Below are 72,089 nucleotides of genomic sequence, written 5' to 3' on the forward strand. Positions count from 1 at the left end.
AGCCATAAGTCTTTTTGGATGAGGTTTGTAACGTCCCTACCGGAAATTACTAGATTAAAAAAAATAATTAATATAAGAAAATCAAATGTCATAATTTTATTAATCCCAAACACGAGAAAATTTGAAATATTATTCAATGCGCCATAATTTAAACAAAACTAAGTAATAATGTTATTACAAGTTCCAAAATCTAACAAAATAGTGAAAAACATAATAAAATCCCTAACTCAAAGTCTCACAAGCTAGCTCTCTCTCCGTCGCTATGCTTCCACAACATCACGTGTAATATCATCTGCTCCCGTGTAACAAGTCACACGATCAATGCCAAACACAAACAGAAAAGGTGAGCTTATAAATAAAATAACATACAAGTCAATAGAATAAAAGCAATAACCCATATGACTCATCCTAGTTAGTTCTTAGCTAGGACCTTAATACCCCAAGGCTTTTCAACCTTCAATTCACACCAATAGTTAACCTTAGATTCAGGATTGATGATGCTCACACGAACATGCCTGCTCGTGGTCCTGCCTCTACGAACCTCCCCGCTCGTAATCCTGCTCTACGAACCTCCTCGCTCGTAGTCCTACTCTACGAACATCCCCGCTTGGAGTCCTGCTCTACGGACCTACTCGCCCATAGTCCAACACACGTGATCCACCAGTTACATACCTCCCTGCATGCATCATCTCTCAAGTGTGAGCATGGAACATACGAACCTACCTGCTCATATCCCCACACGAGAGTAACTAGAGATGAACCTCCCCGCTCATATCATCACATGTTCACACCATCCATGAACCTACCCATTCATGGCACAACATCTCTTGATTGAAGTCCACATCAATGCATACAAACAACACACGCAAGTCGATACCTACAACAATATCGCTTGGTGCAGCCTAAGCATCGCCAGGCGAAATGCTTTTGCAGACCGCCTGGAGGGACCTCCTCACCGCTAGGCGCCAGGCCTCTCATAGACCCACTGTTGCAAGTCTATCGCTTGGTGGAGCAAATTCTGCCGCCAGGCGCCGCGCGGTGTAGGGACTCCCCCGTTGGTCCTATCGCCTGGTGCACACACATATGCCGCCAGGCGCTATATCAATAGTGAAACTCAACTAGTTTTAGCACCCAAAATAGTTCGACTTGCAGTCTAAATCACTCCCAAAAGTCCATATATTCACACATCAATCAAGGCCAAATTATTGGTAATCTGCATAGTGATATGGTTGAAGTGCCTATCTTTACAATTATAAGTTCCCTTTGGTTTGTACCAAGTATTCTATCATTGCCTAATATCTCCATCAATCTTAGGGAATAAGACCACCAATCCAGTAACTAAAACTTAGATCACCTAATACTTCACTACTAAAATAATGCCAAGCCTTTCATTCACTACTTTTCCATTCCAAAACTACGCAAATTTGTGATTGATACTTTGCCTTACTAGATTGAAATCTTTAGAAGGTTATAAGTCTATATCCAACAGAAACTCCATCTTGTGTAGCACCCTAAATCTCAATGCCCACTACTATTATCCTTTATTATGTTCTCAATATTAGGTTCATAGCGACTCTCACCTACTTATACTACAAACACACTTTCCTCACCTTTTCATTATGACAATTCCAACTTATCACGGCCTAAGTTTAATATTGTCATCCACTCAGTTTATCACAGTGACCCATACTCCACTCTCGGCCCTTGCAACATCAGAACACTAAGTTGGAAAACTTCCAGCTATCGCCTGGCGGCAGATTATGCACCGCCAAGCGATGTAACAAATCCTAGGAATTCCCCAATTCTCCATCTGTGCAAAAATATATCTCTAAGCTCTCTCTCCACTCGTCTCACCATTCCACTAGGCTTAATACATACGCATATATTGATAAATGCATAATTTATTAGTATGATACATTAACACTCAGACATCGGGATCAATTTCTAATTGACTTCTCTTGAACCCCATCGTAATTCAATGATTACCCTTGCATCCTTGCCACAAAGCTTTGTCACGCAATTCAATCATACAATTTACATAATTAATCATCAAATACGTTAGATACCAACCAATTCTAGGAGTCATAATGACTCTTGCACCAAAACACAACAAAATAATACAGACTACGTCGCGTCGCTTGCGGCAGTTCCTCACTGCCAGGCAGTTCATAGCAGAACCCAAGAAAACTGGGTAAAATCTGATGTGTCGCCTGGTGGCACCTTCATACCCGCAGGCGATTTCTGGGCGAAAACCCAGAAACTACGAAAAACAACGTCACAAGGGATGAATTTTCGTGCAAAGGTAAATGGCAAAGCATAATTATTCAAAAATGAATAAACGCACAAGAGACAACTCCTCTTACTTGGGTTCCTTGCTCCAAATTCGAATTTGGTGTGTGTGTCCTTCAACCAAAACTCTCCTAGCCTTTGGTTCCACCCTAACACGTCTTTCAGTCTCCATTCTCTCTTCAACCAGCACAAATCCTCTGGAAAACCTCTGCCCAAAGCCCACACGAAAATGCAGCACTCCACTCTCCTCTAATTCCCTCTTCTCTCTAATTTAACACCTCCTTAATTACCCTTTACTCCACTAATACGAAAATTAAATAAAAAAATCTACTGAATGGCTATTCAATGATCATTAACAAGGTGTTTTTCAGCCCCATTGACTGCCCTTCTTGGCAGCTAGGGTTCCTTTGCCTTTTCACATCTCCATGCCAAAGGAAATTTTGGCAAAAAAGAAAGTTAAATTTGTTCTTAGCAAGAATGCTCTTACCCAAGGCTTTGTTGAGAAGGTATAGTTGTTGCTTGTAAGTTTATGGAAAGCAAGGGAAAAGCCCATTCCAAGAGGTGTTGTTGCACAAGAAAGGTAGAGTGGTTTGTCATGGGAGAATGTCATACAATTTGATATTACTTGGTGGTCATATGTTCATGATTGCATGTTGTCGTTTTGGAACATGAGATGGGTTGCTATCTTGGTTGAAGTTTTGCATATATTATGTAATCATGCTACTGAGTTCTATGTTGAATATATATTGTTATGCGTTTTTTTTTATTTGTATAGTTCACCGTTGCATGTTTGTGGTTGTAGTTTCCACCTGCGATGATCGTATAACTTGTTTCGTGTGGGAGTAGATGATGATGTAGATGCAGTTGGAGAACCATAATTGTGAAGAGCTCATTGGGAATATTTTTGGGAGCTTTTGTAACATCCTGTTCGGATATTACTAATTTAAGTAATAAAAATTAAGAAATATGATGAAAACCTCATTTATTATACTTCGCTTCCCAAAAAGCGCGGGAAATTTTAAAATAATTATTAATCGGAAGTTATCCAAAATCCATAATTTATGAAACTCAAATACAGTATCCAAATTCACAAATCAGTAAAACATTGTTTACAAAGTTCATAAAAACAATAATCATAAAACTCCAGTAAAAGCTCTCCCCAGCTAACCCTCTCTCCGATGCTATGTCTCATCAGCACCACCTACAACATCATTTGCTCCCGTGTAGCGCATTACATAATCATCGCCAAACACAAGTAGATAGGATGAGCTCATAAAAATAGTTAACATATAAGTTAATAAAAAAGTCAATATACACCCATCTATTTTATTCTAGTTAATTTTTGAGTAAAACCTTAATCCCCAAGGCTTTTCAACCTTCACAACACACAATTAGTTAGCCTCGGATTCAGAGTTTATGATGCTTACACGAACTTGCCCGTTCGTGTTTCTACCTTTACGAACCTCCCCGCTCGTAGTCCTGCTCTATGAACCTCCCCGGTCGTAGTCCTGCTCTAAGGACCTACCCGCCCGTAGTTTAACACACACGATCCACCATCTACGTACCTCCCCGCACGCAGCATCTCTCAAGTGTGAGCACGAAACATACGAACCTACCTCACTCATATTCCCACACGAGAGTAATAGGATATGAACTTCCCCCCTCATATCATCACGTGTTCACCACCATCCATGAACCTACTCGCTCATGGCACAACATCCCCTAATCCAAGTTTCAAATCATAGCATGATAACGAAAACAAGTAAAGCACACTACGCTACACAAGGTACGTACTCAAGTTGGTCTTAGGGATTTACATGTTTCCACTAACCTACCCGCTCGTTATCCAACTCTACGAACCTCCCCGCTCATAGTCCAACGCTACGGACCTACCCGCCCGTAGTCCAACACATGTGATCCACTAGCTACGTACCTCCCCGCACGCAGCATCTCTCATGTGTGAGCACGAAACATACAAACCTTCCTCGCTCGTATCCTTACACGTGAGTAATAGGATATGAACCTCCCCGCTCATATCATCACGTATTCATCACCAGTCATGAACCTACCCACTCATGACAACATCAAGCATATCCTAGACTAGGACCAACACAACAAGTCATGAAAAACATTTCACAACGCACCTTGCCACTACAGCATCGCCTAGCGCAGCCTAAGTGTCGCTAAGCGAAATGGCAGTGCAGACCGCTTAGCGGTTCCACATCACCGTCGGGCGCCACAACTCACAAGACATCCATGTTTCCTACTATCGCTTGACGGTTCACTCTACAGCGCCAGGCGCTACACCAGTAATGTGACACTATTTGTTTTAGGTACTCTAATTCATTTCCTAGAATTCAACCATTAAATTCTCAAACATCCAGAAATCAACATATACATTCATATATTCCATATTACAACATCACAACACATGCATCTTTCAAGTATAAGCACACATTCCTCTCTTTTATAATTCATATATACTTACCTCTTAAATCAATTCCAACACACACTTTATTTCCCCTTCTCATTTTCCCAACCCTTTGCATGCTTACAATTCACATACTCCACATAAGACACAATCAAACCTATATACTTATTTTGCATGCCCTCGCAATTCTATTACATTTAAAGTATGATTATCATGTTCCCATACTTTCCCAAAACCCGTCATGGTCGTGCAACACTCGGTCATAGTGATATCATCAATAGTGGAGTTATTCATACACTTATAACATCATACATTCGAGCTAACATATATAGGTTCATAAATTCAACATGTCTCAGCAAGCACTACCAAAAACATACTCATCAATCACACATTTATATATTTATATATATACATTCACCAATAAAGGTCATACCAGCACTTGAGCACACTTAATCATCCATTAGTAATCATACTATTAGGGAATTCAAACAACCAATCATGAGTGACGTATATCTCCCTCTGCAGGCATCCAATTCTTATCTCCACCATTCAAAGTGAAGAATAACATGTTGTGAATCACCTTCTAAAATTTTACCTAAATCGGACAGTTAATGAACTGGGAAATGCAGTTTTACAAAAACTGCGCAAACCAGAAAAAATGGTGGCACCTAGCGCCCATAAGTGAGGAAGGTGGCGCCTGGCGGGACAATACTGACGTCGGGCGGTTCCTCTTTCGCGAAAAATATGAAAAACAACATTTTTCGTGAATCAGAGCACCATGCATCATTGGTATGGTGCCTGGCGGTAACCAATGTGCCACTAGGCAGTTCCTATTGTTCTAGGAACCCCAACATTTTTCTTTGCACCTGCGAACCTCAACCCATTCACAACAACTCTAAGTTCAACCAATTTATGACTCTATAAGATATGATTCCATCTTTTAGGATTACAATTCATTCTATAACACTTCCCATTCCCGAATTCATTCACATTTTTCCATTTAGATTTGTGTCATTTTTGAAATCCCCAATTCATCAACCCTAAGATAATCTTCATGCAATTTTCTTCTTAGTTAAACCCCAATTCCATGAATTTCCAATGAAATACGATGTTTAATCATTCATAAAGATTAGAACACGATTTATCCTCGATCAGAAAACTCCCAAAACCTAAGAAACATCAAAATCGAGCCAAAAGTGGCTCGCATCGCCTGACGGGTATTCATCACCGCTAGGCCCTTCATAAAACCCAGAAAACTGGGTACATCAACATGTGTTGTCTGGCGGTTCTGTCTCTAGAACCCTCAATTACCCAGAAACAAGGTGAGTCGCCTGGCGGTGATTTATCACCCGCCAAGCAGTTTCTGGAAAAATTACAGAAAACATGAAAATACATGAAATAGTAGAGTACATGCATTCAAATTCTCATACATTTCATACAAATAACAACACAAAATAAAAGGTTCGGTTCTAGCTCCCCTAACCTGGATAATTCTTGCTCACTTGGAAGAATTAGGACTTGTCTTGTGCCACCACTAGTCCAGCCTTGGACTTCTCTCAATGCACTTCATGCTATGCTAAATTCCCCTCAAAATCACCTTTAGACTCTCTCCCTCACTGCCAAATTCGTGTGCCCTTTTTGCTCCATCACTTTTTCTCTCTTTCTTCTCCAAAAACCAACTTAATTAAACCATTATCTAAGCCTTAATGCTTGTTAATGAGATGAAAAAGAAAATGGCTTTGAAGGTGGAGTTAATGGCCATTCAAACACCATTAGTGGTTGCGTCCCCAACCCCCTAGGCTGCCTATCTTGCAGCTAGGGTTTCTCTCCCCTTTCATATTCTTGCCAAAAGAAAATTTGGCAAAAAGAAAGTTTAATTCATTCTTACAAAGGTTTGAACCCACAACCATTCAATCATAAGGTAAGTGCAAAACCAATTCATGTTTTGTGATCATTCATATAATTTTAGGATTACATTATCACTAATCACATCCAAACATAACATTAAAAATAATGCACTTATTAAAATAAGACACAATTTAGCACACATAGAACTTGAACTCAAGTCCTCTCAACACAACTAAGTGCTCTCAACCACTTAAGCTAGTACTTTTCCATGTCATAACAATTCGCATTAAATGCCATAAGGGCTCCTACTACCCACATTTATTAAATAATTATTTATTTAATTATTTAAATTTCTCGGGTCTTACAACTTTTGGGAAGCAAATGATGTTTTCTTTTAAAATAAGATGTAATTGTTTGACTATTTTTGAGTTTGGAACTTGGAAGAAATCGTAATGAGTTTTTTGTTGATGACTTAATCTGGATGGTTTATTTTAATGAGGCTTTATTTTGGAGAATGTAGATTTTTTAAATTAGATTTTGGCAAATGATTTTCGAGATAAAATATTTGTGAAGTTTCCTATTTTATAAGATGGTACCAGAGTTTTATTTTTGAAGTTTTGGTGAATTAAAAATGTACACGTGACATCTTAAAAGAGGTGTTACACACCACAATGCGAGTCTTCACAATATGGACTTGCTTTGATGTTGCTTAGTTTGGCAAAAAAACTGCATCAATCTAAGAGCATATAGATGGGGCCTTGTTATTAGAGGTTTTTCTCTTAATTTTTTTAATAAGTATTATGTTGTTTCTTATTAAGACTTCATTTCTAGAATATTTAGGAAACATCATTGAACTAACTGTAGGAAGCATCTAAGGTTGCAAGGGCAAATGCTTATTTTTTTAGAAACTTCTCATGTATTTGGAAACTAATTGTTGATATTTAGGTATTATTTAATTCTTTAGTCTTGGAAAGCTTTTATTGTTTTTTTTTTCTATAGGTTTTTTTTTGAAGTATTGCAGTAAATACTTGGCAATATGTATGATGACATGGATTTTTCTTCACTTCTTTTATCATTCAATTTTATTTTATTTTGGACTGTTGTAACTTCCATATGCTAGATGCTATGCTTGAATTGATGATGTTCTAGAATTGGAATCTAATCAGGAAGGTTTTAGTGTTTCGATAAATTCTTGGAGGAGGAACTATTGCCTTTTAATTTAGTTGTATGGGTTGATCCACCTTCATATTTGTTGCAACCTTCTTAAGGGCATACACCAACTAATTCAATAGTTCATAAATTAAGAGAGAATAACGTAGGTAGTTTATGTAATGGCCCACTTAACATATATGGTACAATTAGTTTTCTAATTTTATGTGAAAATACATAGTTTTCTATTATTAATTAATCTATTTTAATTTATGAAGCCATCAAATAATAATATTATTTTCACATTTTGTGTATACTTTTAAGCAATTTTTTTTACCATTTATTAAGATAAATTAATGTTAAATGTTTTCTTCAATACACTACAAGAATGTGATAAATTAGCTTCCATAAAAAGTGAGGGTCAGATATGGAACACTATAAGAGACAATCTATCCAACGCTCACACAAAGGTAAAATAGTTACATATTTTAAATTGGGTTAAGTCCACTCTAATGTTACATTAACAATTCTTAAAATAAAATATAACTTACATCATCATTTAATCAAATTAAAAAAATGGGGGAGGACTATATGATATGCTCTTACAACGTGGATTTAACCGACAAAAAACTGAAAAAATGAATAAAAAAAGTTATTAAAGGTGTATCGTCAGCTACATAAATGCTTATTGTAAAGACATGAGAGTAGGATAGACTCACTCTACAATGAAAATAATATAAATAATAAAAAACAACTAAAAGAGTGTATCTAAACAACATGAAATTGGACATAAATAATATTTTGGACTAAAAATAAATATTATGTGTGGGTTAAACCGACAGTACTATAACTTAATTTTGTATTAAAAATTAAATATTATCATCGGTGTAACCGACGCTACAGAATAATAATTCTAAAAATTATTAATACATGTCTTGTGATGCATAAATCGACGCTTGCATTTTATGAATAGGTGGTGTGTGACGCATGCTTTGATTCTATAAATAGAGAGTAAACGACTAAAAGGGTAAAGTTCCCTCTTCATTTTTAATTTGGCTTTAACGAATAATAAATGTAAAAACTACTAATAGTGGTAGGTAGCACACAAACAATCACTTTCATTTTATTGAAAAATTAAGTTCAAAAAGTAAACGAGTAAAAAAGTAAAGTTGCCTCCTTTATTTTCACTTTCCTTTTCGTTTTTCATTCTAAACTCTTGTTGCGTTCTATTATCAGAGTTAGCCCTTGTATCCTCCTTTTTTCGAATCCATCCTCCATTCGCGTTTCCATCCTCCGTTCTCAGTACTCACTTCCATCTTCCATTTTCGAGAACTTTGGCTTTTATCCTCCATTTTGCATTCATTTTGGTAAGTTCTGCTTCCACCTTTCATGTCCATTGCTGCTACTAAGGTCTAAGGTCATAGTAGCACAAATTTGGTAAGCGTTTGTACTACAACTTGTTGCCATTGTTATAAAAGTATTTAGTGTTTGAGAAACTTAGTGTGCATTGAAGGTTTTGCATTTGGGCTAGAGTTTGTCATTCCGTGGATGTAGAGAACGTAAAAGCCTCTGTGTTCAGATCCTAAGGTGAGTTTTTTCTTTTTTTTTAACTATTAAGATGGTGAATTAAAGCCATTGTAGAGTGATGTTTTTACTCACTTATATATTATGAATTGGACCTATCTCAAGTCGATGTGAGACTTCCAACACACCTCATCACTCAGAGGTATAAACAAGACATTAAGTAACGGTCTGATAGTGGCCCGATAATGGGTGGAACAATATCTCCATTAAACAACAAATCCTTGTAGGATAGGTTCTAACAATGGCTTTGATACCATGTTATAGTCATATTGCTTTAAAGAAGATAATCAATTCGCTTAATCATGGAGGCATTAAATATCATTTGCAAATATATTTTGGGCTTTTTTCCCAAAAAGAATGACATGTACACAAAATATTGGGCTCTACCGATTGCCAAAGTAGTGCACAAAGCTAAAAACTAATTTTCTTCCATTGTTTAATTTGATCCTATGGCATTAACTTTCCATCTCCTTCTAGATGATCATGAAAACCATTGCTAGGAACCAAAGTTCCACTAATGTAGACAAAGATAAGTAATTTTTTCGATTAAGTATTTTAGATGTTCTGGAAGGAGACCCAAAAAATGATGTTATAACCCCAAAGACATGATAAGAGGATAAGAGCAAGGAGACAATCTAAAAGGCAACAAAGAAGAAAAAAGAGAAAACCACCAGAAAGACAGAGCGAGATCGACAATAGATTGTAAAGCGTTAATGCGTTAAAGGTTTGTATTAGGGTTATTGTGGATAAAAGAGGTTTGTGTTGTAATTCTTGACCAATGTGGGTGGAAAGCAAAGTGATAAAATGTAGTTGTGAAGAATACAAATGGGGTTTCAAAACTTGGAACACTTTTGAGTATATTCAATAATTCCTTTTGCAAATTTTACTTCATTTGACAATACATGTTAGGAACATTTGTGATATTGATAACTGTACTATACCTAGACGATCCTGGGTAACTACCCGGTCTAAACCGCCTATGTCTAGCTCAATTGTAAAAAGATAGTTAATTAAACAAGACAACACACATGGATGCTCGGGCCGCCTACTCCAAAGAATAACGCATAAGGAAGAACCGTTAACCCCAAACTTAGAAAAGTTCAGCGAGGCCTCTAATTTCGATTCACTAACATAGGTTTTGGGCTTGGCTCAGGCCCATTTAGAGCCTGAACATTGGACCAATGTAACGAAGAAGGCCCAAGCAATAAAAAGGGAAAAATATAATTAATGACTCTATAAATTCACGTGGACCTCAACAATTAAAAGGTACGCTTTCATTAATTCCCTTATATGAGATTTGACTTTTGAGAGCCTTTGTTGACTTGATCGTCAGAGTCCTTTTTGCAGGTAACCCCTTAAGGGTCCAAACTGCCAACATTAGAAGAAGGCACGTCCAAGCCAAGGAGTAACCAGTCCGAGAAGTCAGTGATTGGGGTAAGATGTGATTTGTGTTCCCTAATATTCTGTTATTGTTTCCACAAAAATAATAACAATTTTTAGTTTATTTTTCTTTTAATAATATCCAAGAATTATGATGTTAATCTGAATTGCAATGATTATCTATTTGTTATGATTTATGAGTTTTCATACATATCCATATTGCACATATTATATCCTATATTGTAGTTGTGTTGTTTAGAAACCCTTCTACAGTCATGTATGTCTCTCTTGTATACATATATTTTGTCAAACACATTGTAATTTTGGAGTATTTGAAGGAGTAAGACTCTCTGCTAAGTTTAGGCCTATGTATTGTGTTCTAAAAGAGGTGATTGTGCATTCCTCATTGATCCATTCCTTCTTCGTCAATCCCAAATCCATCCATGCCTGCTTCATCCACCCCTTCCTCATCTACTAATTAGGGGCAAATTTTTAGAAAGTTTAAACCTTCTACCCATTCTATTCCTCATATTGTTGTAAGGGAACATGTGGTTCATCCAAATCCATCCATGCTTGCTTCATCCACCCCCTCCTCTTCTACTGATCAAGGGCAAATTTTTAGAGTCTAAACCTTCTACCCGTTTTATTCCTCATAATGTTGAAGGGGAACATATGGTTCAACGTATTGGATTTAGTGGTTCTCGATTAGCTGATCACAAGGGTAAGCTCATAATGTCTTCAATATCTTAGTTGACTCTCTATACATTATGAGGCTAACAATATGCTTTATTTTATTTTTTTTGTAGTTGGATGCAACTCAGGCTATTGGGCAGACAATTAGGGCATAATGCAGAGGCCCCTTCCACCATTATGACGTATGAAGGAGGATGACAAACTTAGATAGTTGACTAATTTTAACATGACTATAATTACTAATTTCAATCAATTCTAATTTTACCAGTATTTATCATTCAATTTGATGTTTCTTGGCATGCTAGAGTGACTTGGGCGTCTTAAGATGAATGGCAAATTAAAAAGGTGTACGAGTAAAAAGTCCGAAAATGCCTATGTGATTTAATGTTAAAAGCAAAGGTGAAGAAGGTCAAACGTTTGTGGATGGGAGAAGAAGCATTGGATGAATTTTTGACATATTGGGATTCTGACTTGGTATTGTAGTAGAACTAGGGGTTTGAATGACCGCAAATCTCACTTGGACATAGCATTAGGCCTAATAAGTACAAATCATAAATTATTTACACTTTATTTCGTGTTATTTGATTCAATTTTTCAAGATAAATTGTTTTTAACTATACAACTTTTTTGAAGAATGTAAATATGGTCGAGTTATTAGTCGGATGAACTAATTCTTGCCACTAATACCAAAAAGAATGGTAGTTAGGTAGATGGTCATGCATGTGAAAGTTATGTAAGTTATTGTTATCTTTAGTTACTTACTTCTTTAATATTAATTGATAACATTTGTTACTTCTACTAATTTATTAGGAAAAGTACCATGAGTGGTTGAGGGCCACCCAAGCAGACACTTTTGAAGGATCAAGTTTTGAGCTTTAGCAAATTCCTTCGGTAACAAAGATTTTAAAGGATGTTGCTAGGGGCAAGAGCAAAGGTTGAATATATGGAACTATAGACTTTATTGCCATCATCTAGCACGAAGTGTCATCCCTTACTCAACCCTCCTTATTAGATGCTACCACTGACTACACTAACTATGGTATTGAGAATGAACAACTTTGTCAAGACGTCAAGGAAGAAAAAGAATATGCTTGTGAGGCTAAGTGTGATGTAAAAATTCATAAGTACACACAAGGAAACATTAAATTTGATGCAACAACAAATGGCAATGATGATGGAGCGAAATCTTTGTGATACTTCAACTAGGTACGAGTCAGGTCCACCCTTACTATGCTAACGCCAATGACTAATCACTTTTTTGAAGTTCACCATCAAGGTAAGATAAATTATTTCTTATTTTAAAGTTCACCAATGACTATTTACATTTAGTCTTTTGTATTTATTCTAATTATTTCTATTATTTTTGCAACTATTGAACCTTATAAAGAAAGAACCGTAATGTCATTTCGCAATGGAGGATTCCAAGGTTTTGTTGTGGAGGATTCCCTTGTTTTGCCGTGGAGGATCCCTTTGTTTTGTAGTGGATGATGATCCACTTGTTTCAATTATTTCATGTAAATGAAATGTTATGTTGTTCTACTGTCAAGTACAACCTCTTTATGTTATTTCATGTAAATGAAATGTAGGTGTGGACACAATGACATTACACCTTGTTGGTATCGAGCAGCGGAATGACTAAACAAGGGTCAAAAACCAAGAGGGGGGTGAATTGAATTTTTATAAGTCTTGACAGGTTTTAAAAATTTTCCTCAAAATTTAATTGATTAACTTAAAATAATAGTTACTTTAAAACCAAGTGTAGATAAATAAAGAGGTTAAGGGAGGAAGATGCACATTGATATTTATATTGGTTCAGATCAAAAGACCCTACGTCCAGTTGTTAATCTCTTAAACAAAGAGATTAACTCAATCACTATAATAATCATATTACAATAGATTATAAAAGAGTAAGGATTAGAAAACACCTCTCTTGAACAACCACAAAAGATGAATAAAAGCTCTCCCTAAATCAGATAGGGGATGACCAACTTTCCTAGCAACAGCACAACACTCAATCTTCTAAGAACTTTACTTAGAAAAAGTTATCACTCACTCACACTAGGCTTTTCAAAGCTATTTTTAAGAATCTCACAGAGTAACACTTTGCAGTCACAGAACAAGAACTCTGAATCTTAAAAAGGTAGTTTAAAGTTTGGAAAGTGAGTTCTATTTAAAGATATTTTCGCAAGCTGAGTTGGAAATGAAGAGTTTAGCTGAAATTGCCAAGGATAATCGATCACCATTTAAGATAATCGATTATTCCAATGATTTTCGAAAACAAAGTTTTGCAGTGTTAATCGATTACCCAAAATGGTAATCGATTATCTCATGTACAAATTTGAACAAATATTTTTATTACTACTAGTGGTAATCGATTACCAGAAATGGTAATCGATTATTTCAAGTCGTTTTTCAAGAGCCAAGTTATAACTGACAGTGATAATTGATTACCATTCGTGGTAATCGATTATCTTAAGTGGGTTTTGAAAAATAAAATTTTTTGAGTTGGTAATCGATTATTATAAGTTGGTAATCGATTACCATACTGATTTTTGCGAAAAAAAAATGAGTTTCTCTCAAAGAAGTTGCGAGCTGGCTGTTGTTCTAACAATTTTGCACATAACTAGAAAAAGTTTAAGGCTATTACAATAAGAATCTTTAAACATAAACTATATTGTCTTCAATATCTTCAAGTGTTTTCTTCAGCATCTTTATCATCATCAAAATCTTTTAATCAATCTTTGTCAACACACCTTTATTCCAATTTCAAATTCAGACAAATAATATATTAGTAGTTTATTAGCCTTTCAAAATGTGACTTGTAGTTGGATATAAAATTTAATTGGTATTAGTTTATTTGGACTTTGAAATTGATATATAGATTTGTTGCATCAGTTTTGCTGAATTTTGGTTTTAATAGTAAACAAATAAAGCATTTCAAGTTTTTACATGATAAGTGTTGGCTTGGCCAACACTACACGATAAATTTATTTAAATCTTAATAGCAAGAGAGCGCTAAGCTCATGCTACATATCATATCACTAAAAAATATTCTTGTTAAAGTGAGAGCTTCACGAACGCTACTATAAATCATATATTAAAAATTAACTTATTTAATTGTGTAGTGAGGGTGTAACCCATCCTAGTAGAAATATTATTTTAAAAAACAAAATATGTGCTCACAACATTATTATAAATTATATATGTAGCAAGGGCTAAAGCCCATAAGAAACAACAACTTTTAAAAAAAGAGTTTAAGTAAAGGCTGAACCCATGTAATAAGTTTTTTTAAAAGTAAAACTTTAGAGAGAGTTTTGCATTCACTACTACTAATATTACTTTTGAAAAAAATAAAACTTTAGCAAGGGCTTAGCCCTCACTCTCACTACTACTAATAATTTTTTGAAACTAAAATGTGGATGCAGGGGAGTGAAAAGAGGGCTTGACTATCAATTTTATGAGACGGTTGTATCAGCCCTTTGCTCCAATATATTACCCACCCTGGTATAAAGATAAGGCTTATTTCCCATGCTAATCTGACACATAAAGACCCCTAAGAGTTGGTTTTCCATCTTTTAAGAGGTTTTGTTGTGACACCTTTTCTGATGAATCCGACCCAAGCCCATTTCAAGGCTCAATACCAAAACAAGGCCCATGCCCAAATAAAAGCCCAATCACTAGAGGAATGCTTAAGAAGATTCAAAATGCTAGTGATGGTCAAGATCCTTCAGGGCCCAATGGAATCAAGCTACCTTTCAAATGGGCTAAGGAAGATATTAAAATGTAGATGAACATTTGAGTGCATATGCAAATTCGGTCAATGTAATTGGGCCATCCTTTGTAAATATTTTTTTGCATTGAATAATTGGATCAAAAATTCACCAAAGCATTGTTTAATTGGGCTCACGACCTCATTAAACAAGCTTTGGCCGAATAGGTGTCTAAAAATCATGCCACACTTAACACATTAAGCACATGTTGAAATGTGAAAGGTGTGACTTGTCACATGGCACTTTATCCACCAAATAAGGAGATCTAGATCTAGATCTAGAAAGAATTCAACACATGTAATAAACTTAGCCTACCTGAATTCTTCCTTCTCTTTAGGTTATATAAGAGAGCTCTCATGCATTGTGTAAATGTTACTCTTAATTTGAATGGTAAATGCCTTGATGTTGAGAGCATTCCACACATTTTCCTTATTGAGAGTCCTAAGAGCTAGGAATCTCCTTAGATCTCCTTTAGCCTCCTTCCTCTAGGATAGTTTCTCCTTCCTAGAACTTCATCTCCACCACACCATACCATAGCTTAAGGGCTTTCAACCTTGTTCCATTCTATTTCCGTGCAAGGCCCTCCATCATTTTCTTTTGCTTTTCTTGTAGTGATATAGAGTTTCATACAAAGTATGTGTAGGATGCAAAAAAGAGCATTATTTTTTATAGTTCTAGTAAACATTTAAAAACAATTGCTAAATTTTGTTTGGATATGAGGATAATGAATGATGTAATATATATAAACCTTCAATGAAACATGTGCATTTGGTTTGTCATAAGATGATATAGAATTTATGTATGTAATTCATAAGAAGAACAACTATCACTACAAGAAAAAATATTTTTAACAGGGGTTATTTTTAGCATTTTCAGGGGTTTTAACCCCCACTAAAAGCATTACTCGCGGTTTGTTTTTCCCTTAGAAAAACCAACATCGTTAACATATTACCAGCAGTTTTGGCTAACCCCTGGTAAAACAACACTTACCGGCGGTTTTGAAACCTCTGGTATTTACCGACAGTTTTGAAACCCGTAGTATTTACCAGCGGTTCTAGAACCCCTGATATTTATTGGCAATTTTGGAACCCCTGGTATTTATCGACGGTTTTGGAACCCCTAGTATTTACCGGCAGTTCTGGAACCCCTGGTATTTACCAACAATTCTGAAATCCCTGATATTTACTGACCATTCTAGAACCCTGTGTAACGATACTGAAATTCCCTTTCAGTGTTTTTTACCCTGCAATGCAATTCATATTTGTTGATGTTTTTACTTATTTTTCAAATTCCCTTAATTTTATCATTTTCATCCTTCCAACCATAACATTTGTGATTTTGTTTGCTGAAACTTAACCTATATAGTCTGGCTTGCTTATTATTATTATTATTATTATTATTATTAGATCCTTCCATGCTATGATGATTGTTGTGTGCTAAATACCTTGAATTTTAATGTATACTTTATTCCCAGAAGAGATTGGTGGTACATGATTTAGTTTGATTTTATGTTTTAATTACTTGTGTGTGTCCTGCAAAATGATCAATGTCTCAGCTGGATGAAGAAGGTATTAAATTTTTATATGGTTCAGAAATGAGGGAGGCAACAAGCCCATGTGCATGTTGATGGAGTTTCTTTCATGGCCATTAGTTTTATAGTCTTTGTCATTTTGTTTTGCAATATCAAATGCGTATTAACTAGGTGGGTGAATGTAGGGTTGGTGAGTGAACGTGGTTGGAATATTAATTCTATATATATATATATATATATATATATATATATATATATATATATATATATATATATATATATATATATATATATATATATATATATATATATATATATATATATATATATATATATATTATGCATAAATAAATAAATAAATATAGAAGTATCACGATATATTATTATTAAGGTCAATGGTATTGGCATATACATATCCCAATAATTGTGTGCAAAGTATAAAAGAATTCTTGGATCGGACACTGTGACAACTTCAGGTCCTTGCTTTTGAGAAAAATATCCATTATTTTAAGGGATTTGTTGCCTATATAAATTGTTGTAAGAGAATATAGCCACAAAGTAGAAGTGGAAAACTTAAATTTCAGCACTTACAGGGATACTAGGCTCTGGATGCATAAAAACAACCTGCAAAATCTGCTCCACTATTACTTGATCTTTCAGCTCACCAAATTGTTTAGACTTCACAACGATATGCTTCCTCCTGAAGGATTAGACTGTTTTCCTGGCCGAAGATCTTTCCAAACTTTCAGCATTCCTAACAAAAAGGTTTGATTAGATAGTTAACCACTATTTAAGAAATTAGAATAAAATATATAAACAATGGTGATTTATCATTTTAGAGAAACAAAACACAAAGACAAAGTAGATAGTAGTTATCATATCTGTGGATACAAATAGATCTATTACAGCCAGTGGTCAACAGAGGATCAAATAATGGACATCCTTGTGTTAATTATGTCATAACATAAAATGCATAATAAAAAATTCAAGTTTCCGTTAAAATTCAATTTGTGTTTCATCTCATGTATGCAACATATACCTTCGTGGGACTTTCAACATACTATAAACTGGCATATAATAATTTCAAAATACCCACACACACTAACAGATTCACATGCAATTATGTATAATAATCTTGTTTAAAAGCAAAAGCAATTTACCTATACCAAATTGAGGTGAGGCCAAAAGGTACCCCTTTTGGCCTCGGTTATTACCCGAGACCATAGAGTCCCTTTTATGCCTCGGTTCTAAATGAACCAGAGCCATAAGATTCATTTTCTGCCTCGGGTCCACGAGAATCGAAGCCATATGGTAAATGTAGAAACTTCCGCATATTCTCCCATGTGCACTCCTCCGAGTGCGACAGCTATTACAGCAGCCACCATTGCTGTCGCAACTGTATGGTGGGGTTCCCATGGACTACTTCCTTTGTGTACTCCACTTCACACACCCTTTGCGTATCCTCCTACACCACCCAGTGCACCTCCATCCATGGCTCCCACTGAAACACAACACAAAATTCAACAAGGAGAGGTTAAGCCAGAAAACCCTCCTCTGCAAGATCAGATACTAGATCCAGAACAATTGGAAGTTCTGCAAGCTCAACACTTAGTTTCGAATTCACCAAGTGTTTCTTCATCAGAATCTAAGGAGAAGGGTGATACCAATGTAAATACCGCATCAAAGGCTACTAATGATGAGATGAACCAAGCAGTTTCGAACTCACCTCCCACCGCGGGTGGGAGGTGATTTGCAATCGGTGAACCTGGATAGCGCGATGGAGGCGACGACGCACGACTATTGACGGAGGATGCTGGTCGACGATGGAGGCAGAGCGTGGTGGTGGTGGTAGAGCGGAGAAATTCACGCATAGAGAAGAGAGTTGGGGGAGACGATGAATAGTAGCTAGGGCTCGCGAATTGGGAATTTTAACAGCCCTTATGGCCTCAGTTCAATTAATAATCGAGGCCAAAAGCCCATTTATTGCCTCGGTCCTTAAAGACCCGAGGCCAAAAGCCTGATGCTGATGGCATTTTTGAAAATTTGAAAACCGATGCTACCTTATATGCTTCGGTTCTGTTGAAACCGAGGCCAAAAGTCCCAATTATTGCTTCGGTCTTTAAAGACCCGAGGCCAAAAGCCTGATGCTGATGGCATTTTTGAAAATTTGAATATTGACGCTGTCTTATATGCTTCGGTTCTGTTGCAACAGGGCCAAAAGTTGGATGAAAATTGCAAAAATGCCACCGTCTCCTTGTAGGCTTCGGTTCAACGACAACCGAGGCCTATAAGGCGAAGTAAAATGTCAAATCTGCACTAGTGGTATTTGACAGCTTTTCAAGAACTAACCTGATTACACAACAAAACAAACAAATTAAAGGCAAATTTGGCAAATGAACCGTCTCACAAAACAACAAAAAATAATTCAAACTCGCTTCTGAAACTGCTTAGTATCTATGAACTTCAAACTAAGCTGCAAAACCGAACAAAACGCAAAAAAAAAATCAAATTAATTAAAAAAATAATAATAGTATGCTTTAGTTTCTTCGTAGCTACAGGAGAATAAGATTCAAGAAACGAAAAGAATCGATTCAACTGTCGTGTGTTAGGTTCAGATTCAGAGCTCCATCGACATGGACGACGGAGAAGAGGAAGAGCGAGGCGGTGACTAGTGAGTTAAGGTTGTGCTCTATTGAGAGCATCTCTACAAGCAGCTTCAGGGAGAAGATCGATTGTCAATTGACTCTCGCCAATACCGCACTTCCAGATGCAATGCAAGCGACCTGCAAGGAGGCGACACATGAGATTTGCGAGTCGCCGTGTGTTTCGGAGATGGAGTGTGATAGAAAATTTTGAAGGTGATAGAGGAGAAGAAGAAGATTAAATCGTGGTTGGGGTGTATAAGGGTTAGGCGAAGCAAAAGTGTGGTTGAGAAATTAGATCCGCGATTTCCGATGTTATGCCTAAGGAAAAAGAAAAAATGAGATTGATAGAGATGGTATTGCGGAAGGGAAATGAAATTTTACTTCATTACGATTTTCAAACGTATAGGAATTTTTATGATTATACTCTTTAACTTACCCAGGATTTATATAAAACCTCCGACATTTACTTGGGGTTTTTATTAAATCTCAAAAACTTCCTAGAAGTTTAAAAAACCTCTATTACATACATCTATTACCGGAGGTTATTGTAACTTCCGCTAATGAACCCTCATTAAAATTAATAATTTTTGTAGTGTATATATAAGCTCATTCTAGATAGTTGTTAGAATGAATTCAACCTCTCTCACCCTCTCTTCGAACTTTATCACTAACCCAACTTTATATTTTCTTAAATTACATTAATTTTAACTCCTAAACGAATGACTAATATAAAACTATATTTTATATATTATATTGCATTATATTATTCATTTTAATTTATTTAATTATTATTTATGGCACAATATCTAACTGGTAAATAATGCAAGTTATCCTATATGTCTAGACTTTCTAAGAGTAAATTATAGCCAAGTTTCAACAATGCTATTTGATGCCAAAACCAACTACAAGTGACAAAAAAAGCTAGATCACTATCCATTCACGGTTCACTCTTGGCCACAAATTCAACACAGCCTATCCACTGCGAAATCCAACTGGTTAGAAACCGCGATATCTTTTCATTTTAACTTGTACCCTCTCTTTTCATGATGGAAGTTTCGTTTGAAAAAAATGAATCCAAACCACTCAAAGGCTGTTTGCACTTTTATACTGCTCAATTTGTTTTTCATCGGTTGTTTTGCATGGGATAATCTCCCTTGTCCTCCAAAATCCGCTACCCCACCACCTTCCACTGCACCGCAGAAATGCCCCATCAACACGCTCAAGTTTGGTGTTTGTGGAAGTTGGTTAGGGTTGGTAAGAGAAGAAATTGGAAGTAAACCAAGCGAGAAGTGTTGCAGCGTGGTGAAAGGTGTGGCTGATCTTGAAGCGGCACTGTGTTTGTGCACTGCTATTAAGGCCAATGTGCTGGGATCTGTCAAGCTCAAAGTTCCTGTTGCTGTTACTTTGCTCATTAATGCTTGTGGGAAGAAGGTTCCCTCTGGATTTGTCTGTGCTTAGAATAATTTACAAATAATGTCTCTGTCTTTTCTGTATCTGTTGCTTTCTGTTTAACTAAAAGTGCTGCTTAGGCTTTCGTTTGGGATACTGAAGTTCACAATGCTGGCTTTCGACATTTTGAACACAGTATTCAAAGCATTAGTTTCCCTAAAATTAGTGTTATCATGTTAATGTGGCCCTTTAGTAACCTGAATAAATTCTTGAGTAATGCTCAGCCTCTAATTTCCACTCTACCACAATGGAGACATGGTTGACAAATAAACTTTTGAAATTCCAAAAGGTGAAAGATATCAAAATGTAATCATTCTCAGTTCTTTCATATCAGGTGCAACTTTTTTAAATATATAAATACTTATACTTTGCTCATTAAAAAAATTAAAAAAATAGATAAGAATTAAAAAATGAGAAGGATGGATAAGTCTTGTTTAACAACACATATGTAAAAATATAGTACTTTCATTTTTCGGAAGATTTTAAGAACTCTACTTTGGTACAATTTTTTGGAATTTCTATTTATTATAATTTTCTTATATAATATAAAAAGTGGTACCATTTATGACTTTATTCCTTTAATATAAAAATTAACAAATATTATTTTTTCTGTTAGATTATTACAATAATTTTGTTTATATTATTTGAAATGTTAGTGTGTAATCCCACTTTTTTAAAAACAAGCACTACAAAAAAAATTGATATTTATAACGGTTAAAATTACAAATTTTGACGGTTAAAAATTGTCACAAATAAAATTTTTGACGGTTTAGAAAACCGTCAAAATTACGGATGTCAAAAACAATGTGACAAAAAAATAATAACCGCTAGTATTGTTGTCAAAAAAGAAAAAGAATTTATCAGCGGTTAAAAATCACTACAAAATTTACTTTCATTTTATAATATTTTATCATATTTTGAGGTTAAAATCCGTCACAAAATGTATCATGTTTTGCGGTTAAAAACCGCTACAAAATATATTATACACAAAATGTATAATTTTTTTACGGTTAAAAACCGCCATAAAATATATTATAGTTTCACAATTAAAAACTGTCAAATTTATATGAAATACATTTTAAATTTTTTAAAATTCCAAAAACTTTTATGTCAAGAAATTCACTGATGAAAAACACTGGTCCACTAATGTACAAAAACTTTTATATTGAATGGATGGAATGCAATGCACAAAACTTTTATATCGAATGGAAGGAATGTAGGATGATGAAACAATTCATCTGTGTAAGTTTCAAATGAGGAACTAACTATTAAAGAAGGAGTTATTTAAAGAAGGAACAAATAAAAATTCAATAGAACTAAACTTTAAGCAAATAAAAATTCAATAGAACTAAACTTTAAGCACATCAGAAGAAGTAGGAAATACTGTAACATATTCATGGATTAATCGTATAACATTTCATTCATTCATTACAATTTACATTTTTAGTCTTTTACTTTCTCTAATTCTCTCTTTTGTCAAAGGCCTGCACCATGTATTCTAACAGAAAATTATAATTTGCTTACAGCAGTACTGTGAGATAGAGTTATCAACTTCTAAATTGTGTTTTCTGCCTCCTCAATTGGTTGCATGTTGTCCAATATGTCCATAGGTAATCTGAAATGATTGTGAATATTTGAGAAATCAACACAATGAGTTAGAATAATCTTTTCACCAACCAAGATTTAAAAGCATTTAAACTCACCTTGAGAAATATTGGTCTAGATTTCAGATGATTCCAAAGTGCAGCAAAACTGGTCCGTGAGAATAGCAGCAAAAACTCACTGCAGATTAAAGATGAAATTGAAATATAATTGCAGGATCAGTGAGTGAATGAATGTAAGTTAGGATGTAATAGGTGCAAAATGATAAATGAAATTGGAAAAAGGCAGCAGAATTTACTGCAGCAGTGTATATGCTAAAATCAGACTTGAATTGTGAACATCAATGCAATATGAGTGTGTCTGAATGGCAGCAGTGTGCGGTGGTATATTGAATTAAATCCAGAAGCAGTGGTATATTGAGCAGAAGCAGTATGCATTAACCATGTGGCAATAGAAATCAAAACGTGAATGCAAAATCAGAATGGTGCCAGCAATAGATGTAGCTAGAAAAAAGAGTTGAAGGAACATAGTTCAAGAAAAAAAAGTCTTAATTCCCATAACATTCTTAAATAATTGACTTGAGATGCTTATTATACTAAAATGTTTATATTAGTTATTTACGTTTAGACAAGATAATGTGAATGCTAAAAGTTAGGGCACCTCATGGTTGATATGTAATAAATAAATAAATAATGAAGGACTAAAATTGAAAGAAAAAAGGTTAAAAGGTGCTATTAAACCTAGTATCCTACACCAATTGTTGATAAGATGAAGTAAAACTAGATTTATAATCAAGTTAATATAAGTTACACCATTGCAGCACAGCAAAATACCTTCTTCCAATCCAAATTCTTGTCTCACAATTCGTCAAATGAAATGGAAATACCAATACAAATTTATGGTATTCAAGCCTGAAAAACTCTTTCATGGTTTAATAACATGGGACTTGGAACATCTTTCACAGTAAATTGTTTAAACTCGGAGAGAGACACAGGCAGGGAAAATTATCTGTTAGAACTTACTTCAACACGGCTTGCAAGAACACTAAATCATGAACCTCCTTCCATATCTTTCTACCCTTTTTTGGTGCAGATCATGACAAACCTTGATGCTCTAGGCCAGGACCCTTATCTGAGAGAACACTTGCACTGGTATACTTAACACAAAGATAAACTTTGTTTAAAATTAAACCCACCCACCCTTAACAACTCAAATGAAAACACTTTGAAAGTAATGAATCAGTTATCCATTCGACATTCTTGTTAGATGTGTGTGTCTTTTGATGAAGTTTAAATTTTGCAAGACATATGCATTCCTTTCATTGAATCAAACAACAGAGGTAACAAACATGTATACATATACATATACATACCTTTGTATATATTCTGTAAAAGTTGTAAGGTGTTGTAGCTACCATCGTTTTCCTCCACCCACCCTAAAACCAAAAATAGTTTTAAAGGGTGAATAAATCTCGGTGACTGAACAACAAACATAACAAAACTGCATAGAAGATATAAGGTAAAGTAGCGATTGTTAGGTATCTAACAGAAAATAATTTTGTTTTTTGCAGGATAGTGACAGACATTCCAGGCACAACAGATGCTACATTTGGTAGGTTGATGTAAATGATTGATCTAGAAGGAGAAATGTGGGAACTTACTTCTTGTGTGTGGTGATCGGATGATGAGAGAGACTAACAAGTGAATGTTGGAAAGATTGCATCAAGTCTGCAAAGTTAAACTATAAACAGCTAACCATGACATAATCCTGTCAAATTTGTATGTCTTGGGCAATTGGCGATAGTCACACAATAGAAATTTGATGCTGTCCTAGAATCACCACATTAAAATAACATGAATTTGCTTTTAGCTTATTCTGAATTTATAAAGATTCAATCATACTTTTGTAAGTAAATTCATGGAATTGAAAAATAATGAGCTTGTTGATACCTAAAGTCCAGCATCTTTGACTCTTTGTTCTACAAGTTTCAGTGGTTCCTTAGACAAAGTAATACTAGTGTATTTGCAGCCTATTTGTTTAACAACTTCAATGGCTAAACTTCCCTATCCACATCCAATCTCAAGAATTTCATCGTCTTATCAATTTTAGCCTTGATTTTTTTTTTTTGAAAAAGAAAATCACATTAGACTTTTTTAAGATAATAGCTGAAATTCTAATAAAATAGAAATCAAAGGCACACATACCTTTTGAATCAGAAGGGATATTTTTCTCCTTTGTGCATCTTTCAAGTCTTCATCTTTGTTCTATCAGAAAATTTAACAAAGAAAAGAAGGAATATTATTAGCTATTGCTGCTGCAAAAATTGGAGAAATACTTTTGATATGAACTTCAGACTCAAGCATCATATAGTTGTTCTTTCCTTGAACATTGCCCATGAGTATTTCATTGTTTCATCCAAGAAAATTGCAAAGAGTTCATTGCTCTGGAAACAAACCGAAGAAAAATTGGTATGTATTCCAATTAGTACTTTGTATTAAAAGAAAAATTGCTCTGGAATCACTGAAACACATGTTTAGTGAAATGATTGTTCCGACAAGTAGAAGGTCAAGTATTACTCCTGCTATATCTTTTACCATTACATATATAATATGCACTGCTTATACTGATTATAATGAAATGCCACTCTTGACTCTTGAGAAATTAAGTAGCTATGTTCTTGAAATTAATTATATTACCTCACCAAAAATAGTCAAGGAAGTTCCAAGAGGAAGTATCCTTTCAATTCTCTTGACTCCAAGCATCTAAAAGCACGATGTCAATTTTGTCAGTTTACAAAAATAAGCAACTCAATTCTTCAATTTATCTTTTATTTTTGGAGGGACCAGCAGAAAGGATTGGATGGATGAAAAGACTCACCTTTAGACCTTGGAGATAATCCAATGTTCCACATACAAGTGACCTACCTGACTCTTCAAATGCCTACTTCCAACAGGTAATGCAAAACTAATTGCACCCCGAGCTCCAACCACATGCACACGATCACTCCCATCATCCTAATATATAATGACAGAGGAACTGTAATCTTAAATGTTTACTTCAAGTGCATTTGGTTTTCATTTAGATATTTATTTTATATATATATATATATATATATATATATATATATATATATATATATATCAATTCTAATAATTGGTAGGAGGAGAGGAATGTTCACTTAATAGATTTAAAGATTATTCTAACAAACAAATATCTCGTCAGTCTGATAAGAAATAATAACAATAATCAAATGTTAAAAAAAACTTTATTACAGGAACAGACTCAACAGAGGCAAAATACTCACCAGATACCAAGGAACCTCTTTACTCATTGATAGCATCAAAGCAGAATCTTGTATCCAGGAACCAGCATCATTGTGTTTAAGAAAATGCTGCTCTGCCTAAGAAAAATTGCAAAACATTTTCAATATCAAAACCAATGCCCTCATGAAATGTCCTCATGAAATGGAGATATTCATGGTTTACGTATACGTACAGTTTCTTTAACTATTACGCCTCGTAAACCACTGAACTCACAGTTAATTGGGGGTTTCAGAGGCAACTCTTCCAGAAATTGTAACAATGTAATATTTCAGCATCTAACAGTTGATCTGAAAAGTGAGGAGACCCAGGCATGATCAGAAACCATAACATCACATATTATCAAGTAGTAAACTCTAATGTAAATTGCAATGAAAGAACATCTAACCTTGTCTATTCAGCACCATAGAAATGTAAACACGGTGTCAATAGCAGTGATAGAAATGGGGATGGGTGATTTAGGTTTCACCATGAAGAGATAAAATCTCACTTAAATTATGAAAAATTTACCTGGACAAGTTTTCGAAAATCTTACATTCAAGTTTCACATAACACCTGAACACACCCAGGATAAGAGAAGACGTAAGAAAATTCAACGTAGAAAGAAAACCAATGAAATTAAAATTTTCTAACCTGTACAATCAAGAATCGCGGAATCAAGAATCGCAGAATCAAGGATCGCAGAATCAAGAATCATAGAATCGAAAAAAAAAAATTAGTTATAGTGGTAACCATGAACCTGTGACCCTTATGGAAAAAAGGAACAGTGCTAAAATAACTTTCAAAGAATTTGCAAACAAACAAAAGAATGAAATAATTTAGGATATAAATAATTTGAAAAATTGTAGCGGTGAAAATAACCCGTCAAAAATGTAAATATTCTGGCGGTTAATTATAACCGATAATAAAAAATTGCTAATAAAAATGATTTTTTTTTGTAGTGAAGTAACTTAACTTTGAGCCACTATGTGTCAATTTATTAATTATTTCTTGTACTTTTTTAATAATGCTCTTATCATCAATTTGATAGAAGAGCATACTTTGACGGAGTGACTTTAAAATGTCAAAATGTTTGAAAAGAAAGGATGGTTTTGTTAAATTAAGAAATCAAGAAAGGGGAGAATTGGTTTTAAATTTTTTTTGCGAAAATAATTTCTTTCTATAGAACAATTTTAATTTAAAAGTTAGAATACATTTAACTTGAAAATTAATTGATGAAAGAATTAGAAAGCAATTAGAGATGTCAAAATGAGTTTCAACCCGTGAGCCAATTTGGGTATCAAAATACAGTTTTTTCAAAAATGGGTTGAATTCAACCTGACTCACTTAACCCACATGATAGACCTTGTAGCACGAAAATGAAGAGGAGAAGGTCAATGGCTGTAGCGGAAATGGAGTGAAATGGAGGAGTGGATTCAAGCTTGGAGGCTCTTGAAGTAATGAAGGTGAAATGGAGAGGAAACCTAGAAGAGAAATTTATTCTAGGGAAGGAGGCTAGAGGAGTTCTTGGTAAAAATTAGTCTAGCAAAGTGACTCTAGACGCAATAGGTGGAGTACTCTCAACACTTAGTCTATTACCAATCCAAAGTAACCAAATACAAGAGTAGAATGACCTCATTTATAGGAATCATGGATGGCCAAATGAAGTGAGAAATGTAGCATGAAATGAAATGGAGATGTAGCTTGGAGAATAAGCACAAAGGTGGGTCGTGTAATGCAAAGGAGAAAGGGATCTAATGTCATGTGGCAAATCACACTCTCCTTGCATGCACCAATTTATACAAGAGGCGCTCCAAAGCCTTGTCCTCCAAGCTCATTCTCAAGCAAGTGATTTTAATGGGGCTTGCATTAGCCCAATTTGAAACTAAACAACAAAGTACTTTAGTATTTTTATTCTATAACATGGCTTAACATGTCGCCTAAAATAAAAGCTATTCTAATGCTTCAATCATTTGTGCTCTCATATATCTTCTTTAGCCCATGGGAACAACATATAAAGCCCATGATGAACTTGATCCTCATGAGGCAAGCGCATTTGGATCCTTCTAAGCATGCCTCTTGTTATTGGGCCTTTGATTGAGCTTGGATCTTTAGGAGCATGTGGCCTAGATTGGGCCTTGAGCATGATTTGGGCCTAGGTGTTGGCCCAAGATATAAGCCTTGGGGTGGATGCATCACCACGAGTTAAAGGGGTTCGACCCGTGTTGAGGGTGTGTTGACCTACTTAACCCACAAACATTTTTCTTACAATTTTTTTTTAATTTTTTTAATAATTACATACTACCCTCATTATATAGGTTTATAATTTCATATTTTTAAATGCTAGAATGTTGCTCAATAATATTTGAATAGTTTGAATGTTTAATTAATTTGATTGTTAAGTTATATACATTGATACTTTAATCTTTAACTATAACTTTTATAGTAAATTACTCAATCAATTGTCTTATAACTTTGATGTGTAGTTTTTTTATTTATATTTTGTTGAATAGCATGACAAAAAATGTGTAATATTAGTCATGTTTTCTTGAACTATATAGACACTTTCTTGGAAATAATTCATCATATATTGGTGGTGAGCATGATGAAGACATTGGTTCTTGATTTTATTGTGATGATCATCTCATGGATTGCTTAAAAATTTATTTAAATATATGAATACTTAAAAATAAATACATAAATAATTTTTTTATGTGGGTTGGTGAGTTAACCCACTTAACCCACTAACCCATAGTGGGTTGAGCTGGGTTAGAAAATTTCTGGCTCACCATATAGTGAGCCGGGTTGGGTTCACTCATTTTCAACCCCGCTCGTGGTGAGCCAACCCGTGTGAGCCAGGTTGGCTCATTTTGAAATGTCTAAAAGCAATATAAAAAAAAAGAGATATAGAAAAAGACAATAATTTATATTGGTTGAAATTCAACCAATCTTACGTCTACTTTTTAGTTTTTTTCACTAATGCAAGAAAACCTTCTTATACCATTTAATCTATACATGTTTATAGGTAGTATAGAAAGTTTACACTTTTATATTGGTTCCATAACTGATATAGAAAGTTCCTTTCTTTTATATCGATCAAAGCCACAACCGGTATTATAACTTGAGATTGTTCTTTCTTCTTCTCACCTATGAACACAACATTCTTAGACTCACCTGCCATGAATCTAGAACAAAACCAAGATCAAAAATAGGTATTCACTAATTGAATGAACCACCAATCACATTAATTTCCATCGTCGACGACAATATTATCGCCAATGGTAGTGTTCATTTTCTTCCCCACGTGTGAGAGCTTCTTCCCCTTTTCATTCATTCCAAACAAAAGCAACCGAGGTGTAGTGACTCCGAAAAACCTCTCAATTGTTGCCACTGCGCTTGTAATTGTGGTTGTTGATGGCACTGCCGCCACTGTTAGAGTCATTGTTGGCGCTGACACAACCTTTCTACTCCTTCCTTTGCATAGGAGTGGTTTCCTTCTTCGTCACCAAAATCACAACTCCCTCCATTGTTGCTCTAAGAGTGATGCATCTTATCCTTGCCATCATTGTTGTCGATTGTCAATCTTGTCGTAGTGAGAGGCGTCAGTGAAGATGGAGTAGAATGGTTGGATGAAATTTGTTATAAGAAAATCATGATGAGTATGGAAGTGAAGATGGCGAATGGTAATGAGGAGTTCAGTGAAGATGGGGAGTTGGTGATGGAGAAAAAAAATGGAATGATTTTGTATCGAAAGGGGTTAGGGTTTACTCCTTTGCTCAACTTCACATTGTATACAAGTTGTAAAGTTTAGTTTATGCAATTTAATTTTACTAAAACAAAAATAAAATAATCAATAGAAGAAGAAAATAATTAAAATTAAAAAAATGTAGAATTAATTTAATTAAGACTAACTTAAGTACATGATTGAAACTACTTAAGAGGTGTAAGACTAATGCAAAATGCATAATGCATGAAATCTTAATGGTGTGATGTAGTGCTGATTTATTAGGACAAAATGGGTGCTAGATGATTAATGCAAATCAAAAAATGATACATAATGCATGATGCATGGAAGCTAATGGGAGGATGAATTAAACTTTAATTGAAATGAAAGTGATCCTAGACGAGTGGTAACTGTAGTTCCACATTTATGATGATAAAATCTATGCAGAATTCAATCTCACTTTGAACATAAAACAATACTAGCCAAGCTTTCACACACACATTAAAGACTATGATAAAATGCAAAGATTTAAATGAATGCATAACCATTTTTATGCAGAACCAATTTTATGCATAAAACAGAACATGTACAGGTCCAAGAATTCCATTCAAATTTGACCATAGAAGCACTAGTTGTGACAAAAACAAGGCAACAACAACAGCAAAATTCACTGGAATATGACAACATGGTCAATTTTCTCGTTTCTACACTTAGTTTTTGCATTTTTAGAGAGCTTTGAAGAGCCATTGAAAGCAGCCACTCTACTTTGACGTTTTGGTTCAATTTGGACAACATCCAGTTTAGGGTTTCACATTCTGGTTTGAATATTTACATTTCTAGTGCAGTTTCTCCCTTTCTATGATGCATTTCCATTATGGTTTGTGTTGTAATTCGAATCCCATGGAGAACTAATTTTAAGTATTGATTCTTTAATGAGAATGTAATGAAATCTTAAGATAATCTTTATGTTTTCACTATTTATGTTGCTCTTTATCATTTTAATCAGTGCTTTATTGTTGAGTACGAATTTTTGGCATGCTTAATGTTAGAGTTCTGTTCTTGCATTTGAAACTAAATTGAGTAATGCTTAATATTTCTAGATTATTGTTTCTAGATGTCCTTAGAGATGAATAATCAATGGGCATAATTAAAATGATGCGTATATTACTTAATTGCATAATGAACTCGTGTTAATTCTCGCTAAGTGGATTAATTTTGGTTTCATGAAAGTTAACTGGACAAAGTATTTAATCTAGTAATCTGTGATGCGTGGAATTACATTCAAATTAGAGAATCAATACCTTTTAATCATTGTTTATTGAACTTGTTATTCCCTGAATTTTTTCAAATCCACTCCCTTGTGTTGCATTTGGAACCTTTGATTAAAAATATTGGTCATTATAAGACGACCTTAGGATAACTCTTCAGTACTGAATTTATTTGTTTTATTTGATTGAATACGACCTTGATAACACAAGCTACAAACACGACAAGAAAAAATCAGAGCATGCCCAGTTATATCCAAAAAAAAGGCCACTAGTTTTACATCTTCAAAGATATATACAGACCCAGTTGCAATGAATATGCATTTGAAATTTCCAAAATAGAAATGACACTTAACTGACATGCATGAGCACCTAAATCACATAATTTTAGGTGGAATATGGATACAGATATTAAAAAAACAGGTGGAACTGGCTAAAAAATAATATGCATGAAATTAAATTGTAACATTAAACTAAGCTGTGATAGCAAAAAACTAGTATAAAATAGTAGCATACAATGTTTAAATGTTATCCTAGTATGCTTTATGCTCAACAAATTAAAAATAGGATATAAGACAAATGCACAATCAATATTTATTAATGAATTTATGCACTATTGAAACCATCTAGAATGGCATCCACTGTTTGGTATTCATGAATCCAAATGGCATCCTTAAGCAAATATGTGACAACATTAAATTAGCATCTAGTAGTAGGAGGATAATTCAAATGTGCATAAAACCATATTGTAGCAATTAGTGACAACATTTATTTTAATAGCACATAAGAGAACTTGAGGTGCAACAATGAATTTCAAATAATAATGTTGAATGCTCAATCATAAACAACTAATAGATGCAGATGTAGGTGCACGTGAAACTCTAGACAAATTTGGAACATAATCTACAACAGAAAACCAAGTCCATTGGGTTCATTTTCATATGCAATGCGAAACTACATGAAAACATGTATGAAAATCTTATGGTATTAGCAGACCAACACATGACAACCACAAAATACTAAACCTATTCAAATCAGAATGCAAAACAAATGCACAAAATCTAATATGAGTGAATTGATGGTAATGAGAGGTAGAAAATAAAGATCTCTACAAACTACCATTAGGACTCATGAATAAAAGCTAGCAACTCTAAGACTCAATAAAATTAAATAATTAAATAAATAGAGTGTGTGCTCCTAGGAACAAGGAATTGATAAAGAAGATTTTAGAGGAGGGGCATAAGAGTCGTCTTAGCATACATCCAGGTATGACTAAGATGTATAAAGACCTGAAAGAATCCTTCTGGTGGACGAGTATGAAGATAGATGTTGGAGTGCCAAAAAGTGAAGATTGAACACCAAAGGCCAAGGGCATGCTAGTGACACTTGATATTCCTCAATGGAAATGGGATAGCATTTTCATGAATTTTGTTACTCATGTGCCGAGGTCAACAAAAGGCAATGACTCAATCTGGGTGATTATAGACAGATTGACTAAATGTGTGCACTTTCTACTGATTAATCAGAAGACGTCCATGGATAAATTGGCAAAGTTGTATGTTAGGAAGGTGGTTAAGTTGTATAGGGTACCGACGAGCATCGTGTCAGACCGCGATCTAAGGTTCACGTCAAGGTTTTGACAGTCACTATAGATGACATTTGGTACTCAGTTAAGAATGAGCTCAGCATATCATCATCAGATACATGGTCAATCTGAGGGAACCATTCCATCTCTGGATGTTTTGTTTAGGACGTGTTTATTGGATCATCATGGCATTGGGAGTGAGATGCTTCCATTGGTGCAGTTCACGTACAACAGTAACTATCACTCCAGCATTGGGATGACGCCATATGAGATCACTTTGTCACCGCACTTGGCAAACTTCTATAATGTCTTCCATGTGTCACAGTTGAGAAAGTACATTGCAAGTTCTACTCATATGTTGGAGGCGGATGATATCTAGGTTCAAGAGGATCTGACGGTGGGAGTTGGACCAGTGAGGATCTTGGATTCTTAAGTCAAGCAGCTTAGAGGGAAGGAGATTAGGACAGTGAAAATCCTATGGGACGAGGTAACCCAGGAGAAATGGAAGATGTCATGAGACAATCCTATACGCACCTATTTCTTGGTAAGTCCAATTTTCGGGGGGAAGTAACACTTGAGAAAATTAAATAATTAAAAAAATAATTATTTAATAAATATGGGTAATGAAATATTTATGAAATTTAATTCGAGGAGTTATAACAAGGAATAGTACTAGCTCATGTAGTTAAGAGTACTTGGTTATGTGAGAGGAGTTGGGTTTGAGTCCTTGTATGCCATTATTGTGCTGATTTAATTGGTTTATTATTTTAGAAATTTACGTGGCCATGTTGCATGATAATATAATCCTAGATGTGTAGGACCAAGAAAACCACCTGTTAATGGGATTTTATGGCCATTAACGCCCCTTTAAGCCACATTTTCGGTTTATTATTAATTTAATTAAACTAATGGCTGAAAAGTGGAAAAGAAAGGGTTAGTGGAGAAAGAGAAAGAACAATTTTCGTGTGGCAGTAGTAAGGTACTAAAACAGCAGGAAAGAAGGATGGAAAGAAATGTGGGAACAAAAGACACGAGCTAGGGCACTTGTGGAATAGGAACGTACTCTAAGCATGCAATTTTAGCAAGGAAATCTAGGTTAGGAGAGTTGAACCCATGTTTTTTGTGAATTTACAATAAATTCATAATTGCATGAATTGTTATATGTTCATGTCTATTTCTTGTTCGTGTTTTTGGAATTTTCCAGAAATCGCCTGACGGCGTTGATTGTTTGTTAGGCGACATAAACCTTCTATGTAGTTTCTGGGTTTTTGAGGATGAATCGTCTGGCAACGATGGAGACCTGTCAGGCGACACATAAGGGAGAACCCAATGTTCTAGGTTTTGGCAAGAACCGCCTAGCGGCGATGAATGCTCGCTAGGCGACTCATTTGGTTTTGTCATGTTTTTGGGTTTTTATGTGATCTAGGGCAATTCTGATTGGGAGAAAATGGTTATTAAGGTTTTCTTAATGGATGAATGCCTTGAATATATTATGCCTTGAATATATGAATGCCTTGAAAATGGTTATTAGCGTCGTGATATTGATGATTGGATGATGTTAGGAGCCTTTAGGTTCATCAAGGTTGATAATGATTATTAAACCTGAAACTAAAACCTATCGACAATAAACTAGTAATTGGATGATGAAATTAGATGTGAGTGCATGTGGAAAGGTTCATTGGGAATGAAATTACATGTCTAAATTACTGGATCAAATAGTGGGGAAATTGTGGTTTCGTGAGTGCAGAGAAATTCTAGGTCTTACGGAGAATGGTATGCACCGCCTTGCGGCACTTTACTTGCCTCCAGGTGCCAGGCGCCAGTGTAGTGGAAATTGACACTATGCGGGCGTGAGGTGCAGTGCAGGCTTGAGATTTTGTTGGGTTAAATTAATTATGAAAAAAAATAGACTTGTGATACATTAGATAAGGTGTTATAGGGATAAATAATGCATGAAGTAAGGTAATGGAATAATCCTTAGGTTGATTGATTTTGGAGAAAACAATACAAAGAATGCACAAATTATGTTTATCTAAATTAAGACTGTGCATAAGTGGTTGCATAACATAACTTAGGATTTGGAGTTACTCTTTTGAGTTGTCTAAGTTTATGGTGTGATTAAATGCGAAAGTGTAGTTGTCATGGGAGTAAATGGAAAGTTCAATAGTGTTGTGGTTTATACTTGATGAGAGTAAGTATTGGTTATCAGTTAAAATTGGAATGATAAAATGGAATTAAACTAGAGGAATATATATATATATATATATATATATATATATATATATATATATATATATATATATATTTGTGTGTGTGTGAATATGCATATGACGATATGGGTACACTATAGGGTGGAATATTGAGGTCACATAGTGTTAACATGAGTGGAAATTGGTACTCTAGACATATGCAATTGTGTGATTGATGTGTTAAACGTGTTGGTATGCCTAAAAACCAATATAGTACGCGCCTAGCAGCCCAAAGGTGATCGCCAGGCGATAGCTACAAGTACAAAGAGCTTGTTGAACGCATGGCAGTGAGGTTGGTTCAGCCAAGCGATACCTAGAAATCTAGTGGCCTCTAGAGCAATTGGCATCTGGCAACAAGAGGCTTATGCCAGGTAGTCTACTACTGATTTTCGCCTGGCGGCACTTAGGTAGCGTTAGGCGATAAAGCAATGGACAGGGGGTTATTCCTATGAATTGGTGTGTGGTCTACAAGGCTTTGGATGATGCCTTAAGTATGGAGCTTGTTGAAGTATTCCTTGAATTATGGCTCAGAATGACATTCCTTGAGTTGTGGCTCGGAATGGAGGGTAAACACGTGGCGATCCCGAGTTGTGGCTTGGTGATATTGGTAACCGGTGTGAGTATGCGAGTTGTGGGTCGTATGGATAGTCACCACATGAAAAGGCAATCATGGGTTATGGCCAATGATGATATTAATGTTATGTCGAGAATACGAATTATGGTTTGTATTGGGAACTCCACCTAGTTTTACAGATGGGGTTCGTAACAGGATAGTCCCACACGTGTATCTAGGAGTTGTGGCTTATAAATGGTGGAACCACGAGTTGTGGCTTGTGACAACAAAGGATATCTTAAGGTCATATTTTAAGGATGTAGAACATGGATGAACATCATGGTGGTCATGTTTTTCTGGAATTGGAGGATAGTGGTTCTCCGAGAGTGTGTGTGTGTGTGTGTGTACACTTTATTTTGATTATTGAGTTATTTATGTTGTTAGCCCACCCTATCTGCTTGTGGTTGGAGATGATCATGTAATTCCGTTACATGAGAGCAGTTGATGTTTTAGGTGGAGTTGGTGACGCTTAGAGTGGGAGAGGGGCTAGCTTAGGGAGCTTTTATGGACTATTTTTAATGATTTGTAAAACTTTTATGTTTAACCTTGAAATTTGTGATAGCTATTTTGAACTTATGTATTAGAGTTATAAGGCTTTAAATAAAGTTTAAATTTTCCCACATTTTAGGAAAACATTTTTATTCAATGCGATATTATTAATTATATTATTTCTATTTTATTTAAATTAGTAATATTTAGCCAGGATGTTACAACAACTACAAGAATCATGAAACAACAAAACAAAAATGGGAACAAAATATATCTTGACAGAAATTAACCACTGAACAAATTTAATTGAACATCGATTCAGTGATCAAGTTAGGAGTCTTTTGCCCTCAAGAAGACATCTCGTAATTTTGTGCCCATTTTGGGGTCACTTGGTTCCCTAAAGAAAACATTGAAATATGCAAATTTCACTCAAATCACTAACTCAAAAATGTGAAACTACAACAACACTTGGAAAGCAATAAAAGAACTTAAAATGATTTTGAAATGGGAAAGCTGAAAGAACTAAAACTCCAACAAAACATAGAAGGCACGATTAATAACTGGAAATTAAAAGCGGAATTAAATCAAAGTATTTCATTAATTTATAAAGATTACACGAGTTCAAGAGAAATGCTAAAATTAAAATGGTGACGAGAAGCTCACTTACCAATCCCGACCACTTTGGGCTCATGGTCGACCAAGTTGAGCCACTTACACACTAGACAAATTCTAATCTCTGAAGGTCACTTTGTGCTCATCAAAGATGGAGAAACCCACTTACAGATCACTCTCTCTCCCTCACGCATGCAACAATACATGAACCCTAACTCTCAATATTTTCCTCTCTCGCTCAATCCAAGGTTGCCTATGAAAACCTAATTCTCGCCCTTAAAAACCCCTCGATAAAAATTTAGAAAAAATGTGAAAATCCTAACCCATTTTCCTCATTCTCAAATCAAAATCGCAACCTTGAACAAAGGATTTTTTGTCCTTGATCAACCTTGATCTTTTCATCATTCGTTCGTCTCCAATTAATCATAAATTTCCTCCCTTGATCAACCTTCACTCTCATCATGATTTCTCGAACTCAAGCCTCCCTCAAGAATCGCCCCACATCAGCTTCTCTCTTGGATGAGACCATTCACACATCAGATTTGATTTGTATTCGCATGCTCCATTTTCCTTGTGCAGTGATGCTTAATTGTGTTGTATGTTTTACATTTTTGCAGTTGAGTCCCCTAAGTGGTCCAAAGCAACCCCTTTATAGGGGTATCCCTGCAAAAAACAGAAAAATAAAGGAAGGATAGAAAACCAAATCAACCAAGCAAAAGGGTTTCCTAGCTAAATTGTTTAATGAAGGAACAACTCTAAAAGAACCCAAATTTATATGCATCTAAAGTCTATTAAAACCACCTTTTCACCATATTTTTCAGAAAATACTATTTCTCTAAACAACCAACAAAAACTAATTTATTAAAGACGAAAACATATTTATTTAAACTAAAACAAAAATCCATCTTTTTTTTGTCTTGATGCCTAAGGAAGACTTATACATTAAGGAGTAGTGACATAAGTAATAAGGTGAAGAAAAAATGATAACCAAAGTAGAAATATCATGGGAAAAACATGAACATGACTCTAATCATCTACTTGTGTTTTTGTCCTATCATGAAAATCCTAAGGGATTTGAGCGACATTTTTTTTTCTATTCTAATTACTATTAGTGTTTCTCCTTTTTTTTCATTATGAATAGAATAGTTGTGTTAAAACTCCCAACACCTTGATAATGAGAGATTGGGCTCTCCTAAGAGTTCATACCTTTAGTTGAGTTGGGCCTTTTGTTGTTTTCGCCCATATTATATAAGCCCTCGTGAAAAACTTTTGTATTCAGATTTGAGTTTAGTGAAAATTTGAGTTTTCTCTCAAGTCTCGAGGTTCTCCTTAGAACCACTGATCCTTATCTTTGAATCTTCGTTTCAAAGTGGCAGATCTTCCTCACTTATCTTGGAACCTCGTCCAAGTGGCGTGATTTCCTCCCGTTCCACATTTCCCCAAAACGACGTCCTCCAATTTCCCCATCATTCGTTCTATGGTTCATACCCATTTCGTTCTAGACCCAAATTCGCCCCAAATAAAAAATTCTAATGACGGACCTAGCCATGCCTCCGTCACAGTTCTAGGTCTAACCGGTATACAAAGTCTTCGATTAATTACTAGAATGCCACTGTGCCAACTTTCTATAACGGTTCTTGGTCCAACCGGTATACAAAGTCTTCCATTAATTACTAGATTATTCTTTTCTTTCTACCTACATTATGAACTTGAATAGAAATAAAACAACCAGAAACATCCAAACATAAACCATATATATCAAACATAAAAAAATATAGTAGCAACTTGTAAAAGAATATAAACTCATAAGAAACTTGAAGCGCAAAAGCTTGGTATTGCAACAATCACCGATTACAAAATTAATTGTTCTATTCAATTTGCTCTCATGAAACCCAAAATTAATCAATTAAGCGAAAATTAACACGATTTCAATATGTCATTAAGCAAAGCATACCTCAAGGAATTAACAAACACAAATTAAGCAAGCTTTGAACAACCCATACCCATTAAGCATGAACACAAGTTGATTTAGGTGCAGAAACATGAATTTGAGATTAAGCATACATCAATTTTGTGTTTTACCATTAAAATGGAACTTGGAGAAGGGCAAACCAAATAGAACTCGAAAAAAAAAAAACAACCTCAAGGTTTCATTCCAATTTATTCAAGAAATCAATACAAAAAGTCTAGTTACACATGGAATTTGAAATATAACTCAAGGAAAAATGAAAATACATCATTCAATTGCAAAGAAAACGCTTAAAAAATGTAACCAACATCAAGCATAGCATGAAAAACGTGAATTAAGCTAGAAAAACGAAAACCCAAGGTTGGGTGTTGTTCAAAACTAAAAATGAAACATCAATAAGCTTCAAACAGTGCAAAAATGACAAAATCCTCAAGTGAGTGCTAGTTTAAGATGCAAAAAATGTGAAAATGGAGTCTCTCATCAATGGGTCTTCCATGGATATTCAATGGAGCTCCTAAAAACATGGTTCAGTTGCTAGAAAATGAAGACAAAGGTTTTGCACCTAAAACCCTAAGAAAAACTCGTGGTCACATCACCCCAGATCCTCATATTTACAAAAATGTCATTCTAGTCAACAAAATTACAAAAGTTCCACTCTAGGCCCAAAATCTTGGCCTAATCACTTGAAAGACGTCAAAATGATGAGGAACTGATGCTGGCACAATAAATTAAGTTGAAATTAAGGTGAGTTTTGTGGGCAGAAAAAATTAACTATTTATTTACGTTGCCTTATGAATGGTAACAATAGGTGAGTTAAGTTAAAAGTAAGGTCTGTGAAAAAGGGGAGGTAACGTGATATTGAAAAAAAAAGGAGATAGTAGAATTTTGGTTAGAATGTGAAGAGCAAGAGAGCGTAGGGCAAAGACAAGGTGGTCTCATTGCAAGTTTTCTAGGTAAGGGGAGTTACACCTTGTATCTATGATTATTTGGTTATGTGATTAGTGTCTTGGATATGAGATAAGAATATGATTATCCTTGTGGTAAAATAAGGTTGAGTTTTTTGGTGTAAGGGGTGTTAAACCATTTTCTTGTTATTACTTGATTATGTGCAATGATTGCAAATTGACTCATGGAATGAGGAAGTGTGTTTTCTTGTTTGATATAATGTAATGTCTAAGTTTTACGGAGGAATCCATTGGGAAATACATTTTTTGGTGTAAGGGGAACTAATCATGTTTGATTGGTGAATCATGGGTTCTTGTTTTTTCTTTTCATTGGGATGAAGAGGGGATGGTACTAATTTTGTTTTTGGTGAAATTGAAGGTGATTTCTTATGAGGTTTAGATGATCTAGTGCTTGTTTCAAAAGTTGAATTAGGCAAAAGTTTTGGTGTGTCATGATAATGGGCTTTTACAAACTGTATGAATGTGAATTTTGGTGGCATTGGAGAATTATTTGTGATGTGGAGCTGTAGGGGAATTTGTGTTTTTGTAGTGTAGAGCAAAAATGATTTGATTTCACAATCTATGATTGTGCAGATGTAAGTTGATTGGTTGGTTGATAGTTCTTTTTCTTTGTTTAAGACTTTGAGAATTATTGAATTGGGTACACTATGTGCAAAAATTTTAGTGGTGCATAAGTTGTTATTGATGTTGGTTATACATTGAGTGCAAGTGGGATTATAAGCCAAATTGTTATATGGTTTATGAGTCAATTGTGTTGTATGAATTGGACTAGAGGCATTTGGATAACATTAATCCATAAATTAATTATATCAATTTACAACACAAGCACAAATATCAATTAAGAAAATATAAAAATGAATCACAAAGATAATATCTGATAGAAATTGTATATCAAAATGCTTTGAACGATTAAAACTTCTGTTGTTTTGAGAGAAATGTATAGCAATAGTATTGTCATGATATATCACAAGTGGTCGAGAAATACTTTCAATGATTTGAAAGCCATAAATCAATTTTTTAAGGCACATAACTTGACAAATAGTTTCATAACAACCAACATACTCTGTCTCCATGGAAGAAATAACAATAAGATTTTGTTTAACCAATAACCTGAAGTTGATCAGACTTCTTATAGGTCAATATGTGATCTTTTAATTCCCTGCAAGTATCTAAAGACCTTTATAACAACTTTAATATGACCCAAACATGGTTGCTCAAGTATCTCCCTCAAGCATTAACAAGCAAAAGCAATATTGGGACAAGTACATAATTGAGCATACATTAAACTACCAACAATGGAAGCATAAGGGACTTTTTTCCTTTCAAATCTTTCAGTACCATTTTTTAGAACATTGAGATTTAGAGAGTTTGTCAGCTTTTTGAACAGGTGCAACACATGAGGAGCAATAATGCATGTTAAACCGTTTGAAGACTTTAACAATATATCTCTCTAAGACAATCCAAGAATGCCACATGAGCTGTCATGAAAAATTTGAATGCTTAGAACAACAGAGGCATCACCAAGGTCCATCATATCAAAGTGGTTATTTAACATAAATTTGGTCTTAGACTATATTTCAACATTGCTTCTAGCAAGAAGAATATCATTAACAAAACATTATGTAGATATCTATCAAATAATTTGTGTGGAAAAATAGATTGCCTACAAAATTAGATGGTGTACATAATTAATTTGCGTACAAACTTTAATTGTTCAAAATTTCATTGCCTTGAAGCCAAACAAATGACACATGATCAAATTTCAAATACCATTGTCTAGAAGCTTGTTTCAGCCATAAATAGACTTCTTTAACTTGCAAATCAAATGCACTTTGCCTTTTCTAGTAAGGCCATCAGGTTGAACCATATAGACTTCCTCATGGTATATTTCAACACCATCAGACACAGTTTTTTTAAGTGTTTTCATTCTCACGAAAAGCTTTCTAGACAGTAGTGGACTTAGGATTAATTGTCAGATACAAGTTCTGAGATTCTTTCTCGTCCTCCAAATTTGACACATTCAAAATTCTGACCGAAGTCAATGGCATAGGTTAAGGAGCCAATGTATAAACAACAAAGAAACATTCAATATACACAACTATTGTGCAATAAAAAAGAATATTTTTTGATACACAGTCAAAAATAGGCCTACAATACCAAACATCTCATGTCATAAATAAGAAATATAATTAAAATATAAAATACAATGCATAACTCATGTCATAAAGAAATTTGATACCAATAGGATACAAGACAAATAATTGACATAAGGTAAAATTCAAAGTACATTGTATCAAGAAATAAAATGATATAATTAACAACAAAATACCAACAAGACATGATTAAATTATCTCATTCACACAAAATTAAAAAGAACCCTCGATATGTGAGTTAACAATCATATAAAATTTTATTGCCCATGCTTAACAAAATATAATAAAATTATATTTGCATGAACAACACATTATATAAGCACAAAACATGTAAACATTAATACAAATAAGGGTAAAAAAAATTAATTCAAGTATAAACAACACATTAGCAAGTCACAAAAATAACAAGGAACTTGTACACAAAAAAATTAAAACCCAAAAGCTGAGAGTACAATATAGAAAATTAAATTTTATTCGAGACATTCGTTATAGGAAAAAACATCTCATTGAAAGTCAATTGCTTATCTCCATTTCGCAAAAGAATTTCTTAATTAATTCAACCCAAACCAATTATACAATTACATTAATTCCAATAAAAAGTTATTATTTGTTTCTTTATCTTGATCACACACAGTCTAACACATAAGGTCTAAACCAAAAGTCAGCTTAATGCCCATACAACAATAGTTCTCCCTATGGGATTTCACTTTTGTAGAAATTGCATTTAGGGGAGTAATAATGAATCTTAAACAGAAAAAAACCATAAATAAAATCTAACACCCCATTTCCTCTAAAATCCAAAAAGGGTAGGGGCACCTTCGTCATCTAAATCAACCCCAACAAGTTTGTAGAAGATTTGAAGAAAGGGTCCTCTTGAAAGCTTGATGAGATGACATTTTCTCATAATCTACACTGCAAACCCCTTTCTCCTTGTGTCAACCAACCACCATGAACCAGACCCACGAAAACAAAACTTGATCTGACCATCACGAGCGCAACGCAGCAGATCAAACACCATAGTGGCAGATCGAGTTTGTAAGACCCAAAATAAATAAATAAATAAATATTTATTTAATATAAATGTGGGTAAAAAGGACCATTATAGTAATTAATGTGGGGAGTGATGACTAGGAACATTACTAGCTCAAGTGGTTGAGAGTACTTGGTTATGTTGAACTTTGGTTCAAGTTCTGTGTATGCCATTAGTAGGATAATCTAATTGTTTGTTTTATTTTGGATGCAAGCAGAAACATGTGGCATGATGTCATAATTATAGAATGTCAAGAAATATATGATGGTTTAATGGTTATGCATTTGTTTGGTAACCGTGTGGATGTGAGTTCGAACTTTGCTAGAGAAAACATTATAATATTTTAATTTTTCCTTGGTGATATTTTGGGTAGGTGAAGTGATGAAGGTAGGTTATAGTAATTTGGCACAGACTAGGGGTTTAGGAGAGTTGAAACTCATGCTTGATTGTATTTAAAGTAATTTTGTGATGTATGGAATGCTTGTGTGCCATTCTTTCTTCCTTTTAGGAGCATTTTCACATTTTTGGAATTTTCCAGAAACCACCTGATGGCGTTGAAGACTCGCTAGGCGACACATGCATTTTTACCCACTTTTCTGGGTTCTACTATGAACAGCATGGCGGGAGTTATACGACGCCAGGCGACGCGTAGTGATTTTGCAAGTCTTTGTGTTTTGTTGGGTTCTAGGGCAATTGCAGGGTCTTCCATGCCTATATATATATATATATATATATATATGTGTGTGTGTGTGTGTGTGTGTGTGTGTGTTCGTGTGAATGTGTGATGCGAAAAATGTCTAAATTGCACTAAGAAATAATGATGGTATGCATCAATGTATGAACTAATATGAGGGTTGATTTGGGAAAAAATTTGAAAATATGATGTTGAATTTCAGGTGGGATTGGTTGTGATTATATATGTGAGTTTCACTAACTCTGTATATATATATATATGTTGAAAACGTGCGTAATGGTATTTTTCGTGAAATTGAATTAGTAGGATATGCATGCGGGGGGGACTTTAGGGTTGGTAGGTGTGGAAATCTGGGTTTCTGTCTTGAACCCTAATGCCCCGCCTAGCGACAAGCAGGGCACCTCCAAGCGTCAATCATTACGCAACTGCACTTTGGGTCTGACCTTGATGGTTGCGAGTTAGGGAACCTGAATTTGGAGTTTAATTTCTTCATTTTAGATATTAATGTAAAATGGACTTAAGGGATATTATGGTGGATCTAATGCATAAATGCAGGTTGAGCAAAAGTATTAACTTGTATTATTTGAGCATTACACTACTTGGATGGTTTTTTTAAGGTTCCTAAGAGTACGAGCAATTTAAGTGAGATTCAACTAGTTGCACAATTTTAAGCATGAAAATGAGTATATATAGATGAATGCATATTAAGTTGTGGTAGAAGTTGTGTAATTGTGCAATTGTGTCAATTTAAGTATAAGTGTATGTGTGGTTATATTATGGAGGTGTGCATTGGTTGTTGGGTTCATTAGAATCTGAGTTGGAGTGAGTGCCAAACCAATAATCTTGAATATTGGTGTGGCACCTGGCGGCACGGGGGTAGGTCGCTAGGCAACATATAAATATGGGAGGCCTGGCAGAGGGGTGGCATGAGGCGACACCCTAGGAACGCAAAGCGGAAGCGGCTCTAGTAACTTGGCAGCTGGCGGAAAGCATTGGGCAGCTAGGTAGTTATGCGGTAGTCTAGGTCTAGACTAAATCTAGTGGGCTAGCGCAAGGCGGTGTTGGGTTTTTCGTCAGGCGGTTTGCGCTGTGTCTCACCTAGCGACATTTGAATAGCGCCAAACGATACTCTAGGACTAGTTTGGATGTTTGGGTGTCTTAGCCAACTTTGGGTGTGATGGCTTTAGGTATAGGACATGTTGAGACCCGTTGACGAGCGGTGGTTCATAATGGTTTCTGAATACGCGATGATCACGAGTGGGAGGCCAATGATGTCGGAAATGTGGCGTGAGCATACGAGTGGTGGTTCGTACTGGTTAGCTCCACTTGCTTGTCACTCACGGGTGGTAGGCCGATGATGTTGGTAATCCTGTGTGAGAATACGAGCAGTGGTTCGTATTGGTTAGCTCCGCTTGAGTGTTTAAGCGATGGTTCATGATGAGATATTTCCACGTGTGTTGGTCTACGAGCGGCAAGTTCGTGATAGCATGTGATAACTTTAAGGCCATGGCCAAAGAGTGAAGAATCTGGATGAATATATGGTGGAAGGTCATGTTTTCTAGTGCATAAGGAAAAGTTCTTAGAAGGGGTTTTGGGATAAATTTGTATACTTGGGTGAGGGTTTATGATATAATTCTTTATGCAAGTTTAATTATATTGAGCTCACCCTATTTATTTGTGTTTGACGATGATCATGTAACTTGTTATACAAGAGCAATTGATATTGCAGGTGATGATATTGATACATAGAGCTGGAGCGGGGCTAGTTGGTAGATGTTTTAGAGAACAATTATATGTTTTTTTGTATTAAGTTTTAGAGAACAATTATAAGTTTTTAGTCCTTGAGTGCTTTTAAAGTAAATAATAATTTACCAATAAAATAGTTATTGGATTTTATTGGTAGTATAAATTAATACAATTTTATCCTTTGAAATTTTAAATACCATGATGAAAATAATTATTGTAATAAAATATCGAAATATGAAAAGAATTAAAATAAAATAACAGAGGAAAAATAAATCATAATAATTTATTACTTTTTTTCATATATTAAAATTTAATAAATTGTATTCATAATTCTCAATAAATTTAATGAAAAAAATATATCAAAAGAAGTAACCTATTATTAGTCTATATAAATTTCTTTATACAAGAAATAATAAAAAGCAATGTTATTATGTTTTTAATAAATACTAACATTATAATTAATAAATACAAACGTTATTATGTTTTGGGACTATACAAAATCGTGGTTACAAAATTGGAAAATTATAATTGTATTAGATTTTAATTCGGAAGTGCTATGGTGTGTTGTATTTGAATTTTAGTTGTACTCATTTATAATTGAAAAATGAATTTTAACTATATTAACATTTATGGTGGTTGTGTAACTAATAACACATATAACCATGTAAATTTTTAATCACATGAATGTTTAGTTAGATTTAGGTTTAACTTAAGCTGAATTTATTCATTAAAGAATATGAACATGTAGTGCAACAAAAAATTTGAAAATAAAATGACGATTTACTTTATTTTACGATTTTATTTGATGATCTTATAAATCCTACTATATTACGATTATGAATGGGATGAGACTCTTAAATACTATGTAAAATTGTAGGATCTTACTATTTTACGATTTAAATCTAAATTTTGACTACCTTGCATTACACTATCTCTATAATCCTATGAGTAAACTCTTTTAGTAGACCATATAGCCTCACAAGGTCGATTGAGTTTTAGACATATGATAAGATAATTTGTTGAGATCGTCTAATGTTTATTCAATTTTGTTTTAAGAAACCCTGTCAGTGTCTTTCTTATAAGCATAAACGTGTTTCATATGTATCAATGCATTGTAATGTATAGGCTTAAATATATATTTGGTCCCTATTTTTGTCAAAATTATTCAATTTGGTCCATATTTTTGTTGTTTGATCAATTTGGTCCTCAATTTTGTAAAATTGCATTCAATCGAGTACTTTTGGTAAACAATGTTAAAATTGTTAACGGAATAGTGACACGGTGGAACTGTATAGTTGACGTGGCTCGTTATGCATTTTTGTTGGCAGATTGTTTATTTAATTTTAACAATTCAGAAAAAAAAAACAAGGCTATTATGTTAAGTTAAAAAGGTAAAAAAGTGGGTAAGCAACATTCAAGTAATTAAGTGCAGCGAGGGTTAATTGTGCAACGATAGAAAGGGGAAAATTAGGGTTCTTAGGCACGAAATCAAAATTAGGGTTCTTGAGAAAGGGGGGAAATATTTGCTGAAATCTTCTTTTGTTGCATCCTACTTCAATACATTCAACGAGGTTCGTGGGTGAAGTTCGTCTTGGAGCATCAACGAGGTTAGTTGATTGTCAATATTGGTTTAGTGTGCTGGCCACAGTTTTGCTTGAAACCTTAATTTCTTCCCTAAATCAATTTCACTAACTTTTAAACCTACAACGGCCATAAAATTTCACTATGCCAACGTCATTGCCAAAAATTTGACACGTAACCCAATTTTAACACCGTTTGTCAAAAGGACTCGATTGAATGCAATTTTACAAAAATGAGGACCAAATTGACCAAACAACGAAATTAGGGACTTAATTGAATAATTTTGACAAAAATAGAGACCAAATGTATATTTAAGCCTAATGTATAAATAAGACTTTAGCAATTGAAAGCTGACATTTAAGTTGAATTATTGAGCAAGACTTTGCTTAGAAAGAAACTATGAATTATAATATGTGATTTATATTGAATTTTTTCTTAAATGTGGATTGAAGTTTATTAATTCTTACGTCAAAAAAAAAATTAATAACCAATTTTAATGATAGCAAATAATTAGTCACTATAGTAATTAATTTAGATACTAATTTATAAATTAAAAATTATTAGTAACTAAAATTGTTTCTAAAGTTGTCACTATAGTGATTTGGTCTTTAAATTGGTCACTAACATAGTTACTAAGATTTTAGCTATCGAAAAATTAGTCTCTAAATTTGTCCCTTTACTAACAACTTTAGATATAAATTTATAGACCAATTTTTTTGGTAGTTAAAATCTGAATAGCTAATGATAGTGATCAATTTAGAAACCAATTAATTATAATAACTAATTTAGAAACTATTTTACTTACCAATAATTTTAGTTTATAAATTGGTATCTTAATTGGTCATTATAGTGACTATTTATTTTTGTCATTGGTCATTAATTAAATATATTTTTATAATGACTTAAGTTGAACCACGTTATTTTTATACGTGACTTTTCTTCCTCTATTTACCTTTATCATCTAATTATTGGGGTTCTAAGCGTGGTTCTAAGAAAATTTGTTATCTGTTTCATAACAAATTTTAAAAATAAACTAAATTCGAATATAAATTAAACTATAAAATACTTTTTATGTATAAATTGTTTATATTTTGCATTTTTTTCATTTAAGCGTGAATTAAATTAAATTGTAAAGAAACTTATTTTATTTTTTATTCGTTTTCTCCCTCTTAAAAGTATTTTTTGAACAAATTATACAAACAAGATAAATAAGATAGAACCATGAAAAACATAATAATTTGATAAAATAAATTAGATAAAAAAAAGATATAGATGATGTATAAGATTTAAAATTATTGTTCTAAAATATTTCATATTTTATTTTGTCAGCGGTCATCTAAATATAAAAAAAAAAAAATTCATATTTCTGTACATAGTAAAATGTTCCACAGAATGTATTTCACTACTTTATTGAATTGGAAATGATCTAATTTTAGAAAGGTAGGTAGTTAATGATTCTCTCATTTTCCTTGTAAACTCTGATGTCACACATTTTGCAGAATGGGAATCAGCAGAAGCCTTGTTAGTTATGACATTCAAATACGTTTGTTGGCAAAAGCGAAAAGATGATTCTTCTTGTGTCGGGCAAGCCCTGGCAGCCCCTCAGTGTCAATGTGTTCAGGTTTCATCCCTGCGGGCAGTTCCCATTGGAATGAGTTAAGAAGATTTGCAGTTATGAGCTCCACTGATGTAATTCCCAGTGATATGCCAGGGCAAATTCTACGTCCTGCACCGAACGGAATAAACTCAAAATCATGTCCCTTAAAATCTATCCCACTCTTCAAAAACCTCTCTGGCCAAAATTCTTCTGGGTCTTTCCAAGCTTCAGGGTCCCTCTGAATGGCCCACCCGTTCACATACAAGATTGTCTTTGCTTCTATTTCATACCCATCTACTGTGAAACTTCTAATGGCTTCTCTTGGTAGCAGTGGTGTTGGTGCATAAAACCTCAGTGTCTCTTTTATCACTGCCTGCAGATATACAAGCTTTTCAACATCCTCTTCCTCTATGAACTCCTTCTTGCCACACGCATTTCGAATCTCTTCTTGGGCTTTCGCCATTGCTCTTGGGTTCTTCATCAATCCGGTCATCACCCACACTGATGTGGCTGCAGTAGTGTCTGTCCCTGCCACAAGTATGTCCTGTCACAGTCGAGTACGAGTTCATATCACCAAATTTTTCTTCACTACATTTTCTGTTTGCTAATAATTTAACTTGCACCTTCTGTTTACTTTAAAACATAAGATATAGATGCTGAAGGTATGTTTATCATATGAAATCATATTTTGGATGTCACATGATATATAAAGGGGTTTAGTGAAGAAGGAAGATAGAAAATGTTATGAGTTCAACTACTTCATTAATATTTTAGAATTATAAGATTAATTTGATAAATTTAGAAGAAAAAAAAGAGATAATAAGTTTAACTTTTGTACGGACAAAAATACTAATAACTAACCTTCGTAAATGTTCTGATAAAATAATAATGATATAGAAACCGTAATCATCATGTCATCAATTGAAAAAGCTTGAATTATTGAAAAAGTGTGGCAGTGAAAGAATTGTTTTCTATGCATTGGATTTTGACGTGAATGAATTGGGGACAAATTTTTAATGTAAGAGATAAGATACAATATTCAATCCAAAATCCACAAAAGTTTAGATTTGCGAATCCTTTTATTTATATACAATTCATTTTGCTTATTTTTGAGTCTTCCAACTCAACTTAAATTCTTAATAGAGTTATTTTCCAGATAATTTATCTGATGGAATCTTCACAAACATTTAAGGAGCTATCGCTAATTCATCCCTAATTCTAATTGTTTAACCGAACTACTCTATATACACTTAAAGTTTCGTGATTTCTAAGGTTATGTCATGATTTATAATCCACTTAATGCATGGATTTGGGTTGAGCTTAGTTAAAGACGAACTACCACATATTTAGCTACTTCATATTTAGCAGTAACAAAATAGAAAAGCATGAAAACATACCAAGATGATAGCTTTGATTTGATCATGGGTGAGGTCTATTGACAAGTGACCCTGCTTCTTAAGCTCAAGCAACACGTCGACAATATCCTCGTCTTCTTCATTTTGTTTAACCCTATTTGGATCTAGGTGGTCGTCAATGACTTCTTGGAAGAACACATCCAAGGCCTTGAAAGTGTTTTCAAGCCGGCCAAACAAGCCGGTGAGTTTATCAATCCACCCCAAGAACGGAATATAATCCGAGACAAAAAAAGAAAGCAACATAGCCTGTGAGTCCTTTAGAAGCCCATGGAACCTGCTTCTCTCAGCTCCTTCTTCATCGTACTTTCTCCCAAATGCAACCCTACAAATGATGCCGCTTGAGACCGACATCATGAGCTCACTCAAGTTGGTTAGTTTGGAAGAACGAGCATGCCCAGATAAAATCTCCATCATCTGTTTGACTTCAGATTTTCTCACACTGGAAAAGCTGGAGCTCCGTTTGGAGCTGAAGAAATGGACCACACAGATTTTTCTAATTTCTCTCCAGTAGTCGTTGAAGGGAGAGAAAATCATCTCTTGGCCGTTGTACGTGAGTTTTAGAGGGCCACGTGAGGGAGGCCTGGTGCAGACATCGATGTCGTGGTCTTTAAGGATGTCCTTTGCTAGTTTTGCAGAGGAAACAACAATGGCTTTCTTGAAGCCTAATTTGAGGGAGAAAAGGGGACCATACACCTTTGAGAGCTGCTCCAGTTGGATATTCAATTTTGAACTATCAATTTGGTGAAGATTGCCAATGATAGGAAGGCCTCTTGGTCCTGGTGGACGTGGTTTTGATGGCTTCTTTTTGGCTCTCTGGTTGTTCAGGATGATCGCAGCCATAACCGAAAGAGAAAAGATAATGAACAAAAGTAGCACCATTTTCAATTAGGTAGAAGAGTTCTTGGAAAATATCCTTATCTATAGGTGATGATAATTTTACCTCCCTTACAAGATATCTATACTTCGTACCAGGGTAAATCTCCAAGTTATAGGTAATTTAATTTGGTATTTTAAGAGTTGGAAATAGTTGAGACAATAATAATTTTGATATACTTTTTACTGTATTTTTTTTAAATGTTTTCTTGGAAGAAATCATGATGGGTTTTCGAACTCGTCATAAATCATATTTTAAGACGTGATAATCGATTCTAACGTTATTTCAATCGATTTAAAATATAAACAATTCTTATTTTACAATTCAAAATATTAATATTTTAATTTGTTTTTTAACTTTAATATCATCATATATTATTAATACTAAAATTAGTCGTAAAAATAATGCTGTTATTTTGAAGGTATCAAGCTATATACCGGATCAATCATAGTATTGACTTTGGAGGAGACCCGGAAGTTCTAGTGCATTGAATTTTCCTGGGGCAAGTGTTCCAGGGTGGCACGGATATCATAATTCAAAGACAAATTTCATTTGTACAACTACAAATAAAATAACATTATCGTCTTCAGAATCAATCTTTTTTTAACAACAGCATTTCATACCAAGAATAATTCTGAAATTACTTTCTTAAAGTCAATAAAATAAGATAATTATTTTTTATTATAAATAACATCTAAGAAAAAATAGTTTTGTAACTATATTATTTAGAATACATGAAATGAAATGTACAAATATAGTTATAAATTGGTTGTAAATTGACTATAACTTTATAATACTTATTAAATTTAGAAATTTCTTAGTATGACTTATGAAATCTCTATTTTGCATTAGTGTTTCTCTTGTTTTTCTAACAATTCTTCTTTTTACATTTAATTTAAATTTCTTTTCTTTCTTGTCTCTTTTTCTCCTTTTCTCACCTTCTTCCAATATTTACCATTTTTTATTGTTTTACTTTTTATGTAATTTATATCTTTCTTATTAAAAAAATCAGATTTATTTATTAATAAAACTTGTCGATAATCATAAAAGTCCTTTGGTAAATCGAATTTACCAATAACTTATTAGCAACCAAATTTTTTTCGATAAAAGGCTTGTTGACAAATTTTAGTGATAAATAAGAATATTTTTAGTAATTACTCACACAAAAAGTCATTGATAATGATCTAAATCTATGAAGTAATTATTTGTCGGTAAATATACATCATTAATTATTGAGGAATTATTTTTCATCTTTTGGTGAATATTGCCATTTGATCTCTCTTCCTCCTCCTCTTATTTATCCTTTTTATTTCTTCTTCCTCTTCTTATTCTTCCTTATCTTCCTATGTTGTTGCTATCCATTGTCACCATCGTCACTTCCATCATCGTCATTGTTGTTATATCCACCACCTTTGTAAAACTCGTGAAATTGGAATAAAGAATAATAAATAAATTACAAACAAATGTGATTTGATAGTACTCTAAGAGAATTTATTGAAAAATCCTAGGTAAGGAATAATGATAGCTTAAGTGGTTAAGAGTACTTAATTATGTTGAGAGGACTTGGGTTCAAGTTTAGTGTGTTTTAATTGTGTTTAATATTACCAAAATATTATGAATGCGGTAACATGGTTTAACCTTGTGTGAATTAATAGGAATAATGTGATGGTTTGTTGGTGTGCATGTGTTTAATGGGTTGAAAGGTTGTGGGTTTGAATCTTGGCTAAAGTAGGTTTTTTATTTTTTTATATTTTTGCTAAGTGATGGAAAAATCTAGAAACTGTAGAAATCCCCTGAGAAACCAGAGATGTAGCAGTTAGGGTGCAGTAATAAAAAATAATGGTCATAAAACCTTGAATTTAAATTAATTTAGTTTTTATTATTTGTATTATTTATTTTGGGCTGAATTTGGAGAGAGAGAGAACAGTGAGTGGGGAAAACAAAGACTCGTAAGGTGTGTCAAGTGAGGGTTGAGAATTGCAATCCAGAGCGAGAATTGGAGTGGAGGTAAGAAAGGGAGCTTTGGGAAACAAGAAAGAATTTATTTGGAATTGTTTGAAGCTAAAACACCAGGTAAGGGGAGCTAACCTTTTTTCTTCTTTTCCTTAGTATTGTTTGATTATGTGCAGAACAATAATTATAAGTTGAATTATAGAAGGATAAAGTGAGTTTTATGGATGATTTTAATATGATCTATAAGTTCTTCACGGATGAATCCATGGTGAAATTGTGAAATACCATTTTGGATTACGTTTTTTTGTGTACTGGGAGCTACGTCTTTTTTATTTGTTATAATTCAAACTGATTTCACTGATGTTTGGGTTTCTTTATTTTATTAAAGGCAATAATTTTTGGTGAAGGATTCATATATTATGTTAAGAAAAAAAATGGCAGTACGGGTTTATATATCTTTATAGTTTCCATAAAAAGTTGCCAATGTGATTGTTTGGTCTTGTTATACGTATATATGGCTACGGTGTTTTTTTTTATATTATATAAGGTTTAAGATACATTATAAGCATTACGGCATTTTCATTGTTGTGTTGGTTATTTTATAAGGTATAAAAAGTTAGATTAAGAGTTTTGCGGTGTGGAAATAATCATTACGTGATGTTCTTGTTAATTACAGGTCCAATATTTTTTTTTTTATTTAGGAATTAGTGCATTGAGATAAAGATAAAAAGGGTTTTGGTGATTGGAGTTGGACGTTTGGTATTCTATTAAATTATTATGTTTGGGTAGTTTAATAAATTTATAGTTATAATTTGTAAGGCTTTGGGAACTTTTACAGTTTGGAATTGTTGTGTTTGGTGATGGGAAAGTGAATTAAAGTATTTAAGGTCTGGTGGTTATTGTTGCCTTGGGCCAAATGCATTTTTCATGGATGACTATATGCAGAGTTTTTTTTTTTTTTTATATACATTGAAACTAATACTGATTAATTTGCTTCATTTATATAATGAGGATAATTTTGGGGGTTTCGCACTTCTAGTCGTTGTTTTATAATTCGGTATATGGTAAGCGTGGAGTATATTATTATTATTTTCGGTGCATGTAGCGTCTTTTAGTTACTTGACATATATTTAGTTCTTTTTTTTTGTGAGGGAAAAGTTTAATCATGGCAGCTTTCATCACCTTTATACCTATAAAAGTTTGGAGTTTTATTTTGGTTTGACAACCAATGCGTGTGTTAGTAACTTAGCGGGACAAACGATGGGGAATTTTTCTCTATGTTTAATTTTCATGCATTTTGTAATAAATTTTATGATGCTTTTTCTCTATTATGAACATGTAATAAAGATGGAGTAGTGTGATTGAACTATAGCGATATAAGTTTTAAATTTTCTCGCGTTTGGGAACTTTATATGATGTCTTAATTCGAAAAGAAGTTTTATGATATATGCTTTATCTAGTAATATCCATCTAGGGTGTTACAACCTTTCATCTCGTCCTTCTCCTCACCCTCCTTATGTTGCTCCTCCTTCTTCTCCTCCTAGTCTTCTTCCTTGTCCTCCTCTTTGTTCCCTTCCTCTGTCATGTTGTCGCCGCTATTGTCACCATTGTCTTTGCCATCGCCTCTTCTTCCTCTTCTTCTTATTTCTCCTCCTTCTCTTTTTCTTCTAATTCATCTCCATTTAATTTATAAAATATTTCTCGTCAAGTTTAGTGAAAAAATTGACGCCAATTTTGTAAGACCCGGAAAAATTAAATAATTATTTAACAAATGCGGGTAGTGAGAAACTTTATGACATTTAATGCAGGGGTTTATGACATGAAATGGTATTAGTTCAAGTGGTTGAGAGTACTTGGTCATGTAGAGGGACTTGGGTTTAAGTCTTGTGTATGTCAATTATGTGTTAATTTAATTGTTTATTATTTTTAGGTTAAAATACTCTATTGATCCTCGTTTTTGTACCAAAATCTCAATTTGGTCATCGTATTTTTATTAGTCTCAATTAGGTCCTCAATTTTGTAAATTAGTATCAATTCGGTCCTTTTTGTTAGTGTAGAACTAACACCGTTAAGTAGGTGCCATGTGTCAGCTCCTTGTTTTTTTGAATTTTTTGAATTTTTTTTAATATATTTTTTGAATTTTTTAATATATTTTTAAATTTTTTTAATTTATTTTAAAAAATAATATATTTATGCCACGTGTCACGTTTGTAGTGTGCCACGTGTCAATCTAATATGGTGACACATGTCAAATTATTGTATGAATCTCAATTTGGTCCTCATATTTGTTAATTTGATTTGATTTCAGTCCCAAAATTTTTTAAACATTTTTACTTTCATGTGCGATAAATCATGATGAGTGATAATATAATTATAGATTTATAGAAATTATCATGAAACATGAATTGGTTGTGTGGTTGTGCATTAGCCTTACAATTGTGTGGATGTGTGTTTCAACCTTAGCAAGATCATTTTTGTTTTTGGCAATCAATGGACATAATTCTTAGTTAAGGAATTGGTTATAGAGAGAGAGAGGACTATCTTGGGAGTTTTATTATGAACTATTTATAGTTATTTAATTTACCTTCAATTGCTTTTTGAAACTTGTAATAAAATTCATAGTTATGTTCATTTGAATTTAAGCGTGTAGAACAATTTTTAAAGATTTCCACGTTTTGGGAAGAGTATTTTATGACTATTGAGTTTTATTTATATATTATTTATTTTATTAAAGTAATTTTAAGATAAGGAAGTTACAAATTTTACTGATGGATTTATCGATGAAATAACAAACAAACTTTAGAAAATATAATGGTCGATGGATATTTAAAAATTCAATTACTGACAAATTTACCGATAAATTTTAAAAAAATTATTTGTAAATAACAAAATTCATTACTGATGGATTTATCGAGAAATTCTACCACAACATGATCAAAACCGAGGCAGAATACTAAAAATAATTGGGCCAAATGTCCTTCCTACACCGGTGCGTCCATTTTACCAACAAGATTGATTGACGAAAATATTCGTCAGTAATAAAAGTTATACATTACCAATGAATTTTATTAATAGATTTTATCATTAGATCAATTATTGATATATATTTTCGTTAATAATTAAAATCCTAAATTCAATGAATAAAAAATGCTAATGAATTATTTATTTATTAGGTAAATATATACGAAAAAGTCTGTCAATAATATGATATTTTTTGTAGTGATTATTTATAATAATTTTTTTCCTGTTTTTTTTGAAGTATTTGCAATAATATTTGAAGACTTGATCAATTATTGGCCGGGAATTCTAGTTAGGACACTGTAATGCCCATGACCTTTCCATTAATAGAAGTTGTTTTGATTCTTGAATTTGATTTTTGTCAAAACATGTATTCCTTTCTAGATCATAAAATTGTTCTTTCAAACCCATGCCTATTGTAAAACATATAGAAAGACAAGAAACCAACATAAATAAAGAAATGGTTAGCAAAATTAATATAGAAAATATGGTGAACATCACCATTTTTGCTAAGTGTACACACTCAATTAACTTATGCATCACATTTGAAAGCCTTGACACTCTGTCTCAAATTCCTTTAGAGTGTGTTTGGATAGAGTATTTTAATGAAGCAATTCATTTTTTTGAAGAATTTAGATTTCTTTGTAATGAAATGCTTTGTTTGGATAGAGAAATTAAAAAGCATTTCAAATGCTAGCTTTTTTTTGAAGGATTTCAATTAGCTAAATTAGTAGAAATTCAAATACCCTCAAAATAGGTGAAATTTGAAATTCTTCTCACTCAACCTCACATTCTAGACGATGCGGATGGACACGACGACTCGGACGTATCCGACGACCCGGACGGGCCCGATGACTCGGACGTACCTGACGACCCGGATGGGCCCGACGGCCCGAACGTGCCCGACGACCCAGACGGGCCCGACAACCCGGACGTGCCCGACGACCCAAATAGGCCCGATGAACCAGACAGGTCTAACGACCCAAACGGGCCCGACGATCCAGACGGGCCTGACGATCCAGACAGGCCCGATGACCCGTACAGGCCTGACCTAGGCGGGCCAAACAACCCGGACGGACCCGACTACCCAAATGAGCTTGACGACCCAAACTAGCCCTTCCAAATCATTGGGCCTGACAACCCGGACGAGCCTGACGACTCGGACGTGCTCGACGACCCAAAAGTGTGGGACAACATGGAGAGGCCCGACGACACGAATGGGACCGACGACCCGAATGGGCCCGACGACGCGGACGGGTCTGACGACCCGGACGACCCGATGACCCGGACGGGCCCGACGACTTGTACGGGCCAGACTATCCGGACGTTCCCGACGACCCGGACAGACCTAACGGTTTGAGTGGACCCATACGAGTTGTCGGGCTTGTCCGGTTCGTCGAACGTGTCCAAGTCGTTGGGCCCATATGAGTTGTCGGGCCCATCCTAGTCGTCGGACCCGTCCAGGTCTTTGGGACCGTCCGGGTCGTCGAACCTGTCCAGGTATTCGACCCTGTTCGGATTGTCGGGCTCGTCCAACTCGTCGGGCCCGTTCGGGTCGTCGGACCCGCCTGGAGCATTAGGCCAATGACCTAGACGGGTTGGACTGGGCCATATTAACGAACTTGACGGCACAATCGTGCAGTATGGGCCATCAGGCCTCTAGATCATCGGGCCACCCAGCCTGTCTGGGCTTCCCAGTCAATCCAGCTCGAGTGGGTCGTCGGGTCTAACCAATCCGGTTGCATAGTTGGGTCTGCCCGACCCATCTGGGTTGTCGAGCATGTTTCCAAATTTATCATGAGCTCAAAACATAATTAAGCGTAAAATAAATATTGTTAAAATTAAATTTTATCTCACAATAAATTCAATTTTTTTTCAAACAAGAAATTAAAATGTCAGGTATTTTAATTTCCTTATTCAAACAAGTTATTTTAAAAATGAATGGAATTTAATTACAAGCAATTCAAATACAAAGCATTTCAATTTCTAAGCATTGTTGAAATACTCCACCCAAACATAAGGTTATGGTTTCTAAAAAAGAAATTCAATCAATCATCAAGAATTTTATATTCAAAATAAAAAATTTAATAAATTCAAATTCATTTAAAGGAAGTTAACAAAATGGAAAACTCTATGACAAAAATACGGAAAAGACAAACTAAAAGTAAAAAAAATAAGAAATAGCAGCTAGACTAAAAGGAGTAAAAATATGAAAAATCTAAGAATTCTACAAAGAGAAAAACACTTTAAATTACAAGAGTAATTTAGAAATTACTACTAAAAAAATTGTAAAAGCAAAGAAAGTTAAACAACTAAAAATTTCGATTTGTAAGAATTTGATCAAGACAGGCCAAAAGTATAAAACTACTTTAAACATCCAATAGATAACTCATTTGAATATATATATATATATATATATATATATATATATATATATATATATATATATATATATATATATATATATAAAGTCTCAACGAAACCTAGAACAGACGCAATATTATTTCTTTAATTTCTTTAATTTCTCATAATTCAAAATCAAGAAACTTAAGAACTCAAAACGGACTTTGAACAAATGTCTTAATTCAAAATTAGGATATGAAGGGAAATATTTAGAACAAATGTAAACTAAGAATTATAATTTTAAAACAAAACTAAACTAAATTGAATGTTGAATAGTGCATACGAGTTAGAAAATTCAATTTAAGCTGCTCGAGAAATATGGCCGCACCATTAGATATTCTCAAATTCGCTGACAATTCAATTTCAAGTTCTCCTAATATATGTTTCAATGAATTCAACGAGCACCGAAATTCTTTGATCAAATCATTACATGAATTCACCTAATAAATTGATGCTCCAGATACATGCACTCAAATTTTAATTCCTCAATGGCTTCCCCAACGAATCAACAGTATTTATATTTGATTCACTTTCATTCATATTGAATCAAAAATACAACGTGAATTTGAAATTTGGCTTTCCAATTCAAAGTCTTGAACTTTGCTAATGATTACAATTAAGACAAACAAACTCCTAATCTTTATACTCTAAATAGAATAAAAAAAAATTTAAACATTGATTATCCCATTTAACTTTCATTGGCAAAATTCCTCCATAAATTTATATGTTTCTTTCATCCTTCATTCTAGTTAACTTTTTACAATTTTTGATTAATGAAATTAGTAAAGGCGTTTGTAAAATAAGTCTGGACCTCCAATTTTCAATGTGCACCAGCTCTACATTGTCTTCTTTTACCTTATATAAGATGAAGTGAAAATGAACATCAATGATGCTTGCTCCTTTCAAAAAACAAACACACATGCACCCACACACACCTACACACCCACCCACCCACCCACCCACACACAGACACGCACACGCACGCACCCACACACACACACCCACACCTACACCCACACACCCACACACACACACACACACATACACACACACACACACACATCCACGCACACGCACACACACGCGCACATGCACACTCATACATGCACAAGCACACCCACACACGCATGCGCACATCTCCTCCCTCTTGAAGAGGATTTGTCCTCAAATTTAGAGAGTATATATCTCTTTAACACCACATGATGCTTTGGATAGCAACTACTCCTTTATTGTTGACCATGGTGTTTCTTTCTTCCTCCAGGATCAAATGTCATCCTACAAGAAACACCAAACAAAATTTCTATCATTTTTTGGACCCCGAACAAAATATATGTATAAAATACGTGAAGATGGTCCTTTAATTTTGAAAGAATTTCCTACGAGGTCCACTTCACAAAAGTATTGTTTTACACTTTGACTTAATTGATACCTAAAAGGTAACATTAATCAAAGAGTGTATTTGAAAAATATATTGATGAGTTTTAAATAATTGAAGAAGGAGGTGGTCTTGAAAAGCTTTTAGAAGAAATTAAGACAAATGAATTAGTGAAAAGTGAGGGAGACTTTAAAGATCGTGGTTTCTACGTTTATTAAAGGAAATGTGGAATGTTGAAATTCTTCTTCCTTGAGAATAATTTCCTCCCTTTCTTTTGATATTCTCTCAAACTCTTTCACTCATCTTATTTTCTCTTTCTCATCATAGTTTTTCCTCTCTCTCTTTCTCTCTCTCTCTCTCTTACTTATCTCTTTTTTGCTTCTCCTCTTCCTCTCTTTTAGCTAACTTTTCTACTTTCTTTTCAAGTGTTCCTAACTTTTCTACCCACAACTTTTCACTTTCTCTTTCTTTGTTCTCCCTTAAGAGCCTTTTTTCACTCAAAAGTCTTTCAAGTTTCTCTTTAAACTCGTATACTTTTCTAGAAAACTCATTTTTATGTTTAATAAATGATTTTCCTACCTAATTAATTCTCTAATATCACACTGAGTTACCCTAAATAAAGGAGGAACAAAATTTCGTCTCATGCATGCTTTCAACTCATACTCGAGATTGTCTATGTTCCCACCACTTATACGCGTGTCCTACAAATTTAAAAATGCAAAATCTAAGTATTTGATAGTGACTATCTATCAAAGAATGGCTGCAACAACTCCTCTGTTTTCCTTTCCCAAGCTAGGTATGATAATGCACATATGTCCTCACCAAAGAAATAAATTTCACTCTCAAATGTATGATGTGAATCATTCTTACCATGCCTATCTAAATTCAATCTAGAACAAGAATACAAACTCATGTCCTTTAAACAAATTTTGAAAAATAATTTCCACTCCTCACTTGAGACTCTCTTTCCCTCTATAATTTAAGTTTTCTGAGTCCTTCAGCAAATTGTTTCAAAGCATTTTTGGATTCCTGAGAGCTACTTGCACTTTGGAAATACGTTTTGACATCTTTTTATTTCAAAAGTTTTCATAGAATGAAAGTTACTAATGTTTCATAAGTTCACTCCTAGGTAAGAGAGGTAAGTCACAATGGACTGCTTAAGTATCAAGTCTTACCAAGTCAGAGCTTACCTTGCTACTTACTTTGCTACTATCACAAATGGATATGCCTTTAAACTTAAAAGATGTGACAAAAGAAAAAAAAACACAAACAAAAATATAACACTTAAAAAGGACAATTAAAAAAAGTAATAAATCTAATCTATGTGGCCTAATGGTAAGGTTAGAAGCCATTTAGAACCTTCAAAACTCTCACCAACTAAAAAAATGATTCACTATAGAGTATAAGGTTCTAATTAGGAGATGAGATTGAACACCAAAGGTTCCCCCAAGACACCTAATTAGGCCAAGTTACAAAGAAGGAAATGGAAAGAACACCTTTTACAAGCCAAATGTGGCTATATTTCCAAGACCAAGTATTTGCTTTCTCGTTGTTTAAGCTCTCCTTTTCCCTCACTTTGAATGTGGTAAGCTTCCTTGAGAGTTCCTTGGCTTGGAGTTTCAAATAATTCTCCACCCTTCAATATGCTACCTCTTAAGATTGGGTCACCTTGTAAGAGTTTTTCCTACACCACAATTTTATGCACACCAAAGAGTAGCCAAGAAAATAAAGCAATAAAAGGCTTAAACAAAATAAAAGCTAAACTCAAAGACATTAAAGTTCAGACAAGACGGAAAGAATTTCCAACAACTGACAAGCAATAAATTAAAGGTAATTAACAAAGCTAGCACAACAAAAGGAACCTATGAATGACGCTAGAATAGAGTGACAAAATTAAAAATAGAAAGCACACTTGAATGAACTGCAAAAGAGCTGTTTTAATATCAAACTTGGGTCCAAAACAAGTGAAGTAATCCACCTTCGTTATGGCCAATTGAAATTGGACTAAAACATGCCCAAAATTATACTTTATGATGATTTAGCACAATGCTGTCAGGCAAAAAACGTTAATTGATTCCTCCACTTCACTGAGTTGTCATTTTTTTCATATTTCAACATTTTTCAATGATTCTTAAAAATTTAATGCAAAAAACATATTGAATTTTTCACTTTCCAATTAACCGTGATAAATCAAAAATAGTAAGTGTTAGACAAATCACAATACTGGAACAAATTTGAATACTAAAATGAATTAGCAATTTGCACTTGGAAAAGCTAGTGCTGTGAACTTGATAATGATCTAATATCAAGCATGAATCATGTAAGAACATCTAAGACACATCAAAGCTCAACCACTCGGTGAAAAATGGCTTATAATTGCTTAAAGACAGATTACATTTTCAACAAGTATTGATTTTGTCAGCATTTGTGCCAAGACTTAATTCATAACAGCATCTTTAAATGGTTCAAACTCATGAAAATTGACATGAAAGGAAACACATGACTTAAGACAACAAGTATAAGATGCTCAAATGAAAATTAAACTCAATTTCACCAATTAAAATGAAGAAAAAAGCAAACAAAATAGGAAAATACTACACCAAAAGAAAATAAAATAGATTGGGATTCCTAATGAAAAACACCAAATGATTCAAGAATAAAGTGAGTTTGAATCATCATACAACCATGTGAACACAAGATGAACGGTGGAAATAAATAAGACAAGAAAAAATTAAGTAAAAACAACACAAAAATAGTGAAGGAACCAAGAACTTAGCTCAAACCGTGAGGTTATAACTAGAGTTGGCTTTAGATATCACTTAATAAGTCTCCTTGGGCGTGTGGGTTGGAATGAAGAGACACCATGTAGAATTTGTGCGGAAGCAATTGAAGGAAAAAAGGTTGGAGTGTGGTGGCTTGGGTGGTGGTGGATAAACCCTAAAGAGGTTGGACCAACTTTAGAGGAGGAGGGCTAAAGGAGCTTTTAGAAGAATGCTCTAGCTAGGTGACTCTCAAAGGAATGTTTGTGGAGTGATCTCAACATCATAACATTGCACATCCCATGAGGCCACTCAAGTGTTAGTTTTGAAATGGTGAGTTTAGTGAAGAAGGGGGGTGGGTTGAATTGGCTTTATAAAACTTTTTTGAAAGCTTAAACCTCTTTTCAATTGAATCTAATGGATTGGAAAGTTTGGATGTAAATGCAACAGACTAGTACACTTTCAGTCGATTAAAATATAAAACAACAAACTAAATTGTTCTTGATACTATGAAACAGTCGATTAAAAAAGACAAATCAGTCGGCTAAAATACTGGAGAATTATGCATAATGCAGAATTCGCGAATTCAACTCAAACAACAATCTTTTACATACAAGACATGTTCCAATCAGTATTTATAACAAGTATAAAGCCTCAGATTACACAAGAACACATTGAATCACACCAAAGATCAAATTGCTTGTTTTTCTTGAGATTTTAAAGAGTTTCAAAGAGAGTGAGATGAGGGAAAGAAGAATGGACAGTTGTTTTTATACTAGTTCACTCAATCACAAAGCTACATCAAGTTTTTCAGGACAATCTGAGCCTGGTTTCCACTTTATTCAAAAGTTTTACAAATCAAACACCAAGATTACACTTTTGAACAACAAAGCACACAAGATTTTTGACTCACACAAAAATCTAGAACCTCAACCTACAAGAATCACACTTGCAGACCTGAAATCACATCAGGCAAACCATCTAGAGGCACAAGAACATCCAAACCTGATGGTGGTTGTCCCTAGCACACCATACATGTGTTCTTCAAGTTACTCATAAGCCAAAATGCCTCCAAGATCAACCAAGATCACAAAGATCTTCAAAACACGAGTTCCACCTGTGTATTGTAGAGAGAGAACACTTCCCATAGATGAATGACACGATTTCATTCAAAAAAACTCAGATTCGCACCTCTGCTCGCGAAAACGCAACTTATATAGTTTGGTTTAAGTTAAAACAGTCAATTGAATTTTCCGTACAATCAGCTGATTTCACCTGACTTAAGTGAAATCAGTCGATTGAGAAATAATTCAACTGACTGAATGCATTCATACCAGAAACTATATACAACAAGCCTTTTAACCTGTTAAAACCCGTTTTAACAGATTAAAAGAGACATACTAAGGCACACAAGACATCTAACGTATGTCATATAGCCTATCAACAATGCATAACACTAACACATTACATTTAACATGTTATATACATATTTTAAGGCACTAAAACTTAATCTTCAAGAGGATCTTCATCAATCTTCATCAAACACTTAAGATCTTTATCCACATGGCTTTATCAATTCTTTGCTTCAAGCTTGCTTGTGCCAACAATCTCCCCTTGAATTAATGAAGCCAACACCCTCGAGTTGAATTGATGCGCTAAGATCCATAGAGAAACTTGAAAAAGCTTTTGCATACAAGATACAAATATTCCAAATATACAACCAAGCAAAAGCACACAAGCATACATACATATCACATATGCATATGCTCCCCCTATCATTAATAATATGATTTAACTTCAGATTTTTTATTAAGTTTGCATTATTATATGGTTCTAGCAAATTATTTCAGATTTTCCAACCTTAACACACTTGTACTCATTTTAAGTTGTTTTTCTCCCCCTTTGGATTCATCAAATGAAAGTAAATGCATAGATCATTTTGGAAAGATGAAAATTTTCATTAAAGCATTAACATAGGGGTTTACCAGGGCACCTGGTACGAATACAAACACACAAAAATAGAAATGACAGATACATCAGGAAGCTAAAAACTGATATGATCAGTCGACTGAAATGAGAAAATAGCCAACTAAAATACTGGAATAGACAGTAGACACACAAAATGCAGCACGAAAATGCAATGAATGACCTATGAGCCATCCCTTTCACTAATTCCTAGGGTTGTCTCTATTGTAGACATTGGAGAGAAGGTCATGAACATTATGGAGTTGGTCATTCAAGTCTTGGAACCTTGTTGTGCAAAAAGCATGATGTGCATTTTGTGCCATGTTGAGGTCTTGAAGCTGGTTAAGAACCACTCTCTCAAATTGGGAGTACGGAGGTCCAGTATTCTCAGGAGGATTGTACAACTCAATTGCCATAGGTTGTGGTTCATCTTCCTCTTGCTTTCCTCCACTAGTTCCGCTTCATGATCATTGGCTTCAACTTCAATGTTTGCACCTTGATCTCCTTCAACTAGCCAAGTGTTGCCTACCTTGGTGAATCCCATCTTGTGCATATTCAAAGTTGAAACATGAATGAGAAGGCCAGTAGACTCCTCAAGCTCTCCTTTCACATCCACACCAAAATGCTCAATGAACTTGGAGATGAGCACCACATGTGGAAGCTTGAAATCCATGAGCCTCTTTGCCATCATCATGTGATCTCGAATTGTGTAGGTCCAGTCCACCATCACCCCATTTTGAATGCAGTACATCACCACTAGATCACCTTCATTTAAGGTAGCATGGTTGCTCCCCCTAGGCATGATGATTTTGGTCACCACCATGGCTAGCAACCTTTCCTCCACACGAAGCCTTCCCACATGGAAATTTCTAGCTTGCTCACCTTGATTTCTCACACATTGTTTGAAGTATTGCACTTTGTTGAATTCATCCATTGCACTAGTTTCACCTTTGCAGACTTGCACACCTCTTTGCCTTTGGCCAGTCACATCCTTCCATGTTTGCATAGTGATTTCCATCTCCACACCTTTGAACTTGATTTGAGAATGCCATTGCTGAACTTGAGGTTGGCATAAAACACCTTCACAAAATCCGGATACACCTTACTTGAAAGCTCAAGGAAAGTCTTCAATTTTTTGGTTTTGAGATGTTGCTCAAGGTTGCCAAAATTCTCTGCCCTTAGCCATGACATACGGATCACCTTAGGAAGAATGATTTGCTTCCTATTGATCTCAATAAAAAAGGTTTGAATTTTGTCCTTGTGGCCTTCAAACCATATCTCAAGTCTTCCTTGATTCATAGCATTTGAAGAGGATGAAGTAGGTGAAGTAGAGCTTTCATCATCTGAGGGGGCAGCTCATGATATTCTAGGCATGGTGAAAAATAGGTTTGGCTCTTACTAGCAAATGAGAATGCCAATGCATGATGCTTATGCAAGTATTTATAGAATCAACATGTTGATTTTCAAAATCAGTCAATTAAATTGTGCAGATATTCTGGTTTCAATGCAGTATAGAAAATCACAGCCAATTAAATGTGAGGGAATTTGTATCAGAGATGAAGTGATGTGTTTCCCATGTGTTTTATGAACAATCCACTCACAAATAGTTCACATCTAATGCATGCACATTGGAAATCATGTAATTGAAGCACTTTATGGTCAATGCAATATGAAAAGTTGATTTTAGCTTATGTAATAGTTGTTATAGCTGCTGCTACAGTCCAAAAACAGTCATGTGATGCATACTTTGACAAGGTCAATCAATTAAAATCAATTCAAGCAATTCCACATCGACTAAAACTGTACCAGAAAACTAATTTTTGGTGCAGTGGCAGTTTTAAGTGAAATCTATGTGTTAAATTTGCAATTTTAGCTTACTAAAAAGTTCAGATTTCACAAAATTCATACCAGACCAATTTGAATCAAATATATGTGCTATTTTGTGAGATTTAGCAGATTCAAACAGTTCCAGAACACAAATTATGTGGATTTTGACATTTTAAATGAAATCTATGTGTTGAAATTACAAATTTAGCTGACTGAAATACTGGCAGTTTTCAAATTATGCAGATTTCACCATTTTAAATACAGCACACACATGATCTAATAAGATTAACAAGCCAAACATATACCAACATACATTCTTCATGTCAAGAATACCTAATTTAGTTCTAAGCTTATTGAATCTATCATGTGCAAGTGGTTTAGTGAATAAATCCGCCAATTGATTTTTAGTTTTCACAAACATGATTTCAATATCACCTTTTTGAATATGATCTCTTATGAAATGATGCTTGATTTCAATGTGTTTAGTTTTCGAATGCTGGATTGGATTCTTGGTTAGGTTGATTGCACTTGTATTATCACAATAAAGAGGTACCTTCTCTAGCTTTACACCATAATCCAAAAGTTGATGCTTCAACCATATGCTTTGAGCACATGCATGTCCAGCTGCTATGTACTCAGCCTCAGCTGTAGAGAGTGCTACACATGCTTGCTTCTTACTATTCCATGAGATTAGGCTTGATCCAAGTAGATGGCATGTACCACTTATGTTTTTCCTATCCAATTTACACCATGCATAGTCAGAATCTGAAAAACCACTAAGAACAATGTTAGATTCATTAGGATACCATAATCCAACATTAGTTGTCCCTTTCAGATACTTGAGAATCCGTTTTGCAGCTTTGCTCTAGATACCAATTGTTAGTTTTGAAATGGTGAGTTTAGCCAAGAAGGGGGGGTTGAATTGGCTTTATAAAACTTTTTTGAAAGCTTAAACCAATACACTTTCAATTGAATCTAATGGACTGGAAAGTTTGGATGTAAATGCAACAGACGAGTACACTTTCAGTCGATTAAAATATAAAACAACAGACTAAATTGTTCTTGATGCTATGAAACAGTCGATTAAAAAGACAAATCAGTCGGCTAAAATAGTGGAGAATTATGCAGAATGCAGAATTCGCAAATTCAACTCAAAAAACAATCTTTTACATACAAGACATGTTCCAATCAATATTTATAACAAGTATAAAGCCTCATATTACACAAGAACGCATTGAATCACACCAAAGATCAAATTGCTTGTTTTTCTTGAGATTTTAAAGAGTTTCAAAGAGAGGGAGATGAGGGAAAGAAGAATGCACAAATGTTTTTATACTGGTTCACTCAATCACAGAGCTACCAATTTTCTAGGACAACCTGAGCTTGGTTTCCACTATATTCAAATGTTTTACAAATAAAACACCAAGATTACACTTTTGAACAACAAAGCACACAAGATTTTTGACTCACACAAAAATCTAGAACCTCAACCTACAAGAATCACACTTGCAGATCTGAAATCACATCAGGCAAACCATCTAGAGGCACAAGAACATCCAAACTTGATGGTGGATGTCCCTAGCACACCATACATGTGTACGTCAAGCTACTCACAAGCCAAAATGCCTCTAAAATCAACCAAGATCTTCAAAACACGAGTTCCAGTTGTGTATTGCAGAGAGAGAACGATTCCCAGAGATGAATGACACGATTTCGTTCATAAAAACTCAGATTCGCACCTCTGCTTGCGAAAACACAGCTTATATAGTTTGGTTTAAGTTAAAACAGTCGATTGAATTTTCCGTACAGTCTGCTGATTTCACCTGACTTAAGTGAAATCAGTCGATTGAAAAATAATTCAACTGACTGAATGATTCATACCAGAAACTATATACAACAAGCCTTTTAAGCTGTTAAAATCCATCTTAACAGATTAAAAGAGACACACTAAGGCACACAAGACATCTAACCTATGTCATATAGCCTATTAACAATGTATAACACTAACACATTACATTTAACATGTTATATACAGATTTAACACATTAAAACTTAATCTTCAAGAGGATCTTCATCAATCACTTAAGATCTTTATGCACATGGCTTTATCAATTCTTTGCTTCAATCTTGCTTGTGCCAACATCAAGAAGGTGGAAAAAATACTCTCCATTCCTAGAGTGCCATGTGGCACTCAAGAAGGTGGAAAAACTCTCCATTCGTAGAGTTGCATGTTGCCACTCAAGAAAGTGGAAAAATTCTCTTCATTCCTAGAGTGCCATGTGGTCACTCAAGAAGGTGGAAAATACTCTCAATTCCTAGAGTGTCATGTGGCCACTCAAGAAGGTGGAAAATACTCTCCATTTCTAGAGTGCCATGTGGCTTGATCACGCCTTCTTTGTTGACCTAGATGTAACTCGACCTAGACTTTTGTAATTGGGCCTAATTAATCTAATTGCAAAGCTAGGTGAATTATGATCCAAAACTACTTCTATAAATTTATTTTCAAAGCATGGCCTAAACAAGTGGCCCAATTGAAAACTACACTAATGGACTTTTAGGAAGCTTGTTGTCCTCCTTGGCCCGTGAGATAAGCATTTGGAGTCCTTTAGGCCCATTGTGGTTTTGAAGCATTTAGGCCCATGAGAGAAGCATTGGCCTTTGTTTAGGTCTATGGCTAGGCCCAAGTCATCAGAATATGAACCAATCACGAGACAAGAAAAGAGCTCTACAAATTGAAGTGTCCAAGAGAATCTGTAGATGATTGAAGCCTCAACATTATAACATTTGAAATTCAAATTGTTGAAAGGCTAAAAAGGAAAGAGCTAGGAAAATTTACCCTTTGGACTATAATTAACCTATGATATTGCTTTAGAGCCATTTGTAGCAAAGTGATTGACCCTTTGGACTATAATTAACCTATGACCATTTTCTTAGTATAACTTGCTTACTTTAAATTTGTAGTAGCTCTCTGCATTTGCTCACTTTAAATATTTTATCTTATAATTATATTTTATAATGTAGGGGTCTCAAGTTGTAAATTTTTTGTATCATCACCATTGTTTACTTGGTTATCCTTGGGAAATTGTATAATATTAAAAGTGATACACTACATAGTAGATCTCTAACTAATGGACTTGTTTTAGAAAACTTTGTCTATCAGAGGACAAATAGAGTGCACTTGTTGTAGAAAGTGTTTTCTTTTGAAGAATACATACAAAATGTTTGTGTAACCAAGCGTTGTCTATAAGATGCCATTTGATAGTGTGATTTATAAGTGATCTATATTAATAAACATTGCTCCAATAGAGAGCGCCTAAAAAGCGCTATCTGTTAGCAAGAAAAGCGCTATCTGTTAGCAAGAAAAGCGCCCTTTATTAAATATTTTGCCTACATCTAATCCTGAAGTCACCCACTAAAGATTTTCATTATCTTTGTAAATCCTTTATAGAAGATGAACACCCAATCATCTCAATAACCCTTTCCCTTGTGTTGATTTTCTTTTACATACAAAGAGAAACTCTCCTGACTACAACAAAATAATTTTGATAGAAAAAAAACTCTCTTAAATAGTAGGTAATACAAGTTGAAGAGTTAATGAAGCTCCAAGCGTCACTTTGGAAGATGATAGTTCCATAGATGCAACGAATGCAACAGAATGACGGAGATGGAGACAAGTTTGAAGGCTCTTGTAGTTATGGTGTGGTGTGGTGGAGATGAAATTCTAGGAAAGAGAATTATCCTAGGAAAGGAGGCTAAAGGAGCTATGGTAGAAGCTTACTCTAGCAATGACTCTTAAGGCAATAGTGTGGAGTGATCTCAAGATGAAAGCTAAATGGTAAATGCAAAACTTGGCTTGGAGAGAAAGCTTTATTTATATTTGTGTGATGCAATGGAGTGAAGGATCAAGTGCCATGTGGCAAGTCACACTCTACATGCCTTGCACCATGAGGTAAATGTGCACTCTAGGGTAAGCTTCTCCAAGCCATTCTCGACCAAGGCTTTCAATTGGGCTTGAATTAGCCCAATTTGAAAGTTAATCAACAATGTACTTTGGCTCTTTATTTTATAAACAATGGCATAACATGTGTCCAAAAATTAAATTCTATTATAATGCTCCAACATGCATCCTCTCATATTTTGACATATTCTTTAGCCCATGAGAATAACATTTGAAGCCCATGATGATTTTTGCCATTTTAAGAGAAACCCATTTGAATCTTTCTTAACATGCTTCTTGTTATTGGGCTTTTGATTGGGCTTGGGCCTTGGTTGTGTGTGGGCTAGAGTTGGGCCTATGATGCACTCATCATCTCCACTCCCTTGGAAAGGATTTGTTCTCAAATCTTAATGTTCATCATCATCCACAGAACCTACAAAAGGACTCAAGTCAGATATATTGAATGTGGAGTGAACACCATAATTAGTAGGAAGGTCCAATTGATAAGCATTATCATTTATCTTCTTAATTATTTGAAATGGACCATCACCACGAGGACTAAGTTTGGATTTTCTCAAATATGGAAACCTTTCATTTGTTAAATGTAACCAAACTAAGTCACCCTCATTAAAACTCCTAGCTCTCTTGCCTTTTTTGTGATAATTTGTAACTTTTTCAGTTTGAGCTTGAATTTGGTTTCCCACCTTTTCATGTAAATCCTTTATGAACTTAGATTTAGATACCCCTTCTTTGTGAATGAAATCAAAAGAAGTGGGAAGTGGTATAAAATATAGAGGTGTGATAGGATTAAAACCATAAACAACCTAAAAGAGAGAGAGCTTGGTGGTGCTATGGACCACGCGATTGTATGCAAATTCAATATGAGAAAGATACTCATCCTAAGATTTATGGTTGCCTTTAAGGACGACCCTCAACAAATTGGATAGAGATCAATTGACTACATCAGTTTGTCCATCAATTTGTGGGTGACAAGTAGTAGAAAAAGATAGTTTGGTTCCTAGCCTTGACCATAAAGTCCTCAAAAGTGGCTAAGGAACTTAGTATCTCTATAAGACATAATGGTTTTGGTTAGACCATGAAGACGAACCACTTCTTTGAAAAACAACTTTGCAATATTGCTAGCATCATCTACTTTGTGGCATGGTATAACATGTGCCATTTTGGAATAACAATCCACTACCACAAGAATAGAATCAACACGCCTAAAAGTTCTTGGAAGTCCTAGGATAAAGTCCATGCTTATGTCCTTCCATGAGGTGAAAGCAATAGGCAAAGGAGTATAAAGGCCAGAAGGCATTGCAGTAGATTTGGCATGTAAACATGTGATACAACTTGAGCAATGTCTTTGGACCTCTTTCCTGATGAAGGGCCAAAAGAATTTTTCTTGAAGCATGGCTAAAGTTTTAGCAACCCCAAAGTGTCCCATAAGTTCTCCTTCATGCATTTCTTGGATAAGAAGTTTTCTATTCGAACCATGAGGAATACAAATTCTTGCTTCTTTGAACAAATACCCATTGTTCACATAGATACCTTATTGGGACTAATCAGTTCATATTTATGCCCTCATTTAATATTTAATTTTGGGTTTTTAATTGAATTTTTGTACTTAAAAGAATGTCTTAATTGACAATTATGATAATTTGGTTTATTGAACTTGTGCGATAAAATTGTCTTAAAAAGTGATTTAGTTGCATAAAATATTCTTAGATATTCTAACATTTGTTGTTGCAGCGAAATTTAAATTTGGTTCATTAAAGGTGTAAAATTGAATTGTTTAGAGTTACAAAATCAAGCCAAAATCATGCCATGTCATTAATCCACCACTTTCAAATCTGGCCAACCATATGCTGCCACTTGTAAGCCTCTCAATGGATAGTCAAAGATGGTAAAAACCTGCTAAAGCTGGTTAAATGGTCAAACTGCAAGGGCTGAATTGGAAATTGGATAGAAATTAAGTTCTTCTATGTTTTATTTTATTTTCTTTTGTATTCCATGGAGGGTTAAACTTCAAGGGTTAGTTCCACTATAATTTCTTAATTGGATTCTGTGGTTTGAGTAAATTGGATTTTTCTTTTGATTCTTCTTGAGATTTATTTTCATCTATGTCTTTTAGTTTATTAATCTAGTAAAAGTAATGTTTCTTACATTGTTGCAAGTTAGCATGGTGTTAAATCAACACAACATAGCAATCATATGAGTCCAAGGGTTTTTAAATTTTAATTGAGAAATTACTTTGGTTAAATTTAGAAACTTTCATATGGTTGAATGAGTTTTCTCTAATAATTGATAAGCTACTTTGATTGGAGATGAAAGCTTTAATTAGAATTAATCAAGAAGTTACTTTGGTTAATTTGATTTTTATTAGATATAAAAGGTGAAATAATAGACATGATTAGGCATAGTAATATTTAATTGAGAAGTTACTTTGGTTAAATTTACAATGGATAATCTATAAAGTTCTTGCTTTTGATTGAGAAGTTACTTTCGTTAGAAGTAAGGGCATCAACAAAGTAATTGAGAAGTTACATTGATTAATTTGAAGTCTTAAACAAGAAATCAATAACAATAATCTTTAGAAAACCAATGATGAATCCTATTAT

At 34.3% G+C, this 72,089-nt stretch overlaps 2 protein-coding genes and 1 pseudogene across 2 annotated transcripts; 1 reads left to right on the top strand and 2 right to left on the bottom strand.

Annotated features, from left to right (window-relative positions):
* The first annotated feature begins 20,171 nt into the window (after positions 1-20,171).
* On the top strand, positions 20,172-21,000 carry LOC114184239 (putative lipid-binding protein At4g00165). The gene has a single exon (XM_028071521.1). The coding sequence runs from the start codon at positions 20,389-20,391 to the stop codon at positions 20,776-20,778; it is 390 nt and encodes a 129-aa protein (XP_027927322.1). The 5' UTR covers positions 20,172-20,388; the 3' UTR covers positions 20,779-21,000.
* Positions 21,001-22,141: 1,141 nt separating this feature from the next.
* Positions 22,142-26,490, bottom strand: LOC114183122 (annotated as a pseudogene).
* A 21,147-nt stretch (positions 26,491-47,637) lies between these two features.
* Positions 47,638-50,299, bottom strand: LOC114183188 (cytochrome P450 83B1-like). The gene is made up of 2 exons (XM_028070112.1): positions 49,340-50,299; positions 47,638-48,486 (listed from the first exon to the last, which is right to left on the bottom strand). The coding sequence occupies exons 1-2, from the start codon at positions 50,234-50,236 to the stop codon at positions 47,881-47,883; spliced, it is 1,503 nt and encodes a 500-aa protein (XP_027925913.1). The 5' UTR covers positions 50,237-50,299; the 3' UTR covers positions 47,638-47,880.
* Positions 50,300-72,089: the final 21,790 nt, after the last annotated feature.

Source organism: Vigna unguiculata, chromosome 5 (genome assembly GCF_004118075.2).
Source record: "Vigna unguiculata cultivar IT97K-499-35 chromosome 5, ASM411807v1, whole genome shotgun sequence".
Lineage (NCBI taxonomy): Eukaryota > Viridiplantae > Streptophyta > Magnoliopsida > Fabales > Fabaceae > Vigna > Vigna unguiculata.

What these genes read in the sequence shown, in the direction of transcription:
- LOC114184239 (XM_028071521.1), top strand. Translation starts at nt 20,389, where the DNA reads ATGAATCCAAACCACTCAAAGGCTGTTTGCACTTTTATACTGCTCAAT.
- LOC114183188 (XM_028070112.1), bottom strand. Translation starts at nt 50,236, where the DNA reads ATGGTGCTACTTTTGTTCATTATCTTTTCTCTTTCGGTTATGGCTGCG. An exon ending in AAATCAAAGCTATCATCTTG is followed by an intron (nt 48,487 to 49,339) that starts GTATGTTTTCAT and finishes CGACTGTGACAG; the next exon opens with GACATACTTGTGGCAGGGAC.